The following is a 72,089-nucleotide window of genomic DNA, read 5'->3' on the forward strand; positions in this document are numbered from 1 at the left end:
GGACAACAAAACAGGAAATGCCTGTTCCAAAAAGGACAAAAGTGGGATAAAGGAAATATGCAGGTGGGTTCTAGGTTAAAGCCAATAGCGACTAACAGGGGACTGATACAGAAGCAGGACTGGAAAGCAATAATTGAGTCTAGTGAGCAGCCTCAGTTTCTCCTGATCAGAAGCCCACGTTTATTTGGGAACATTTTCTGTACTCATGTGTATTGCTGCGCATGACTCCAAATCCCAAACCAGATTTTAGCAGTTCACAGAACTTGATAACAAGTACGGTACCACTAACAAAGCAATGAGGCTCAAAGACCCCATGGCTATTTCGGCTATTTCTGTAACTTCTTTTTCATTTGACACTTCTTCAACTCTCATACCAGAAATTTCACTATTGCAAATCACTTGTTTCCAGACAAACACCAATTACTCTCTTAATCTTCCTGTGATGAGGGAGCTTGTCTAATTTAACCATTTCTTCTCTGAGCCTGACCTTTCATTGTCTTCAAGCAAACAAAAGGTTTTTCTGGCTTTGCTCTTCAAATAAATCACTCTGAGAAGTTGATAAAGTAAAGTTCTTTGGGCTTGTTGTTGGATATGCTTTCACTCCTCTTATATGGTAATTTTCAACCATGCTTTTATTATGCTTACCTTTGCTAAAGAAACTGTCAGCAATTTAGCTAAATATTTTAACAGTGGTGAATCTAGAATAGGCTATTTCTTCTGAAGAGTTGCTGCTTTTGGAGGCCTGGGGCTATTCCAGATACTTCTGACTATCCTAAAGCTTCATGGCCCAAGGAATCAGACTGAAATTATAATCAAGTCCTACATGGTACTGAGGGTTTCTTTAATCATTTAAAAACAGGACTTTAGCAAAAACATAAATGGTTTTCTATGACACTAGAGTGAAATTTGCATATAATCAACCTAATAAATTCTTATACATTATAACTTTTTTACTAAGTATTTGACAGTTTGCCTACTAGTTAATAGTTTGACACTCTAGTCAATATTGTAAGAACCAAGGCAGTGACAGATCATGATACATTTTAAAGTGCTGAAGTAAGGAAGAAAAAAAAATGTTTTGTCTCAAAAAAATTACTCTGAAGACAGATTAATTACATAAGAGGAAGTTGGAGTTGGCTCTAATTTCTACCCATGGTTTTTGAATCAGTTTTATAGAACTTTAAATGTTCAAGTTTTCTACCCTATAACTTTTTTATTCTATCTGATTTTGATGAGAATGGGAAGATTAAATGCTAAAATCTTAAAAGGAAATATATTACTTTTTCATATTGTACCTGAATCCAAGAATCTGAAAACTCCTGGATACCTGTGAAATACTTGGATTGACCTTGCAGGTAGATTAAAAAATACCTATCAGTGGGCAAATACGTTTCCATAATATCACCCATTTCAAAACCAAATAGAGAATGATACAGGTAATATTGCTAGCCAAGAAATATTGAAAGTCATTACTGAAGCTTGGTTTCATCCTTCTTGCTTCCTGCTATTTACCAAACATGAGTATTTTCTATATGACTTTTCATCAACCATTCTCATAATTCACCAGACTCACCCTGTTTCTTTCCTATCATTACCCCTGGGGAAAAAAAGCAGCTTTATATTTTTGCATGAAGACTAATATTCTTAAATGCTAATAAACGGAACTTGAGTTATTATAATATAAAATACTACACCAATTGTATCTCAGTATATCAAACAGTCTTATTTGTCTTGACACATGGTATTTTGCTAATGGAGGAGATGGTCAAATGCAGTTATTCTTGGTCATAACATATTACTTATTCCATTGAATAATGTAATGAAATAGCTCCTTTTAATGTGAAAAAAATTGTAAATGGTTCCATAGCAGACATTTTAACAATTTAGCTTTTACGTTTCATTAGCAGTTAAAATAAATGAAAGTAAAATATTTATTTACAAAAAACAAATCAACTTGAAGTCTAAAATATATTAGAATTAATGTGGGAAATATGTTTACCTTTGTAAATTAAGCTCTTTGCATTTTCAATCATCTAACCTATTAACACAGCTGTCCTAGTCACACAGAGAACTCAGAGCAGGACTCAGTCATGAGGAAATCTCAAAAACTTTGCAAATACATAAAATGTAATTCCTACATTAGCATAAACAGCCCATGTATACAGGGATATGGGTTGTGTTCAACTGTTTATATTAGGCTGTTCTTGCATTGCTATAAAGAAATACCCGAGACTGTGTAAGTTATAAAGAAAAGAAATATAATTGGCTCACAGTTCTTCAGCCTTTACAGGAAGTACGGTGCTGGCATCAGCTCAGCTTCTAGGAGGCCTCAGGAAGGCTTATAATTATGGTGGAAGGCAAAGGGGCTGCAGGTATGTCACATGACAAAAGCAAGAAAGAGAGAGGGAGGGAGGTGCCACACATTTTTAAACTACCAGCTCTTGTATGAGCTCATAGCGAGAGCTCACTTATCACCAAGAGAATTCACTTATCACCAGCCATTCATGAAGAAACCACCCCCATGATTCAAACACCTCTTACCAGGCCCCACCTCCATCCCTGGGGATTACATTTCAACATGAAATTCAAGCAAGGACAAATATCCAAACGACATCAACTGTTGACAGTTTTCTTTGCTCAGTAATGTCAAATGGCACTCCTAACTGAGCCTTCACAACTATACATCCCTGGTTGCAGTAGACTTACTCAGAAAATTTTGAAAATGAATCTTTACAATCTTCAAAAAACACAACTGACTTGGCAAAAAAGATATTATAGGACATTAATTTATGAAATATCCTCTTTTTTTCATATTTGTTCTGAGTTTTGCTTTTGGTATTGGCAAGGAAGGTAGGTATTTCGATGGCAAAAATCCAAATCTGTTATTTTCATTAGATAGACGTGTAGCAAAAGAAATGAGTCTGGTAGGATTCCTATTCCTTCTATATGCACTTTCCAAAAATATAGCAATCTACTTGTAGCCCATAAGTAGATTTCTAAGCCATCTTTGTTGATTAAAGCATGTTACTAATGAGTTCATATTACTGATTGTGATGTGTCAGTTTCCTTCACTTTACTTCATAATGTCAAATTGCACATCTAGCTTAACATTCACAGCTATTCATACCTGGTAACTTTCAAAATGTTGGTTTCCTCAGTAAAAATGCATTAATGTGTGTTTGCAGGGCTAAAAAATGAAGAAAAGAAAAGGAAAGCCCTCAAAAGACATCAATGGCATTCTAATATTTGTCTCAAATTACAAAAAATTGAAATAATTCAAGAACTTAAAAATGATGATTTAATTATTACATTTGTAAGCAAAATATATGATGCACATGTAAACAAAGTGAAGAATTGAGATAGATTGCCTGATAATGCAAGAGAAACAGCAGATTTAAAATATGCACAAGTACTACTTACTTTGGTCCATTTGCAGTTAAAAAGAAAATGTTTACATACCCACCTCCCTTACTGCCAACCGTGTATATTCCAATATGTTCTCTCTCTCTTAAACTCAGCACTGAGTTCCTTTTATTATTTATGGTGCACTAAGTGTCCGAACTCAGGTCTTCCCACCCAAAGAAAAGCACCCTATACCAGTGGCTTTCAAATTTGAGCTTACATCTGAATCACTTCATTAAAACACAAATGTCTGCCATTACTTTAGAGTTTTGGATCAACAATTCACATTTTTAACAGGTTTCCAGCAATGCTGATGCTGCCGGTCCAGGGGCCACACTTTGAGAACCACTGCCCTATACTTAACTATCCTGAGTTTGAGGAGGTAGGCCTTATCTCAAATATTCTCATCAAATTACCCTGTAAGATTATTATTTCTTATTAGATGCTGAAGTGTTGGGATGGTGGAGGTTCATAAAATAAGGATAAGACATAAAAATGAACAAAGTTACTTTCTTCTTTCTTTCTCATTCTTTTTTTTTTTTGTCCACCCTCCTCTCCACCTCCAAGACAGCTAATTCTAGCCTATTAAGGATATGTAATCTAAAAGAAAATTCACACTACAATGTAAATGGCTGACTTGGAGCTGTATGAAGTGCATTAAGCACATTCACTTGTTAAAGAGCAGCTTGTTAAATGGATTGATCCTTCAATCATAAGTTTTAGCCAACTAGATTATTAAGAGCAGGAAGCCTTTCTGAAATCCAACTGATCTCTTTATCCTCTCAATTTTGTCTGGAGAAGCTCTTTTTTGGGTGGGAGGGGAAAATACAAACACTTCCCACTTACTATTGATACAGATAACCCAGTAAGAACCAATTTTCAGCAGTGCTTCTAAGTGACAATAGAAGGTAATACATTAGGCCTTACTCCTCAGCTCATCCATTGGTATGAGGCTGAAGTAAAGGTGATAGCCACTTCAACATCCCTTTGGGCCTGTTTTCTCCCTCTACAAAGCTGAATTAGTTTTGCTTCTCTAGTGAGTGAAGAGCTTCTCTGTGCCCCAAAAGAGGAAAGGCAGCTAAAGATTTAAAAGAATAAAAGAATGCATGTAAAAACTGTACTAAAGTAAATAAGAAAATAGATAAAAATAAATGACAGATAGATAGACCGACAAGACATACCTGTTTTTTGTCTATATCTGGTTGGATAGTGCCAAGAATTAAAAGCAAAAGAGAATGAATTGCAAAAATTTCCTACTAAGAACTAAAAACAAAAAGTAACTTTTGTTCGTTTGTTTGTTTTGTTTGTTTGTTTTTTGAGACGGAGTCTGGCTCTGTCGCCAAGGCTGGAGTGCAGTGGCGCGAACTCGGCTCACTGCAAGCTCCGCCTCCCGGGTTCACGCCATTCTCCAAAAACAAAAAGTAACTTTGAATCTTCCAAAAATGTTTAAAGGACCACAAAAGTAATAAGATAAACTTTGTCAACTTTTCTAGAAACTAGCTGATATAAATATATTCGCCTCATTTTTTAACATTAAATAAATTGTAAAATACACATTAAGTTGAATTCTTCTTTACTCTCTTTTCTAGTCCCTTCTCTTTCTCTAGATGTACTCACTATCATGAATTTTCTATGTATCTTACTTATACTTTTACTCCATTTATATGCATCCATGGAAATATACAATATTCATTAGTTAATGCTTCATAAATAGTTTTAAAAATATTATTCTTCATTCTTTTTAAATATTTCTTTTCCTCACACACAAAATGAATTTCATATTAAATAAAAGAATAATATATCTTTCCCAACTTCCCCTTCTTTGACAATTTTTTAATTCAAGCCACTCTTACATACGTGTTTGTCTGATAAGTGAACTCTCTTTAAGCATCTCCAATTTTCACAGAGCATGAGAACTTACATACAAATTAACATTCTTGCTCCTCATTTTTATTCATTATACTTTTCTATTAGCAGGTTTATTTGAAAAAAAAAAAAAAAACTGGAATACATCAAGAGCAACCAGGCTATATTGGAAGGGGCCTTCTCTTCTGTCTTTCTCGTTATTTAGGTAGTGGCAAATACATTAGCAATTGACAACCTATGGAAAATTTCTACCAGTTGACAAAGGGAAAAGTCCCAGTCCCTCCTCACTTAACATTCTAAACTGTTGACTGCACTCAAGATGCACCTAAGATGAAACAATGTCAGTTGCCTAAAGACATGATTATAAAAAAAATGTGGACCTCAGTTGTGTGTGTGATTTATTTTCATCTCCAAACACTCATCCCTGACTTGTAATGCAGAATTAAGAGAACACTGAATTCAAATTAAAGATCATGCAAACAAGATGCTTAGTCTAATCATTTTCACTTTATTATAGCGAAGTCTTGTTAGGGACCCAAAAGTATGAATTTGTGATTTCAAGCCTACCAAATACATTTATAATTCCACAAATGTATGCTATAAAAATTGTAGGCACATATTTTCTTCCCAAATTTGCTAAAATCATAGAGTTAACACTAGTTTTCCTCTTTTTGTAGAACACATTCCTAGGGAAAGATATACTCTTTAGATAGATATGAAATTTAAGCAACTTTAACCACATTTACTTCCCGTGTATTTAAATTCAGAAAAAGCTGTATGAAAAAGAGTAGGTGAATACTACCCCTGTTCATTTTGATTTGATTGATTTGATTTTGGAATGTTACATCATTATTCCCATTTAAGAACTTTTGCTCATATGGAAAGAAATTTGAAATGGAAGATATAAGGGCTAATTTCCATTCCTAGGTCTCCCATTGATCATCACTATGATAATAAAAATACAATTATCACTTTTAAAATGTTAAATATTGTTAACATTATAATAATTATTTCATTTTATTTTACTACAATGTATGTCTTGTATGAAATATCATGTGTAAGTAATATTTTTCTACATAGTATCTAGGATAAGACACAATGAGCTTGAGCTTCAGTTTTTTTATCTGCTTAAAGATCTTAGACTTAATAGACTGGGTGCTTTCAGATCCCTTCTGGCACTACCAATCTTTGATTCTAATCCACAACTCCATCTGTCTCTGATATCCATTTGATAGAATAAAATTCAGTAATCCAAACTGAAATAATAGAAGACTGATGAATTTTGAATAATAATAGTCCCCATGTATTAAAAGCCCATTGTGCTCCTTGCAATTTTATATCTAATCCTAATGACAACTTTGCAAAGCAGTTGAGATTACATTTATTTTATCAATTTTTTTAAAAGGAAGCTCAAGTAGTTTACTAATATCCCCAATATCATTCAGGTAGTAAAGGGAATAATCAGCATTGGTATATTGCCACATCTTCCACCTCTCCTGCCCTTTTGTTCCAGTGTACAGTTAGCCCTTCATATCTGCAGATTCAACCAACCACAGTGAAAATATTAAAAATTCAAATACAAATTTTTAAAATATAGTATAACAACTTTATATAGCATTTACATTATATTAAATATTATAAGTAATATAAAGATGATTTAAAGTATACAGGAGGATGTGCATAAGTTATATGTGAACACTTCAAAATTTTATAGGAGGGTCTTGAGCACTCACAGATTTTGGTATCCGCAGGTTTCTGGAATCAATTCCCTATTGATACAAGGAAGGACTACATTGCTACTCTTCATACCCAGTCCCCAAATTTATACAATATACTTTCTTTGCTCATCATTTTTTTATTCTCTTTTTCACAACATTTACCAAGTCCCCAACACTATTCCTTAGATGTGAAAAGTAGTTGTCTCTAAATTCTCATCAGAAATGCAATTTGTATCTGGATCTAGTCGAGTTAATAGCACTAATCAGGAAAGTGAACATGGTTGGGTAATTTTCATTAGACCTCAGCTACTCTTCAGGTATACAGCAGATAGAAACTCTCAATAATAAAGGTTTACAAATACTGAAGAGATAATTTATTCCATAAGAAAAGGCTTAAATCTTATTGAGATGGAAAAAAGACCTCATTTCATGCTACAAGAAGAGGAAGCTTTAAAAAGTGAGTGATTTTAATATATTATTTAATATAGTAATAACATACTTGTATAGTAATTCACAGTTCATAGAAATATTGAAACTATAGATAACATTTTAATCTCTTAATGGTTGGAAAACAAAACCAGCATTAATGGGAAATAATATCTGAAGTCACATTTAAACTATTATAGGAAGGTGTTTCTACCAGGTTCTTTTTAGTTTTCAATATGTTTTACAGAGAAAATTATTAAGCTTATTTCTTCAAATATCAACAAATTATGCTCTTTTCTTATCTGATTGCCTTACATTTTCTTTATCCCCAGCTTGATGTTACACATTAAAGCAAGATGATATGTAGGAAGAACCTAATTTATAGATCATTGCGTTTGTACTCTTCTGGGCATTTGGACCATTGTAATTATTGTAACTAACAGAAATGCAATATAGATGATCACTACTCCAATTTATTATTGAGAATGTGATGAGTCAGTAGTATTAAACTAGGCAGGATGTAACTGGTTAAGGGAAGACACAGCACACTGATCCTTCCATGTAAAGTGAGTTTGATGCTACTCTTTATTGAAAAGGACATAAATTAAAGACAAAGAGAGTCTAAGTGCACAAAGTAGGCACCCATTTAAGACTCCTTCCTTAAGATTATAATAATACATTAGGATTGGTAGAAAAGTAATTGTGGTTTCACTATTACTTTTAGAAGCAGAAACCACAATTATTTTTGCACCAACCTAATACTAATTTATGTACTAAAAATGCACACAAATGTTTATAATATCTGGGAACCATTAACCACCCTGCTGAGAAACAACATGTATGAAGAAACTTCGCTTTTTATTGAAGGATTTTCTGCTTAGAACTATGATCATGAGCATGCCGGAGGACAAAAGCCAACTCTAAACACAATAGAACAAAAAGAATGAAAACAACAAACAACCCGAAGAAATTATACATCTTCTGAATTAATCAACTCTGAAACCATCTACCTCTGTACTTCTTGATATGGTAGATAGTAAGTTAATCATCATTTCAGTCATTTTTAGTCAGTCTTTCTGAAGCAGAAGAAAAGTGTCACTATGGATGCAGTATATCTCTGGAAAATAATAACAATTTATTTTACAGCAAACTTGAGTTTGTCTAAATTGAGCACTTTGCCTGCTATATTTACTTTGTTCTATTTCAGATACATGTATTGCTAGAAGCTATCATGTTTTACTATCTTTAAAATTGTACAACACAAAATGCCTTGTTGCAATGACATCTAATGCTCAAGAATAACTTTTCTGTCTGTTCTTCTCTCACCCTTTCCTCCAATTCCTGCAATTACAGCAGCAGACATGGCTTTTAGGAGGAAGGGGACAAATTTAGGCTGAGGGCTACCTCAAAATATTTTCCAAAAGTTCCACCACTACTATATTATTATTATTATTATCATTATTATTAGAAGAAGAAGGAGAATAGCAGAAAAGTAGGAAGAAAAGAAAGAGAAAAGGAGGAAGAGGAAGCAGATGCATTCTTGGTTACCTAATGTTTATATTATGTGCCCATTATTAAATATTCTACCAGGACTGCATTGTCTTGAGTTTTCCATTCGAACAACTCCACTGTTCAAGTTACTAAGCTGTATAAGAAGGAGGCAGAAGACTTGGTCCCTGCATTCTGGAAACTTACAAACATTTCTCTTCAATATAGCAAATAATAGTTTGTTTCTAACAGCCCATACAATGTATGTTTGTAAAGTAATTGGGCCATCCATCAGCCTGAACTAAGTGAAATTATGCATTTTTAAAATATTAATTTACAGATATTGTCAGAATGCTAATTAAAGTTTCTTATCTATGGGAAAACATTTCGAAAGATCCAAACAGCAGAAAATCAGTTAAATTAATACTTTATATTTCTTCCTTTAATATTTAGCACTGAAACTTCAATAAGCAAGATTAGTTTCATTATTATGTTTTCTGCTGTAGTGGACTAATTTGCTTGATCATGACAAACACATATCTGAATATCATTTGTAAATCTCAGTTATTAATTAGTCTTTAAAACAGTGTAAATTCATCTGAATATGTAAGAAAGTAGGAGAAATATGATTGTGACAAAATGTTCTCAACATGGGAAAATATGTTGCCTTTTTATAATAATCAATACAATAATAAGAGTAAAATAAAAATTCATAAACTATTATATCTGATTTAAACACTGGTATGACTCTATTAGATTACATATGCTTCCCAACTTATGATGGGGTTACATCTCAATAAATTTTGTTAATCAAAAAGATCATAAGTCAAAAATGCATTTAATACACCTATCATTAGCCTGCAAAAAGATTAAAATTCAGATTTTAAAGTATGTTTTCTACTGAATGCTTATGACTTTTGCACCATTGTAAAGTAAAAAAATCATAAGCTGAACCACTGTAAATTGTGGACAATCTGTATTTGGTTAGAAAATATTTCAAGCTCTTCAAAGTCAGGGAACATAGCCTATTTAAATCTTAATCCCCCACCTTGCTTAACCCAATGGCTTGCAATGTAGAGTAATATGTAAGTTTTTATGAGTTTAATTGAATCTATAATTAGGTATTTATGAAATTACTTAGTCTGATAACAATTTAGATTACTAATTACTCCATAAGAATCTGAGGCAAGACTGTAGTAGCAAATGACATATCAATTAAATTGCAAGTGCAACTCAGACATATTTAAAATCAAATCTATATAATTTATTACAGTTTTTGAATCTTTGCTTTTTCAGAACACTTGCTTTGCTGAAAATATTTGGATCATAAAGACTATATTATGCTGTTTCCTTGATCCAGAATCTTCTTTCAAACCTCTGGTTAAATGTCATTTCCTTAGGAAATCTTCTCTGATCTCTCTAACTAGATTAAATCTTATCAGTATCATATACTTACTTTGAATAAACACAAATGTCAATTGTACTTGAGTATTTATTTATGTAATATGCTTTCTTCATTAGAATGTACGCATTCCAGAGCAAAGACCACATTTTTCTTGTTTATTGATCTATCCTCAGTGCTTGTATTAGTCTGTTCTCATGCTGCTAATAAAGACATACCCAAGACCGGGTCATTTATAAAGGAAAAAGGTTTGCTTGACTCACAGTCCCACATGGCTGGGGAGGCCTCACAATCATGGCAAAAGGCAAAGGAGGAGCAAAGTCACATCTTACATGGTGGCAGGCAAGAGACAGCAGCATGTTCAGGGGAACGCACCTTTATAAAACCATCAGATCTCATGAGACTTAGTCACTATTATAAGAACAACATGGGACCTGCCCTATGACTGAATTACCTCCTACCAGTTCTCTCCCATGACACATGGGAATTATGGGAGCTATAATTCAAAATGTGATTTGAGTGGGGACACAGCCAAACCATATCATTTCTCACCTGGCCCCTCTCAAATCTCATATCCTCACATTTTAGAACCAATCATACCTTCGCACCAGTCCCCCAAAGTCTTAACTCATTTCAGCATTAACTAAAAAGTCCACAGTCCAAAGTTTCATTTGAGACAAGGCAATTCCCTTCCATTTATGAGCCTGCAAAATCAAAAGCAATGATTGAGTTACTTCCTAGATACAATGGGGTACAAGCATTAGGTAAATACACCCATTCCAAATGGGAGAAATTGGCCAAAAAGAAGCGTCTGCAGGCCCCAGGCAAGTCCAAAATCCAGGAAGGCAGTCAAATCTTATATCTCCAACAAGATATCCTTTGACTCCATGTCTCACATCCAAGTTAAGCTCATGCAAGAGGTGGGTTCCCATGGTCTTGGACAGCTCTGCCCCTGTGGCTTTGCAGAGTACAGCCCACCTCCTGGCTGCTTTCACAGGATGGTGTTGAGTGTCTGTGGCTTTTCCAGGTGTACAGTGCAAGCTGTCAGTGGATCTACCATTCTGGGGTCTGGAGGATGGTGGCCCTTATCTCAAAGCTCCACTAGGCAATGCCCCATTTGGGACTCTATGTGGAAACTTCCACCCCGCGATTTTTTTCTGCACTGCCCTAGCAGAGGTTCTCCATGAGGGCTCCATCCCTGAAGCAGACTTCTGCCTGGACATCTAGACATTTCCATACATCCTCTGAAATCTAGATGGAGGTTCGCAAACCTCAATTTTTGACTTCTGTGTACCTGCAAGCCCAATACCACATGTAAGCCTCCAAGGCTTAGGGCTTGTACCCTCTGAAGCAATGACCTGAGCTCTAAGTTGTCCCCTTTTAGCCACAGCTGGGATGCAGGGCATCCAAAGCACTGCACAAACCAGCAAGGCCCTGGGCCTAGCTCACGAAACCAATTTTTCCTCCTAGGCTTCTGGGCCTGTGATGGGAGGGGCAGCCATGAAGACCTCCAATATGCCCTGAATACATTTTCCCCATTGTCTTGGTGATTAACATTTGGCTCCTCATTACTTATGCAAATTCCTGCAGCAGGCTTGAATTTCTCCTCAGAAAATAGGCTTTTCCTTTCTATCGCATCATCAGGCTGCAAATTTTCCAAACTTTAACCTCTGCTTCCCTTTTAAACATAAGTTTTGATTCCAAGCTCTATCTTTGTAAATACATAAAACAATGCTTTTAACAGTACCCAAGTCACCTCTTGAATGCTTTGTTGCTTAGAAATTTTTTTGCCAGATGCCTTATATCATCTCTCTCAAGTTTAAAGTTTCAGAGATCTCCAGGGCTGGGCAAAATGCCAGCAGTCTCTTTGCTAAAATATAGCAAGAGTCACCTGGGCTCCAGTTCCCAACAAGTTCCTCATCTCTATCTGAGACCATCTCAGCCTGGACTTTATTGTCCATATTATTATCAGCATTTTGGTCAAAGCCATTCAACAAATCTCTAGGAAGTTCCAAACTTTCCCACATCTTTCTGTCTTCTTCTGACCCTCCAAACTGTTCCAACTTCTGCCTATTACCCAGTTCCAAAGCAGTTCCACATTTTTGGGTATCTTTACAGTAGCACCCCACTCTACTGGTACCAATTTACTGTATTAGTCTGTTCTCATACTGCTAATAAAGACATACCCAAGACAGGGTAATTTATAAAGGAAAAAGGTTTAATTGACTCACAGTTCCTCATGGCTGGGGAGGCCTCACAATCATGGCAGAAGGCAAAGGAGGAGCAAAACCACATCTTACATGATGGCAGGCAAGAGAAAATGTGTGCAGGGAAACTCTCCTTAATAAAATCATAATATCTCATGAGACTTATTCACTATCATGAGAATAACATGAGGAAGACCGGCCCCCTGATTCAGTTACCTCCCACTGGGTCCCTCTCATGAAACATGGGAATTATGGGAGCTACAATTCAAGATGAGATTTGGGTGGGGACACAACCAAACCATATCAGTGCTCAAAAAATATTTGTTGAATGAATATATGGAGAAGCAAGCTATGCTTTTACAAGTTGCAAGGAGCTAATTTCTGTGCATTTTCACATGTTTTATCAATAATGTCAAGGAAAATATTCAAAATATAACAATCTAAAAACCAAAATTAACTATGTATTATGCTCTCATTTTTGTAAAAAAATATACAAATACAAAATGGTAAAATACATAAAGATACTATCTCTGTATTCTAGGATTATATTATTTTATGTATGTATTTATCTGCATATTTCCAAATAACATGCTAATACCTTGTTTCATTATTTTTAATTTTAGACATTGTTATATAATGAATACTATGTATTGAACAATATATGACATTCTTACAAAAAGATATGTACAAAATCAGAGATGTGATTTTTTTTTTTAAAAAAAGCATATCAGCTTTAGTAGTAAGCTATATATATTCTATTTAGCATTAACAAGAAAACTAAATTTATGGCTTGTGAGCTAAGAAAACACCCATTTAAAGTCATAGAAAAGGCATTAAATAAGTTACAATTATCAAAGTTAAATTTGACTCTTCTCTTTTCTCTGGAATAAGTGACAGTTTTCTCACTTTAGATATATATATATATATATAATATATATGTGTAATTTTGAAAAACGATTGTTGTCAAATTGTTTTACTTTACAGCCTACTATTACCTTCCTGAAACATAAACATCTAAGTTCATACGGAGGCCAAGTTACTAAAATATGCTTTAGAAAATTGAGCAAAGTCATAAAGTGTAAGTAGAGTAGGAGAGATTGACAGCTAACTGCACTTACAGTTAATCGGCTAAAGGTAAAATAAACCTAAAATGAAATCATTGGGTTTTTCCCTTTTATATTTTATTATTTCTTCCATATTCCTTACAGAAGTATCATACAGATTTTTAAACACACTACCCTTTAAAAATTTTTGTTGTGTTTTTTTTACTTTACTTGGTACCTATCATTACTTCTTTCCCTAAGCTCTCCAACAGAACATTAAAATAAGTCTAAAAATTAGTATAATCAAATAAATCAGGTGTCTTACAGAATACATTTTTTACATGAGATAACTCTATTGAATCTCTGTATCATACCGTTCCAATCTGATCTGTTTTCTTTAGCCTAATACATGTCTGCAATTCTGGATATTATTTCACAATCATTGTGGAATGATTTTTGGAACACTGTTCCAAACCCTACCTTTTGGAACCCCTGCTTTCTGGAGCCTATCTCTTCTCTATTGATTTATTACCTCACTTTAATGAAGAAAATCCACCAAAAACTTTTGGGTAAAGTATCTATTAGAGGTACCATTATTTAAGCTAGCTACAGTTAAGCTGGCTATTTTATTATAGCTGGCTGAATCTTCATTTTATCCATCATAATTGCTGGATAATTTGCTTATGGAATGTATAGGTTAAATATTATCTTCCACTAGATTTTTTTTTTTTTTTGAGATGGAGTCTCGCTCTGTCATCCAGGCTGGAGTGCAGTGTCTCACTGTATCTTCGACCTCATGGGTTCAAGTGATTCTCGTGCCTTAGCCTCCAGAGTAGCTGGGACTACAGGCATACTCCACCACTCCCAACTAATTTTTCTATTTTTGGTAGAGATGGGGTTTCACCATGTTGGCCAGGCTAGTCTCAAACTCCTGGCCTCAAGTGATCTGCCTGGCTCAGCATCTCAAAGTGCTGGGATTACAGGCATGAGTCACCATGCCTGGCCCCATTAGATTTTTAAATGCAATGTTTCATTCTAACTTCCAATACTACGTAATTGAAAAAGCTGATATTCATTTGTCTTGAGATCCTTTACATATTATTTGTTCTTATTGTGGTGGTAGTGATGGTGATGATCTCTTAGGACACTTTTAGGATATGCTCTTTATCCCTGATGTTTTGCATTTATTTTGATGTAAATTTGTGTGGAGCAGTTTGCACTCAATATGCTAGGCATTTGGTAGAAACGTTCAATCATTCAATCTGGTAACTGTTGGTTTTCAGGCCAGTGAAATTTTCCTGTATTATATTTTGAACATTCTTCTCCCCTCATTCTTCAATTTTGGACATTCTTCTATTTTGGGAAATTTTACTTATTTTGATATTGGACCTTTTGGAGGAGGCTTTGTTTTCCCCGTTTCTTGTCCAGTTAGCATTTATTTTTCAACTTTCTGTTATATGTTCTCAACATTCTCTTTAATCTTTCCACTATTACATTTTTAGTTGCATTATTATATTACAATGACTGTTTCTTCTGAGTTCATTATTTTTCTGTTTCATTGTGTGTTTGCTTTGATCTCTTTCATGTAAAAATCTATCTTTAAATATGTGATGATCATTGGTTCCAGATCATAACTAAGAATGAACTTTAAAGAGTACGAAACAAAAACTCTGCTTTGCAGTTTTGTATGTTTTGGAGTGAACTTGGTCAACAGGTCCACTGCACCATAGAGTGGGCACCGAACTCATATTGTCAGCGTCTCTGGTTATTATCTCTTATGCTGGCCTGTCTCCCCAAAGACCAATCTGCCATCTCCTGCCTGAGGTGAGGTGTTTGTGGAAGGAAATAACATGGAAAGTAACATTTTGGTGGCAGACAAGATAAGGAGAACTGGGGATATCATTGTTCATTATTTCGATTTTCAATTGACCTGAATGTTTCCAGTAATATATTGTTTTACTTCTTAATCTTTGCCCAGAGCCTTTATGGTTAACCAGAGTTAACTCATCCATTCCTTTATCAGGTTGAGGGAGGAAGAATTATTTGGCTTCAATGGGAAATGATTTAGGCACCTAATTATTTTTTATATTAACCTGCATCTAATTTCTCACTGTTTGGACCCATTTCTCCCCACTTACTTCAGCACTGCATGGTATTTCTAATTTTTGATTTTCACGCTCCTGTACTGTAAATCCACTTTTATCTTTGTGGTTTTACATAGCTAACCAGTAGGCATTGTACTTTCAATGCTTCCTGCACTTTTTTTAAAATCCGCTTTTCATTGTACCAAATGCTGTGGACATTACTAATCAACTAAATGCTTCTCTTTTTTACGTGTCTGTTTATACATGTTTGTTTTCTTGGGAGATTTAGAAGGGAACAAAGAAAATATATAATTTAATCTACTGTATATTGCTAGAATCCATGCCCTCTCAGTCCTCTCTGTTTCGTTTTCTATCCCTATTATCTGAATCAATGGTTTTCAGCAAAGGATTCTCATTAAAAACACTTTTTTTTCCTTTCATGTGAGATCGGGACACTTTAGTTCTATGTAACTTAGTTATTTGTATACACATTCCTAGTAAACACTGATTCTGACTATCTGTTAGTTGGTTCAAGTACTGATAATATGACTATAAATTTGTAAGTGGATTTACATTTTAACATATATCTCCACATGTATCATTACACTTGATACTCCCAACACCTGTTTTGCTTGCCTAACAGATTTTATACATCATTCCTCTTTCTTTGTAATAAAATCTCAATTTAGTTCTATATGATTAAGGAAGGTAGTCCTTCCACAGTCCCAACAGGTGAATGATGATGGCTAATCTAAGCCAATCATGGTCCTTCTCCTTCTCTACAGCAAATGTGTTATCCATGGGTATGTGCCACAAACCTGATAAACGAAAGGAGAGGAAACATCCTGGAGACTACTATAGAATAAGCATGTTATTGTCCCTAGTAAATAAAATTGGAAAAGATGACACAAATATTCTTGCCTTTGGCCCTTGCACAGAGCCAGTGATGGTGGATGCTGTAACTGCTATCTTGAGATCATGGATAGAAAAACCAGTGAAATTGGAAGGAAGCTGACTAGTAGCCTCAACATTGACACTACTAAATCCGTGAATTCTGGAAATATTTGCTACCAGACTGATTGTTATAGGAGATAATAAGTATCCATAGTCCTAACGCTAAAGTCAGTTGGGTATTTACTCCAAAATATTCTATTGTATACTGAGAACCCTCATAATACTTAAGGAGATACAATACTAATTGAAGATATATTACTTTCAGTCATCTCAATTTGAATCTGGGGGTATTCAACCTGATTTAACCTGATTATCCTGATTATCCTGGATTGAACATACAGTACATAGGAGCCACCCTTATGTTTCTTAGCTATGGTTACCTGCTATTTCTTGATAAAGAGCAATACTGGGTTAATTTAATGTTGAAATAAAGAGAAGAAGATATTAAGTGAATTTGTGAAAAATATTTTTTCAGAACTAATAAGAGATACCTTTACTATAGCTATTTTTAAAACTGGAATACAAAACTCTTTTACCTTAGCTGACACCTGACAACTATTAAAATACTAGATGTCAGTTGCTGTGTGGTGGGTTTTGTCATAGTTTTTACTTAATTAGCTGTGTTTATTTTATTAAAATTTCTATTATGTCTACATCCTGAGAAAGTTCTGTGGCTATGAAGAGGTGTTGATATGTTCCGCTGACTCTATGAACTGTTGAGTGTTGTGGGTGGGGAACGGAAGGAGAATGAAAAAAGTGAAGTACTCCCAGCTGTGAACTGCTTGAACCAAGGCACCACTCCAGTGCCAGGCTCACAGGAAAAATATCTGAAGAAGTTCTTAAATGCCATACAGATTCAGTGGAACGTTTTAAAAATCAGACTTTTAAATGAGACCCAATCTTATTACTCTATACACCCTTTCAACAACAGTGAACCACTTTGAACATTCTGTAAGGTAAATCAATATTTGTTGTTGTGGTTAAGAATCCTGAATTTTTATATGGCTTTGTCTATCACTAATAATCATGTCACTGCATTAACCTGTATCAAATAAGACACACAACAGAGATATCTTGATTTCTACTCTTTAAGAGTTTGGCTCTTCAGAAGTTTTATGTATAGAATGATCTCAGCAGGGCACAGTGGCTCACACCTGTAATCCCAGCACTTTGGGAGGCCAAGGCGGGTGGATTACCTGAGGTCAGGAGTTTGAGACCAGCCTGGCCAACATGGCAAAACCCTGTCACTATTAAAAATACAAAAATAAGCCGGGAGTGGTGGGGCGTGCTTGTAATCCCTGCTACTCAGGAGGCTGAGGCAAGGAGAATTGCTTGAACCTGGGAGGCAGGGGTTGCAGTGAGCAGAGGTTGGGCCACTGCACCTCCAGCCTGGGTGACAGAGCGAGACTCGGTCTCAAATAAATAAATAAATAAATAAAATAGAATGATCTCAACACAAACATCCTAATGTTTATTACATTCTCACTGAAAACAATTTTCATAAAGAACTAAGTTTTCCAAAATGGGTGCATGGGCAACCTTACACATTATGCCAATAGCTATATCATTCACTCATCATTCTTAAAAAAAATCCATTCAGGGGTATTAGTTAATAAGCCTTTTCCATATTTACAGGCTACCTATCCAGAGTCTGATAAAGGGACAAAAGGCCCCTTTCCTTCACAAACCTATAATCTAATAGAAAAGGAGTTGTTCCTACCTCTGTGGAACTCTCAATCAGCTAGTGACAATAGGGCACAGAGCAAGAGCACGGGTTTATGGAAAGAATTAAGTTTGGGCCAAAATAAATCCTTAATGGATTTAAAAGACAACTTGATCCTTAAGAATTTCCTTCCTAGTTCTTCTCATATTTATCCCTCTCTGACTCCATTGCTCCTCTGTTCACTAAAACATTTATTGGCTCAGTTAATAGGTGCCAAGCATTGTTCTAAGTAATAGGGATAGAGCAGTGTGCAAGATCTTGCCAGGTGCATACTTTGAGAGCTGGTAACCTAACAAGATGATAGTCATTAAACAACTAATTGCAAATGTGATAAGCATTTTGAAAGTAGTGAGCCCATTCCTAGAGGATTTTACAATGTGAAACTAGGAAGGCTGCCTGGAGGGAATGAATTAAGCAGGGCCTAGAAAGAAAAGGAAGAGACCCCAAGACCACTTACGTTTGTGATGTTTCATAAGCTCCCTATTGTTATTATTTAACATCACTAAATGTGAATATTCTTAATTATAGTGTAGATCATAATGAGTAAGAGGTCCATATTATTCCCCCACTGCTTCACTAAACTTTAAACAGTTTCTTCTTGAACATAGGCTCCTGACCTCCTGTGTTTTGTTTTGTTTTGTTTTGTTGTTTTGAGCATTTCTGTCACTTTGAGATGTAGATATTCTCCCAGTCACTTGTTAGTTTTACGACCGAGGAATGGTCTTTCCTAAGGACCTGGAAGCCATCTCTTTGAAATGTAATCATTGAGAAAGCTAGTGCCCCTATCTCCCAGTATCTGTGGGAAGGTAGAAGCTTAACTTCTATAAGGGCCAATTAACACACCCAAGTGGCCCAATAACATTGACCAATGTCTTTTTTTTTTTTTTTTTTTTTTTTGAGACGAAGTCTCGCTCTGTCTCCTGGGCTGGAGTGCAGTGGCGCGATCTCAGCTCACTGCAAGCTCCGCCTCCCGGGTTCACGCCATTCTCCTGCCTCAGCCTCCCGAGTAGCCAGGACTACCGGTGCACACCACCACGCCCGGCTAATTTTTTGTTATTTTAGTAGCGACAGGGTTTCACCATGTTAACCAGGATGGTCTCGTATCCTGACCTCGTGATCCGCCTGCCTTAGCCTCCCAGAGTGCTGGGATTACAGGCATGAGCCACCGCGCCCGGCCTACTATCTCTTTTTATTGGTCCTCTGCTGTACTGATTATCAAATATTTTCAACAATAGCCACATACGTATAATGTAACAGTAGCTGAAATTTCACAATTTCTCTGGATCCTGCTTCTGCCATTATAGCACAAAATTCAAATGTAACTGGGATAGATAAATCACTAAAATTATGTTCACTATGATATGAGCAATTCATTAAATCTTGTTTTCTTTTTGACGAGAAAGATATACCAACAATAAATTATTGGGATGGGAATAGACTGAAGGGAAAATAATTAGAGAGGGAAAAAAGGTCAGAAAACCAATCATTATCTTTGTATTCCTCATGTCTTGTGATATGTCTGGCAAATCGTAAGAACTCAAATATTCATATGAATATAAGTGATTAAATGAACACATGTATATGTAATTTATACTTGCCTAAGATAACCATTGTCTCATTCATACTTGTGTCTAGAAATCTCCTGGGAATAATATCTAATTGTTCTATTGCTCTAGAGAGTGCTTATTTATAGAATTCTTTTTAGTTCTAATTTTCATTTATATATTAACTGGGATTGCCTCTACTTTGATGGCTAAATACTATGTTTTTTATTTCCACTTACCTCATATCTTGAGAGGAATTACCAAAAAGCTTCTGTTTAACTGATCTTCTCTCATGATGATTTACTATTCCAGTTAACTTTCCACCTCATTATTTAGAATTTTTTTCTCTCTTCCACTTTCTCTTCCTTCTCTTCCTTATCTCCTCCCCCTCTTTTTTTTTCAATTAAGTCTTAAAGCTATTAGGTAAGACCACAGCAAAGGAGGAAGATGGAGCCACAGTAGCTTAGAATAAGGTATTAGAGCTAGAGTGGGTGAGAGGGGGTCCATACTGGGGGTGCTTACAGAGACATGGGATAGAAAGAATAAGAGATTGATTGTATTCGGGTAAATTGAACAAATAAGTAAATAAATTAGGGATAATGGGAGCTAACTGTCTCACTGTTGAAGGAAGTTGTGAACATCAAAAGCTAAAAAACTAGAATACACCACTAGAAATGTGGTGTTGTGTTTAAATCAAATATAAGAGTGTGAATTCATGGTTTTAATAGATAGATAATAGATGGATAAATAGATACATAGATGAAAGAAAGATTAAATAGTAGGTAGATAAGTAGATGAAGGAAGGTAGATAGATGATAGATAAATGGGTAAATATATGTATCTGTACACTGACAGGGCCTAGGTACAGTGATATCCCCAGGTAGATAAGCACATCCAGCACCAGATATTGTTTTCTAAATATCATTACCTACCTAAAAGGAACCAGGGCTCCTTGCAGATAATGGCTGATCTCAGGTCGGGGATGAAGACAATATTAAATGATCTTGAAACATCTTAGTTTGCCAAACCACAAGGTTCTAAAATATTGTTTTTTACATGTCCAAGAAACGAGGTGCCAGAAGGAAAAGTCTCCTATTGAGCAAATGTAAGGCGTATTTACATCAAAATAAATAATTGGTATAATGGCTGTGGCATTATCAAAAATAAAATATAAATAAACAACATAAATAAGATTGTAATCCAGTGATTAAAATAGGAATCCTATGACTTCATGCTGATATAAATAAATATATTAATATATCACAATTTTGGTAAAAAACAGCATGTTTATACAGCCTCAAAGTACCTCCTGGAAAGTAATTAATTTTAAGGAAAAAATGAGTGTCTTTATAGTATAAAAGCTTGGCAGACTCTAGGGAAGATTGTCAAATAATCAAAGTTAATATCACCAGTAATGGAACAGGACAAAATTAAATTCTGTAACACACGATAGGATCTAAAACAAAACAAAATGAATAAACAGCATCACTTCAGTGATATTTCTGCCATGGTAGAATATGAATATAACTATTTTAAAAAAGCAGACAGACAAACCAAAGTGAGGGACAAGCTACAAAATAACAGCTTCTACCCTTCAAGAATTTTAATGATATAAAAGTCAAGGAAAGATTGAAGAACTGTTCCCATTGAAGTTGAAGAAGACAAAAGGGACCTTGTGACTAAGTGCAAAATGTGTTGCCAAAGCCGATCTTTTTTGCTATAAAGGGCTCTTATTAGGAAATCTGTCAAAACTTAGATGAGGTCTGAGAACTACATGGTGACAGTACATCTGAGTTAGTCTCTTTATTTTGATATTAATACAAATGTGTATTAATTAAGAAATGTGAGAGAATTTGTGTTTACAGGAAATAAGCACTAAATATTCCAGAGTGTTGAGAGAACATGGTAACTTATCTTTAAATCATTCCAAAAAATAAAGTTCCTGGTATTATATTTACATTTCTAAAAGGTTAGGATTTTTTTCTAACGATTTTTAAAAAGAATCACTTGTAGCTGGTCTTTCTTCCTGTCTCCTCTAACATAACTAAACAGTGTGACCCAGACTGTCTTCCTTTATTCCTCTCCCCCTGCTTTTAATGACATGTACAAGCCATTTAGGCATATATAACTTTTAAATACAATTTGAGGACAACAGCACTGGAGTAGAGAAGGGGATATTTCATTGCAGCACAATATGAGAGATTCTTGTAAAAATCTCCCTAGTCAAATGTCTTTGGCAGATTTTCTTCTAAATTCTGCTGGCCTCCTGCTGAAACCCTGTCCCACCAGGTCCTCCTTACTCCTTCTTCTCTGGCTGTTCTCATTCTCCCAGTGCAGGTATTTTTTATATAGATCACCATATGAGCATGTCAAGTCCCAAGCTCATTATGGATACCCCAGGGTGCATACAACCAAACAACCATGCTAAGATGTGCTTCTAAAGAACCCTATTCCACAAAAGAATTCTACAGTTTGCTCCCCAAATAACAAGAGCTCTCTCTTTAGTGTTCACTATAAAATATAGTACCATGCAATAACACAGTAAAAAATCGATAACATGTTGTCAAATTAAATTAATGAGATTTAAATGCTGAAGTTGGAATCTTTACCAGTGCAACTTTTAGAAACATTTTCAATTCAGACACACACAGACTTGTTGGAATGGATGCTCTTTTGTCTGAACACACAATGGAACAATCAATACATTTATTCAGTGAATTTGTGATTTTGTTTATAAACTGAGTAGGCCAGGTGAGATAATTAAAAGTAGTCAATCGGATTTTTCTAAGCTTTACTCACAGATCATTTAGTATGTGAATTAATTCATCTCTGGATATGCTAGTTGCTTAACTTTCACCCTTTTAGTTAATGAAATGCATGTCATATAATTAATAAAGCCATTTCTCTCCTGAATATTGATATACTTCTAAATCATAGATCAAAGTTTTTGTAGAAAGCATTCAGAATATTTAAAGTTTTAGGTAGCACTTTTTATTCCTAGTGTTAGTACATGAAATATTGTAGACAATGAGGCCTTTGCATTCAATTTGTTAGAATAAGAGTTCTTTAACTTTTGTTTAAATTAATTCATAAGAACGTTATTCAGTGCAGTCTGAGTACCTTGGCAGCATTAAGACACAACATCTTCTATATACAGTTTGGAATAATTGTGAACTAAAAATTTTAATACTGTTCTGATTTTGTCTATGATGTATCACTATGGTTCCTTAACAGTTGCAATTGCACAGAGCATTTGAGAAGCAAAACAATCTAAGCGCCTCAACTTACAACAATAATGAGTACAACAGTTTGTTGAAGTAGCTGTAAATCAAATGTTCTGTAGCTATTTTTTTTAAAAAAAGCCCATAAGTTATTTGGATAGGATCCTTTACTTCTGCCACCTAACAGAAGCTCTGCATACAAATAAAAAGGAAGCATCCATGTTGTCTTCAGGTTAAGGTTTGCCCCTGAAAAGAAAGATGTTGTAGATTTTTTCCTGAAACATTGCTGAAGTTCAGCTTCATCTAGTAGAAGCCAAAGCAGGACAATTACATCGTGGATACACTCAAAATCAGTTCATTGTTATGAGAAACTGGAGATCACAGAGAACAAATGAAATTACATGCCACAAAAATGAGAAAATGTATTTTCCACTTCCATGTTTCTTACCTTTAACTCGCTAAAGATTCTTCTTTCACAAACAAAAAAATAACAACAACAACAAAAAAAACAGGTATAACCTAGATTCCAGTCACATAATATGCAAGTCCTTCTTTAGAAATAGGTTGGGAAGTGGGTTGATGTGAGATAAGGAAATGACTCCAATGTCTTCACGCCCTGGTCTATAGTTTTAATATACAGTTTATGCATGTCTTCAAGTAGGAACATGGTCTTAAGTTTAATTACAGATATTTTCTTAGGAAGGATACATAATCGAGAGCCAGAAATTAATCTACCATGGAAAAAAGCAAAGTGGTAGACATTAATTTTCAGTCAAATTAAATCTGATAGATTTATTTTTGGTGTTATGTTGTTATTGAGTGAGATGAGATACTTTCCTGTTTGTTTTGAAAAGGTATTAATTATAATTGACGAGAAAATTAAGCCCAACATATTGCCATTCACATGATTTGTCGAAAATAATAGAAACTCTCCTATTTGATTATGGAGCGAAGGCATAAATTTAGGAAATACTTAAATAAAAATAGTGATATTCATGTTAATGTGATTAAATGGCATAAAAAGTAATATTCAGTTTTCATCTATGAGGTCATGGCACACTAGTAGTGTCAGGGTGGGTCAAACCTGAAGCAAAGTTACCTGGGAACGCCTGAGATAATTTAACCAGGATAGAGCACTGGATTCATCTTGGTTGAGGAGTCAAAATTATATGTAGCTGGAAAGACAATAACAAGCATCAAATAAATTATTATATGGCAGGATGCCAGTCCTACTCAATGGCCCTGGAAAAGTCTTCTATATAGATAAGATTCTGGGCTAACTTTGAGGAATTCATGTATGTCTTGAGAAACATACATGTATGTTTTTTGCTATCATGTATGGTGGCTTATCTTAGTAGCCATTTTATCCGACAAACATTTATTGAAAGCATACTATATACTAGGCACTACAAAAAATAATAGGGATACAACAGCAATCAAAGTATACATGATCTCTGACCCTCAGAGTTAATGGCTAAGTGGGTGACATTATCCAAAGGAAACAGCATTATAGTAAGATTTGTGCAATGAATGTATAGAGGACTGAGACTTTATTTAGTCTTAGGAATGAAGAAGCTTTGGTTAATAATTCTGCTGGTGCTTGTTTAAACTTGACTTTGCCAGAGTATACATGAAGTTTTCATATGTTTGCCATTTCTATAGTTTTTTTATGTCAGTTAACTTTTGCCATGTAACATACTACACTAAGATACAGGGACTTAAAACAACTATTTATTTGCTCACAATTCTATGGGTCAATAGGTGGTTCTATTGGTCTTGAGCAACTTGGCTCATCTCTGCTGTCAACTGTCATTTTGTCTGGGTCTAAAAATTCTCAGATGGCCTTATTCACATGTCTGGACAATCTGTTAGGATTGTTGGAATGTCCAGAATGACTAGTCTCTTTCTTCCAATAGGCAAGCTTGGGCTTGTTCTTATGCTGGCCTAAGGCTTTTCAACAGCAAGAGAGAGCAGGACCAAATTTGCAAGAACTATTTAAGCCTCTGCTTATATCAAATTTTCCAATGCCCCAAAGCAAGCAATATGGCCACGCTCAGATTCAAAGGGTAGAGAAATAGACTCCTTCTATTGCTAGGTGGAGGTACAAAAATATTCGCCACTGCACTTTATTGAAGATGGTGTGGGCAACCTTGCTGTCACAGAACTGCTTTCGTGATGAAAGTTTTCAACTTCTTCCTGACTTAGAACCAATTTTTAATTATTAATATTGACTATTAAAGTTCTTCCCCTGTTCTTTTCCATTTTTATCTTGTTCTCCACCACTGCCTACTATTAAAACTTCAGCCAGAAAGTTCTACAAATTGACCTTTAAATCCACTTCTGCCAATGAGATTTGCTCATCCTTTAAGATTTAGCATAACTCTATATTAATGTTCTGATTTTTCTCATTACTCTGAATAAGAATGACTTTATGGCTCCAGACGAAACTGCTTATATTCAAATTGCCTTTAAGGGAGTTGCTTACTATAGTTTCCTAAACTCAGAACAGTGCCTATTCCCTGCAGCACATATTTTTGCTCTTACTGTTAAACTTATTTGGATTTTATAACCACTTCTTAAATGTCTATTTTGTCTCCCTCACCAGAAAGCAAGCCTCTTAAGGACCAAAGCTATTTCTTTTATGTTTTACCCCTCAGTAGACTGTCTTTAAGTCCTTAAATACATGTAAAATTAAGGTATTATTTCATTTTATAAACTATATGTTTATGGTTTTAGTTATGAGAAATATGTAAAATGAGATACATATTAACTTTTTGTTTATCCCAAAATAATTGACCATTTTCCCTGTTTCAATTTACAACTAAGGAGCCCAAGAGAATAAAGATAATAGATTAGGTAGCTTGAAAGAGTAGAGAATGAAAAATTTGCAAGATGTGGAAGTTGGCCAGATGTTGACAGATATGGAATTAGTAACCAAAATATACTTTCAATAAACATTTGTATCGGATGTGTCATTTTTTTTCTCAGCAAAATTTTTGCTTCACTCGCTTCTGACATCTACTGAGTATCTAGAATGGAGCAGCTGCTGTATCTCCACCAAAACAAATACAGAATGTCCGAAGCAAAACAGAAGGTCAAGCAGTAACCCTCTGCAAAGAAGTGTAAACTTTCTCCATGTGGATATCAGTGTTTTCTAATTTTTTATTGCATCCTGGCATAAAGATCTTAAAAAATACCAGAAAGCCTGTTTGAAAAGGGAACATTAGCTAATTTTCTCCATACTTTATATATAAATATCCATCTTATGGATGTTTGGAAACATTTGAAGTCTTGGAAAATTGCTTTCCTTTACATGGTGGTGTGTTTAGTATTGAATAGTTATAGCTTTGATATATACTTTTCTTTATTTTGATAAATATATCCTATTTTTCTTCATTTGACTAAGAATCCCGAAATGGAAAGCAGGTGATATGCATTTCTAATTCAGGCTTTTACACATAATTAGCTATGTGACTCATCTAAGCCTTTGTTGCCCAGTCTATAAAACAGGGACATTAATGCCCACCCTTGCTACTTTATAGAGTAATGATGACCAAATCAAATAATGCACATGAAAATGTTTTATAACTTGGAAAATGGAAGGGGTAATTGCACTAGTGTATGATCATAGCATAATATCTAAGTATGTTTTTTTTCTCTCTACTCAAATTTCTCATTTATTACCTAGACCACGCAATATTCCACTAATTAGCTCTGAAATCTTTGTCAAGTCATTCACCTCTCTGGATCACATTTTTCTCATCATGAAAATGGGGGAGATTTACTAGATAATATCAAGGAGGGCTTTTCCATATTTTAAAATTCTAAGATCATCTATTTTATTTATTTATTTTAATTTGTTGACATACGGTCTCACTCTGTCACCCAGGCTGGAGTGAAGTATCATAATCATAGCTCATTGCAGCCTTGATCCTGCAGGCTCTAGTGATCCTCTTGCCTCAACCTCCTGAGTAGCTGAGACTACAAGCATGTGCCACCACATCTGGGTAATTTTTTTTCCATTTTAATTAAAGATGAGTTCTCACTATGTTGCCCAGGTGGTCTTGAACTCCTAAACTGAAAATATTCTCCCACGTTGGCTTCTCAAAGTGCTGGAATTACAGCCATGAGCTACCATGCCTGGCCTAACACAATATATTTTTTCAAAATATTGGTTATGGCATGTTGTTTGAAAAAAAATAGGAAGTAACATGAGCCTCCTCTCCTTTAATTGATGGTCATTAGCAAGATTTTATGAAATTCCTTCTTGGTATTTTTTTAAGTGTTTATTATGCAATGGAATAAAGTTAAAGTCCCTTAAGTCAGTTGTTCGTACATCATAATGTCCTACTTGAAAGTTTGCAATGGCTTCTTATTGCAATTAGATTAAAATTAAACTCTGTATGATGGTTTAAAAGACCCTTTATTACTTTGCTTCTGTCTATGTGTAGGTTTTTAAAAAGTGATCCCAAATTTCTTGGTATTTGTCCCACTGAGAGACAGTGTTCTATATCTCTACCCTATGAATCTGAATGACTTCTTTAACCAATAAAATATGGGTGAAGTGATCCTATGGGACCTCATAGACTAGGTTATCAAAGATCATGTTGCTTATGCTTAGATCTTGTGAAATACTTACTTTGTGTATATTATTTTTGGGCCTCTCCTCAGAAATCAGCCTCCATGCTGTGGAAAGCCCAAGCCACATGAAGAGGCCACATGTTTGTGCTTTGGTCAACAGTCCCAGTGGGTTCCAAGTTTTCCCAGTCCAGGTGCCAGGCAAGAGAGTGAAGAAGACTCCAAATGATTCCAAGAGGTTCCAGACATAGTGGAGCAGAGATAAGTCATCCTTGCTATTCTCTGGCCAAAACCTTGACCCAATGACCTGTGAGCATAACAAAATACTTGTTTTACACCAGTGACTTTGGGTGGGGCTTGGTTATATATCTACAAGTTACCAGATCAACACACCTCTCTCACCCTCTCCCTCATTCATCTCTTCTAGATATGCTGGATTCTCTTAGTCTCTTGTCTATGAAAGGATTCTCCTATCTGGCACGTTTGTGCTTACTGTGCCCTTTACCAAGCACTTTTTCCTTCCATTAATGTGTGGTTGTCTACTTGTAATCTTTGATGGTTTAGCTAAATAGCTCCTTGTAAGAGAAATTCATTTTCTAACCACCCTGCCCAAAATAACCTCCCTACACACCATCCAAAATGTTTTTAGCAGTCTAAAATTATCTTTATTATCTGTCTGTGTGTTTATTACGTCTTGCTCCTATAGTATCTGCCATGTGAGCAGACACTTTCTTCTATCTTATTCACAGTCACATACACAGCACCTGAAAGACACTTAGAGAATAATAAAACATAATGAACATAAGCATATGTTTGATAGAGGCTTAAAACGTATATTCTTAGGCCCAAAACTGAAATTCAATTTTAAAAGTCTTTAATGAGATCTGTACTTTGATTTTCTTTGTTGTTGTTGCTGTTGCAAAAAAGGCAAGCTTTTATTTTATTTTATTTTATTTTATTTTATTTTTATTATACTTTAAGTTCTAGAGTACATGTGCACAATGTACAGGTTTGTTACATAGGTATACATGTCCCATGTTGGTTTGCTGCACCCATCAACTCATCATTTACATTAGGTATTTCTCCTAAAGCTATCCTTCCCCTAGCCCCTCACCCATCAACAGGCTCCAGAGTGTGATGTTCCCCTCCCTGTGTCCATGTGTTGTAATTGTTCAGCTCCCACTTATGAGTGAGAACATGTGGTGTTTGGTTTTCTGTCCTTGTGATATTTTGCTGAGAATGATGATTTCCAGTTTCATCCATGTCCCTGCAAAGAACATCAACTCATCCTTTTTTATGGCTGCATAGTGTTCCATAATGTATATGTGCCACATTTTCTTTATCCAGTCTAGTATTGATAGACATTTGTATTGGTTCCAAGTCTTTGCTATTGTGAATAGTGCCACGATAAACGTATGTGCAAGTGTCTTTATAGTAGCATGATTTATAATCCTTTGGGTATATTAGTAATGGGATTGCTAGGTCAAATGGTATTTCTAGTTCTAGATCCTTTAGGAATTGCCACACTGTCTTCCACAATGGTTGACCTAATTTACACTCCCACCAACAGTGTAAAAGCATTCCTATTTCTCCACATCCTCTCCAGCATCTGTTGTGTCCTGACTTTTTAATCATTGCCATTCTAACTGCTGTGAGATGGTATCTCATTGTAGTTTTGATTTGCATTTCTCTAATGAGCAGTGATGATGAGCATTTTTTCATCTGTCTGTTGGCTGCATAAATGAACTTCTTTTGAAAAGCATCTGTCCATATCCTTTGCCCACTTTTTGATGGGGTTGTTTGTTTTTTCCTTGTAAATTTGTTTAAGTGCTTTGTAGATTCTGGGTATTAGCCCTTTGTCAGATGGATAGATTGCAAAAATTTTCTGCGATTCTGTAGGTTGCCTGTTCACTCTGATGATAGTTTCTTTTGCTGTGTAGAAGCTCTTTAGTTTAATTAGATCCCATTTGTCTATTTTGGCTTTTGTTGCCATTGCTTTTGGTGTTTTAGTCATGAAGGCTTTGCCCATGCCTGTGTCCTGAATGGTATTGCCTAGGTTTTCTTCTAGTGTTTTTATGGTCTTAGGTCTTACATTTAAGTCTTTAATCCATCTTGAGTTAATTTTTGTATATGGTGTAAGGAAGGGATCCAGTTTCAGCTTTCTACGTATGGCTAGCCAGTTTTCCCAACACCATTTATTAAATAGGGAATCATTTCCCCATTGCTTGTTTTTGCCAGGTTTGTCAAAGATCAGATGGTTGTAGCTGTGTGGTGTTATTTCTGAGGGCTCTGTACTGTTCCACTGGTCTATATGTCTATTTTGGTACCAGTACCATGCTGTTTTGGTTACTGTAGCCTTGTAGTGTAGTTTGAAGTCAGGTAGCATGATGCCTCTAGCTTTGCTCTTTTTGCTTAGGATTATCTTGGCTATGTAGGCTCTTTTTGGTTCCATATGAACCTTAAAGTAGTATTTTCCAATTCTATGAAGAAAGTCAGTGGCAGCTTGATGGGGATAGCATTGAATCTATAAATTACCTTGGGCAGGTAGGCCATTTTCAAGATATTGGTTCTTCCTATCCATGAGCATAGAATGTTCTTTCATTTGTTTGTGTCCTCTTTTATTTCGTTGAGCAGTGGTTTGTAGTTCTCCTTGAAGAGGTCCTTCACATCCCTTGTAAGTTGGATTCCTAGGTATTTTATTCTCTTTCTAGCAATTGTGAATGACAGTTCACTCATAATTTGGCTGTGTCTGTTCTTGGTGTATAGGAATGCTTGTGATTTTTGCACATTAACTTTATATTTGAGACTTTGCTGAAGTTGCTTATCAGCTTAAGGAGATTTGGGGCTGAGACAATGGGGTTTTCTAAATATACAATCATGTCCTCTGCAAACAAAGACAATTTCACTTCCTGTTTTCCTAATCAAATACCCTTTATTTCTTTCTCTTGTCTGATTGCCCTGGCCAGTTGTCTTTTGCCGGTTTTCAAAGGGAATGCTTCCAGTTTTTGCCCATTCAGTATGATATTAGCTGTGGGTTTATCATAAATAGCTCTTATTATTTTGAGTTATGTTCCATCAATACCTAGTTTATTGAGAGTTTTTAGCATGAAAGTCTGTTGAATTTTGTCTAAGGCCTTTTCTGCATCTATTGAGATAATCATGTGGTTTCTGTCATTGGTTCTGTTTATGTGATGGATTACGCTTATTGATTTGTGTATGTTGACCCAGCCTTGCATCCCAGGGATGAAGCCGATGTGATCATGGTGGATAAGTTTTTTGATGTGCTGCTGGATTCAGGTTGCCAGCATTTTATTGAGGATTTTCTTATCGATGGTCATCAGGGATATTGGCCTAAAATTCTCTTTTTTTGTTGTGTCTCTGCCAGGCTTTGGTATTAGGGTGATGCTGGCCTCATAAAATCAGTTAGGGAGGATTCCCTCTATTTCTATTGACTGGAATAGTTTCAGAAGGAATGGTACCAGCTCCTCTTTGTACCTCTGGAAAAATTCGGCCGTGAATCCATCTGGTCCTGAACTTTTTTTGGTTGGTAGGCTACTAATTATTGCCTCAATTTCAGAATCTGTTATTGGTCTATTCAGAGATTCAACTTCTTCCTAGTTTAGTCTTGGGAGGGTGTATATGTCTAGGAATTATCCATATCTTCCAGATTTTCTAGTTTCTTTGTATAGAGGTGTTTATAGTATCCTCTGATGGTAGTTTGTATTTCTGTGGGATCAGTGATGATATCCCCTTTATCATTTTTTATTGCATCTATTGGATTCTTCCCTCTTTTCTTCTTTATTAGTCTTGCCAGCAATCTATTTTGTTGATCTTTTCAGAAAACCAGCTCCTGGATTCATTGATTTTTTGAAGGGTTTTTTGTGTCTCTATCTCCTTCAGTTTTGCTCTGATGTTAGTTATTTTTTGCCTGCTGCTAGCTTTTGAATTTGTTTGCTCTTGCTTCTCTAGTTCTTTTAATTGTGGTGTTAGGGTGTCAACTTTAGATCTTTCCTGCTTTCTCTTGTGGGAATTTGGTGCTGTAAATTTCCCTCTACATACTGCTTTAAATGTGTCCCAGAAATTCTGGTACATTGTGTCTTCATTCTCAGTGGCTTCAAAGACATCTTTATTTCTGCCTTCATTTCTTTAATTACCCAGTAGCCATTCAAGAGCAGATTACACAGATTCCCTGTAGTTGTGTGGTTTTGAATGAGTTTCTTAATCCTGAGTTCTAATTGATTGCACTGTGATCTGAGAGACAGTTTGTTATAATTTCTGTTCTTTTACTTTTTCTGAGGAGTGTTTTACTTCTAATCATACGGTCAATTATAGAATAAGTGTGATGTGGTGCTGAGAAGAATGTATATTCTGTTGATTTGGGGTGTAGAGTTCTGTAGATGTCTATTAGGTCTGCTTGGTCCAGAGCTGAATTCAAATCTTGGATATCCTTGTTAATTTTCTGTCTCATTAATCTGTCTAATATTGACAGTGGGGTGTTAAAGTTTCTAATTATTATTGTGTGGGAGTCTAAGTCTCTTTGTAGGTCTCTAAGAACTAGCTTTATGAATCTGGGTGCTCCAGTATTGGGTGCATATATATTTAGGACAGTTAGCTCTTCTTGTTGAATTGATCCCTTTACCATTATGTAATGGCCTTCTTTGTCTCTTTTGATCTTTGTTGGTTTAATGTCTGCTTTATTAGAGACAAGGATTGCAACCCCTGCTTTTTTTAGCTTTCCATTTGCTTGGTAGATATTCCTCCATCCCTTTATTTTGAGCCTATATGTGTCTTTGCACATGACATGGATCCCTTGAATACAGCACACTGATGGGTCTTAATTCTATCCAATTTGCTGGTCTGTGTCATTTAATTAGGGTATTTAACCCATTTACATTTAAGGTTAATATTGTTATGTGTGAATTTAAACCTGTCATTACGGTACTAGCTGGTTATTTCACCCGTTAATTGATTCAGTTTCTTCATAGCATTGATGGTCTTTACCATTTAGCATGCTTTTGCAGGGGCTGGTACCAGTTGTTCCTTTCCATGTTTAGTGCTTCCTTCAAGAGCTCTTGTAAGGGGGGCCTGGTGGTAACAAAATCTCTCAGCATTTGCATATTATTTCTTCTTCATTTATGAAGCTTAGTTTGGCTGGATATGAAATTCTGGGTTGAAAATTCTTTTCTTTAAGAATGTCGAATATTGACCACCACTCTCTTCCGGCTTGTAGGGTTTCTGCTGAGAGATCTGCTGTTAGTCTGATGGGCTTCCCTTTGTGGGTAACCTGACTTTCCTTTCTGGCTGCCCTTAACATTTTTTCCTTCATTTCGGCCTGGGTGAATCTGTCAGTTATATGTCTTGAGGTTGTTCTTCTTGAGGAGTATCTCTGTGGTGTCCTCTGTATTTTCTGAATTTGAATGTTGGCCTGCCTTGCTAGGTTAGGGAAGTTCTCCTGGATAATATCCTGAAGAGTATTTTTTTATCTTGGTTCCATTCTCCCCATCACTTTCCGGTACACCAATCAAACGTATATTTGGTCTTTTCACATAGTCCCATATTTCTTGGAGGCTTTGTTCATTTCTTTTCACTCTTTTTTCTCTAATCTTGTCTTCTCACTTTATTTCATTAATTTGATCTTCAATCACTGACGTCCTTTCTTCTGCTTGATCAAGTCAGCTGTTGAAGCTTGTGTATGCTTCCCAATGTTCTTGTACTAAGGTTATCAGATCCATCGGGTCATTTAAGCTCTTTTCTACACTAATTATTCTAGTTAGCCATTTGTCTAACCTTTTTTCAAGGTTTTTAGCTTCCTTGTGATGAGTTAGAACATGCTCCTTTAGCTTGGAGAAGTTGGTTATTACCGACCTTCTGAAGCCTACTTCTGTCAACTCATCAAACTCATTATCCGTCCAGTTTTATTCCCTGCTGGCGAGGAGTTGAGTTCCTTTGGAGGAGAAAAGGTGCTCTGGTTTTTGGAATTTTCAGCCTTTCTGCTCTGGTTTCTCCCCATCTTTGTGGTTTTATCTACCTTTGGTCTTTGATGTTGGTGACCTATGGATGGGGTTTTGGTGTGGATATCCTTTTTGTTGATGTTGATGCTATTCTTTTCTCTTTGTTAGTTTTTGTTCTAACAGACAAGCACCTCATCTGCAGGTCTGTTGGAGTTTGCTGGAGGTCCACTTCAGTCCTTGTTTGCCTGGGTATCAGCAATGGAGGCTGTAGAACAGAAAACATTGCTGCCTGATCCTTCCTCTGGAAGCTTCATCCTGGAGGGGCACCTGCCTGTGTGATGTGTCTGTCGGCCCCTACTGGGAGGTGTCTCCCAGTCAGGCTACATGGGGGTCAGGGACCCACTTGAGGAGGCAGTCTGTCCATTACTGGAGCTTGAATGCCATGCTGAGAGAACCACAGCTTTCTCCAGAGCTGTCAGACAGGGAAGTTTAAGTCTGCAGAAGCTGTCTGCTGCCTTTTGTACAGATATGCTCTGCCCCCAGAGGTGGAATCTAGAGAGGAAATAGGCCTTGCTGAGCTGCAGTGGGGTCCACCAAATTCGAGCTTTCCTGCTGCTTTGTTTACACTGTGAGCATAGAACCACCTACTCAAGCCTCAGCAATGGTGGACGCCCCTCCCCCCACCAAGCTCCAGCATCCCAGGTTGATCTCCGACTGCTGTGCTAGCAGTGAGCAAGGCTCCTTGGGCGTGGGACCTGCTGAGCCAGGCATGGGAGGGAATCTCCTGGTCTGCTGGTTGCGAAGACCGTGGGAAAAGTGCAGTATTTGGGCAGAGGTGTACTGTTCCTCCAGGTACATTCACTCATGGCTTCCTTAGGCTACGAAAGAGAAATCCCCTGAATCTTTGTGCTTCCTGCATGAGGCGATGTCCCACCATGCTTTGGCTCACCCTCCGTGGGCTGCACCCACTCTCCAACCCATCCCAATGAGATGAACCGGGTGCCTCAGTTGGAAATGCAGAAATCACCCGTCTTCTGCATTGATCTTGCTGGGAGCTGTAGACTAGAGCTCTTCTTATTCAGCCATCTTGGAAGTGACCTGTACTTTGAATTTCTAACATTTAACCCAGGTTATTCCAAAGCAAGTGTACTGTGGACATTGTGACAGTACTTTCTTTATACATATGACCATTTTCTTATAAAACAATAGTATGAGACAATATATTGCAATCTAGAAAATGCTATATAATGAATTCCTGATAGAATTAGTAATACCTATTTTTATTGAATTAGGATAAATTATCACAGGAAAATATAACTAATAAAGAAAATTTCACTATGTCTCTTCTAGTGTCACTACTGATTCATCTATGCTTTTATATTAATTTTCCTGCAGTTATAATTGATACTATGAATTAAAAAATGATTCCTATCTTTAGTTCAACAATTCTCTTTCTCTTTTTACTTAAATCTAGTTCTTACTTTTATATTCCTCTCAAATTGAGTATAATATTCTAGGCTTTATTGCTACTCCCCTGTATTTGGCATATATATGTGTGTGTGTATATGTGTATATATAATTGATCAGACAGTACAGAGAGTTTCCGTATAAACTCACCCCCAAATATAGTTTATCCTATTATTAATATTCTGTATTTGTGTTGTACATTTGTTAAAATTAATGAACTAATATTGATCCATTATTATTAACTAAAGTTCACAGTTTACATTAAGATTCATACTGTGTGTGTTTTAAATTCTATGGATTTTTGACCAATACATAATGTCATGTATCCACCTTTATAGTGGCATACAGATTAGTTTAGTCACCCTAAAAACTCCCTGTGCTTCACTTGTTCATTCCTCCCCAGATCCTTTCCAAACACCTGGCAACCACCAATCTTTTTATTGTCTTGATAGCTATGCCTTTTTCATAATTTTATTTAGTTGAAATCATATAGTATGTAGCCTTTTCAAACTAGTTTATTTCATTTAACAATTAAGTTTCCTCTATGTCTTTTGGTGGCTTGATAGCTCACTTCTTTTTACTTCTGAATAATGTTCCATTGGATAGATGTACCCTGAGTTTATTAATTCCTTGAGTTTATTGATTCCTTAAAGGACACCTTGTTTGTTTCCAGCTTTTAGAATTTATGAATAAAGCTCCTCTAAACATTTGTGTGCAGGTTTGTATTTTGTATATATTTATTGTAAGTTACTATTGTTTTCTAATTAGGCTTCCTGTGTCCATTGTTTGAACAATTACAATTATTCATTTGTTCCAAGGTGATGTCTCAGAGATATAAACCTGTTGCTGTCACCATTCTGCTGAAAGCCTTAAGGATGTACTCAGTTAAGTTCAAATATTAACGTGACATACAGGAATTCGTCATTTTATTGTGGTTCACTCTATGTTTTTGTAAATTGAAGGTTTGTGGCAATCCTGTGTCCAGGAAGTTTGTGGTGCCATTTTTTGTAACAGCATGTGCTTACTTTGTTTCTGTGTCACAATTTGGTAATTGTCACAATATTTCAAATTTTTCATTATTATTATATCTATTACAGTGATCTGTGACCAGTGGTCTTTGATGTTACTACTGTAATTGTTTTGGGGCACCATGACCCTTGCCCATATAAAAAGCAAAATTAATCGATGAGCGTTGTGTGTATCCTAACTGTTCCACCAACAGGCTGTTCCCCATCTCTCTCCTTATTCTTGGGCCTCTCTATTCCTTGAGATACAATAATATTGAAATTATGCCAATTAATAACCCTACTATGGCTTCTAAGTGTGTTCCAGTGAATACACAAATGATAAAAAAGTAAAAACAGTCTTATTGCTGATGTGGAGAAAGTTTTAGTACTCTGGATAAAAGAAAAACCAGCCACATTTCCTTAAGAGAAAGTCTAATCCACAGCAAGACCCTAACTCTCTTTAATTCTACAAAGGCTGAGAGAGATGAGGAAGCGGCCAAAGAAAAGTTTGAAGCTAGCAGAAGTTGTTTCCTAAGGTTTAAGGAAACAAGCTATCTCCATAACATAAAAGTGCAAGGTGAAGCAGCAAGTACTAATATAGAAGTTGTAGGAAGTTATACAGAAGGTCTACTAAGATCTTCTGTAGGTGATGAAGGTGGCTACACTAAACAATAGATTTTCAATGTAGACAAAACATCTAGGACTTTTGTAGCTAGATAGAAGAAGTCGATGCCTGGCTTCCCCCAAAGGATAGGCTAACTTTCTTGTTTGGGGCTAATGCAGCTGGTCACTCTAAGTTGAAGCCCATGCTCACCTACTATTCTAAAAATCCTATGTCCTTAAGAATTATGCAGAAGCCTACTCTTCTTGTGCTCTATAAACGGAACAACAAAGCCCAGATGATAGCACATGTTTACAGCACGATTTACTGAACATTTTAAGCCCACTGGCTTAAAAGTAGTTGATACCTGCTACTATGAAAAGAAGATTCCTTTCAAAATATTACAGCTCATTGTCAATACACCTAGTCACCCAAAGGTGCTCTGATGAAGATGTACAAGGAGATTAATGTTGTTTTCATGCCTAGTAACACAGCATTCATTCTGAAGTCCATGAATCAAGCAGTAATTTTAACTTTCAAGTTTTTTAATTTAAGAAATATATTTTGTAAGGCTATAGGTGTCATAGATAATGATTCTGCAGATGAATCTGGGCAAAGTAAACTGAAAATCTTCTAGAAATGATTCATCCTTCTAAATGACATTAAGAACATTCATGATTCATGAGAGGAGGTCAAAATATCAACATTAAATAGAGTTTAGAAGTTGATTTCAACCATTATGGTGAATGATTTTGTGAGGCGTTCAAGACTTTACTGGAGGAAGTAACTGCAGATATGGTAGAAATATTAAGATTACTAGAATAACAAATGGAGCCTGAAGATATGACTGAATCACTGCAATTTTATAATAAACCTTGAAAAGATGAGAACTTACGTCTTATGAATGAACAAAGAATGTGATTTCTTGAGATGAAATCTGCTGGTGAAGATGCTGTGAACATTGTTTAAATGACAACCACAAAAATTGAAATATTATATAATTTAGTTGACGAAGCAGCAGTAGGGTTTGAGGAGACTGGCTCCAATTTTGAAAGAAGTTTGCATCCTACGAAGAAACTTTTAGTAAAAGGGAGAGTTACTATCGATGAAGCAAACTTCATTGTTGTCTTATTTTAAGAAAATGCCAGGCCAGACATGGTGGCTTATGCCTGTAATACCAGCACTTTGGGAGGCCAAGGCAGGTGGATCACCTGAGGTCAGGAGTATGAGACCAGCCTGGTCAACATGGTGAAACCCCGTCTCTACTAAAAATACAAAAATTAGCTGGGTGTGGTGGTGCATGCCTATAATCCCAGCTACTCAGGAGGCTGAGGCAGGAGAATTGTTTGAACTTGGGAGGCAGAGATTGCAGTGAGTCAAGATCGCACCACTGCACTCCAGCCTGGGGGACAAAGCGAGAATCCAAAAAAAAAAAAAAAAAGAAAGGAAAGGAGAGGAAAGGAGAAGGGAGGGGAGGGGAGGGGAGGGGAGGGGAGGGGAGTGAGAGAGAGAGAGAGAGAGTGAAAGGAAGGAAGGAAGGAAGGAAGGAAGAAAGGAAGAAGAAATTGCTACTCATAGTTGCCTAGACATTCAGCAATCACCCCTCTGATCAATCAGTAGCCATCAACCTTAAGACAAGACCTTTCACCAGCAAAAGGATTTCACCTCACTAAAGGCTCAGAGGATCATTAACTTTTTTTTTAGCAATAAAGTATTTTTAACTAAAGTAAGGTATGTACATGTTTTACATAATCCCATTACACATTTAGTAGACTACAATAAACTTAAACATAACTTCTGTATGCACTGTGAAACAAAATAATACATGTAACTTGCTTTATTGCAATATTTACTTTATTGCAGTGGCATGGAACTGAACTAACAATATCTCTTAGGTATGCCTGTAAACAGCTTTTTAATCATCACATTCCAGAGGATCTCTCTGAAGTTACACTATGCCATCATGCTGTACATACCCTCTGCCCTTCAGACTTAGTAAAACACCTATCTTCCCAGTTATAGATCTTATGCCTATGGAATTTGCTGATCTCTGGGCCAAGAAAGCCCTTCTTCATCTTGTCAGCCTCTTGAATTCCTATTCAAACACCCTTCTCCCATTGATATCTCGGTCAACTCCCAAAATAACCCGTCTCCTCTACATCCTTAGAGCTCTAGTAGCATAAGTCCATGATAGTATCCACTGCAGTACACAGTAGAAATTTCTTCTTCTGTCTCTGTCCCTCCCTGGATTTTGGAGGCAGCTTTTATGTTCATGATAGTCTGCTTAGATTGGAAAGCAAATCACGAGATTTTGTAAGTTACACTGGATGCATCAGCAGACAAGCCTTTGAGTTCCAGCTTTGCCACTTACTAGCTTGTCCCACAAGCTCTTGCAAGTCAACCAATGCTTCAGAACTCTATTTTTTGTTTTAAAAATTTAAAGTATTCTCTGTTTCACATAATTACTGCAAATATTAGTGTCTGCAGATTTTTAACTATAAAATGCTGAACATATAAAAAGTTTTCAATAGATTTGCAAGTACAAAACCTTAAAGTTATCATTATTAACAGTGTAACTCCCTCAAAAATCACAAATCATTTACAGTCATGAAATGTAAATAGCTATAACTGTTGTAAGAAGGAATTTCATGCAATCTTTAATTTGACAAATGAGGAAATCTTTGTCTTAATAGGTTAAATGGGTTGCCTAAGATCACGCAGCAATGACACAGTCGAATTGTAGGCAGAATTTATCATAGCCACAGGGTTATAGATGAGGACTTGTTACATTACAATGGGATAAATCTTGAAAATCACTGAAGCTGAAGAATATTTTTAAATTATCTACCATATTTATAACTTAAGATGCAAATTTACTCTTACAAGAAGATTTAATCCCAATAAGAAATTCAACTTTATATTTTTTATTAATCTGACCATAGACAACACTTGATCTTCTATCAGAGTCATTTCTGATAAAGTGGATAGATTACTAAGATTGAGAAATTGTCGTTTAGGAATAATATATTATAACAAATATACATATTACATACATATTACAAACTTTGAACCATAGAGTATTCCAGACCTTTAAACAGCTCTACCACCACCCCCATCTATGTCCATTCATCTGTTTTATCTTTTAAATTAAGACCCTGATTCGTATTGCAAATTAAATATTCCACAGGTGGTAAGCACTTTCAAAGGCAGAGGGATCAAAATGGAAAATGAGGGGCAAAAAACAGAGGAAATATAGTCTTACAAAATTATTTTATTAATATAGGGGAAAACAAAATCAATTCCTATTTAAAACTCATGCCAGCCACTTCTGTCCATAAGAAAAATCATATAAATTTTCTCCTGAGTTGATAGAGCAATGTTTAAAGACATATATTGATGGTTTACGGTGGTTGAGATTTCAGATATGATGTGAGAGGATTGAGGACAACTGATAGGAAGAGAAGAGAGGAGTGCACTGGGAGAGAGAAGCTCAGAAACATGCGGGAGGGATGACATTTTATTTCTAGAGCAGGTTGGGATGAGGTTAAAGCTGGGACAGAGAACAGAAGATCCATAAGACAAGAGACTTGAGAGAGAGCAAAGAATTTAACAGAACAAAAATCAATCAATCAATCAATCAATTTCCGAACATGAGTTAGTGAGGTGACAAGTCCTCTATTTGTCCCTGGACTTCCTTGGAGTGAGGCTCATGCTCTGCCATAGATGATATTCTGGTTCAAAACACTCCTGCTTAAATCTTGAAAGACAAGTTGATGTAATACTTAAAAGTCATCATTAGTTTTTTCATGACAATATTTTTCTGTATTTTTAACCTATCTGTCGTGTTATACATAATGATCATTTTTTTGTAAAGAGCATATAGTTGGGTCTTGCCTTGTTCACAGGCTGATAATCTCTTCCTTTTAATTAAAGTGTTTTATCTATTTATACTTGATATAAATAGTGTTCTGGTTGGATATAAGACTACCTTATTGCTAATTATTTTCTATTTGAAACACCTATCCTTGTTTCAAGTTTTCTTCCTTTCTTGCCATCTTTTGGATTAAATGTGTATTTGATTAGGATTCCATTTTAGCTCTCCAATTGACTTTTTTGTTAGTATTTGCTCTGAAGATGGCAATATGTTCTTGTAACTTATCATCATATGCAATAAATTAGAGAGTTTCGGTATGAGTGACAAACTTGTCACCTTATAGAAGAAGGCAACGTGAATGAGCTAACATTCTAGGAATAGGTTATTTTAATTATGCTTTGCTTTCTGTAATATACAAATTCCAGATTTCACTGGATATATTAATCTGTAGCATATCAATGTATACTATCAATAATTTGTGAATATTATAATGGTATAATTTAATTAAATATGAATTCAATTCCATTTTTTTGCCATTTTGGAATACACTTACCTTGTACACATGTTTTAAACCCAAAAGTATATTTTTTTAGTTTAAATAATTATCTAAAATAAATGAAGAAGAGAAAAATATACATCCTTTCTATTTAGCTACAAATTCTCCAGTTCTGGATCTCTTCATTTCTATGTGTAAATCATTTTTCTCAAAGATTTTCTTAAACATTCCGTATGGTCCAGATATGTTGGTAATAAAGGCTCATAGCATTCACCTGCAAATGTCTTCATTTCACTTTTATTTTTGGAGGATGTCAATAATGTATATAGAATTCTAGATTAAAAATTGTAATTTTTTTCTTTCAACATATTAAAAAATATTGATGTGTTGAATAATAGCTTGCATTCTGATGAGAAACCATTGGACATTCTTATCACTTTCCCCAGAGTATAATGTGAATGTTTATATTGATTTTTATTCTGGTTTTTAGTTATAATTTATTAGCTTCATTTCTTAATCTTATTGTTTAGATGTATTAGTTGGAACTCCAATGTCTTAGTTGGAATCTTAGTGTTCTTTTTCCTCTTAGGCTTTAAAATGTATTGCTTTATTTTTAGTTCTCAAAAAAAACTATGATGTGTCTAAGTATTGTGTGTGTTTGCTTATTCTGCTTGATTTTGCTTGACTTCTTAGTTTCGTGAGCTAATACTTTTCATCACAATTTGAAAATTTGTTTTCAATTATTTTTTAAATATTTTGTGTCCCAATTTCTTTTACTTTTCTTCTAACTCCAATTATACATATAATATTTGATATGTTCCTGAAGACTATTCAGGTTTTTTTCAGTCTTTTGTATTTCTAAAACATTGGTTTGGATAGTCTATATTACTTATTTTCAAGTTCAAATTCTTTAAGTTTAATAATCTTTTATTCTCTGGTCTCCCATCTATTGTTAAGGCCAGCTGGTAAACTGTTCATTTTAGATTTTACATTTTTCAGGTCTAGAGATTTTATTTCTCTGCTGATATTTCCTATCCAATTATTTATTATATTCATGCTTTCTGTAAAATTTGTAAATATATTTTTGATGTGTTTTATTTTATTTTATTTTATTTTCAACTTTTGTGTTAAATTCAGTGGGTACATGTGCAGGTTTGTTACCTGGATAAATTGCATCATGCTGAGGTTTGGAGTACAAAGGATCCCATCACCCAGGTACTGACTGAGCCTAGTACCCAATAGTTAGCTGTTTGACCCTTTTCCTACTCCATCCCTCCCTTTTTAGTAGTCGCCAGTGTCTATTGTTGCCATCTTTATGTCCATGAGCATTCAATATTTAGACCCTATTTACAAGTGAGAACATGAATTATTTGATTTTCTGTTTCTGCATTAATTTGCTTAGGAAAATGGCCTCCAGTTTCATTCATGTGGCTGCAAAGAACATAACTTTATTTTTTTAATGGCTGTGTAGTATTTCATTGTGCGTATGTACTATATTTTCTTCATCCACTTCACCATTCATAGGCACTTAGGTTGATTCTATGTTTTTGCTCTTGTAAATAGTGCTCTGATGACCATGAGAGCACATGTCTTTTTGGTAGAACAGTTTGTTTCCATTTGCATATTAAATTAGTCTGTTTTCACATTGCTATAAAGAAATACCTGAGACTGGGTAATGTATAAGAAAGGAAGATTAATTGGCTCACAGTTCTGCAGGCTGTATAGAAAGTGTAGTGGTTTCTGCTTCTGGGAGGCCTGAGGAAGCGTCCAAACATGGAGTAAGGAGAAGGGAGAGCAGACATTTTATATGGCAGAAGCAGGAGCAAGACAGAGAGAAGTGGGGGAGGTGCTATGCACTTTTATAAAACTAGATCTCATGAGAAGTCACTCACTATCATGAGAACAGCACCAAAGGATTGGTGCAAAATCATTCATGGGAAATTCCCCCCCATTAACAAATCACCTCCCACAAGGCACCACTTCCAATAATTGGAATTACAATTCAACATGAGATTTGGGCAGGAACACAGATCCAAACCATATCAGATATATACCCAGTAATGGTATATAATGCTGGATCGAATGGTAGCTCTGTTTTAAGTTCTTTGAGAAATTTCCAAATTTATTTCCACCGTGGTTTGCCACTTAGAAATTTCTTCTGCTGGATACCCTAAATCATCTCTCTCAAGTTCAAATTTCCACAGATCTCTAGGGCAGAGGCAAAATGCTGCCAGTCTCTTTGCTAAAGCATAAGAAGAGTCACCTTTCCTCCAGTTCCCAACAAGTTCCTCATCTCCATCTGAGACCACTTCAGCCTGGACTTCATTGTCCATATCACTATAAGGATTTGGGTCAAAACCATTCAACAAATCTCTAAGAAGTCCCAGACTTTCCCACATCTTCATGTCTTCTTCTGAGCCCTCCAAACTGTTCCAACCTCTGCCTGTTATGTGGTTCCAAAGTCACTTCCACATTTTCAGGTATCTTTATGGCAGCACCCCATGCTCTGTTGTATTAATTTACTGTATTAGTCTGTTCTCACACTGCTAACAATCACATACCCAAGACTGGGCAATTTTTAAAATAAAGAGGCTTAATTGACTCACAGTTCATCATGTCTGGGGAGGTCTCAGGAAATTTACAATCATGTCAGAAGGGGAAGAAAACACATCCTTCTTCACGTAGCAGCAGGAAGGAGAAGCACCGAGCAAAAGAAGGAAAAACCCCTTATAAAACCATCAGGTCTCATGAGAACTCACTCACTATCACAAGAACAGCATGAGGGTAACCACCCCCATGGTTAAATTACTTCCCACCAGGACCCTCCCATGACATGTGAGGATTATGGGAATTACAATTCGAGATGAGATTTGGGTAGGGACACAGCCAAACTATATCAATCACCCTGAGCATTAAATGCTCAATATTTTATAGAAGCATCAAGACCATTCCTATGCAGATTTCTGAGGCCCCTTCTCTGTGTAGCTTATTTTTTCTGGTAGCCTGAATATAGGTTTCCTCAGTAACTCCAAATTCTGATATCTGTCTTCTTAGCTTAGCCATATCCTCTACTCAACATATATTCTACTTCGCTGAGCTTCCAAGAGCCTCCAGGAAGAAAACTAGTGCAACTGTAGAGCTCACTTCATGTGTTTCCCTTGTCTCTGGAATCACATTCCTATGCTAACTGTCCGATGTCTGAAACCAGTGGCCTTTATACATTTTGTCATGATTTGGAGTTGTTTATTGTGGGAGAATCAATGTGGAGCCAGGAACTTCATCATGCCTGTAAAATAATGTCCTAAAGCTGCTCTTTCTTATCACTTTACTTATCTCAGGACCTTTGTAAAGTTTAAACAACGACAACAACAAATACTTGTTTCCTTTATGTCAAGGCCGTTTTGTTGATAAACATACAAACCTCTTCGTTTACTGATCTTTCACTCTCATTTATTTTTAAAAAAATAAAAGAAAATCCCCTGGTTTGCAGGCTCTTCTTTGCCCTCTGTGTTATCAAAATCTTAAGAAACTTCAAGGTCCATATGGTGACATATACAACATTCTGATCTTCAGTTCTCTGATTTGTTTTTGTACAGTTGCTTTCTATTTGTTTTCAGGTCTATGACTCACTTTTATAACTTCTCTCCAGGTTTGCCATCACTTGAAATATATTTTATCTCTTATGTCATAAATTCAGGCACCTACTACTTCAACCACAACCTCCTATTTATTTGCTAACCTATCCCCAGGTCTTCAATCATTTAACTTCCTTAGGACCTCCAGCACACACATACATATCCATGTCCTTTCTACCCTCTCCTTTTGACTAAATCTCCTATGCTGTGTATCCACTTCAATAACGTTCTTGCTAATATTCTCAGAAACCTCATTTATTTGACTTGTCATACTCTACCTTACCCTCCCCTCCCCTAACCCCCCTAAACAAAACATGACACTCAGTTTTCATCTATCTGCCTTCTCTGCACCAAGATGCTAAACATAGTACAGAAATAGCACCCTACTCAGATTGGTGCCACTAAAATTTGTGATTCTCAACATCCCATGAGACTTAAACTTTCATAAAACTTCCGTGTTTCTTTAGCCATGTTTCTCTTTTGTTTACCACAGAAACTATTACGTTGGTGCGAATGTAGTTGCGGTTTTTGCCATTAACTAGATCTCACGAGAAGTCAAAAGTAATGGCAAAAACCACAATTATGTTTGCACCAACCTAAATATATCAAATACACCTAATTATTTCTAATGCCTGACACCTTCACTCACTGTCGAATACTCAGCCAATGTCCTTTCTTTGAATAGAAGTCATTACTTGAAAAATATTTCTATTTCCTTGAATCAAACAGATCAACATCAGTACCCATCTTATCCATCTCTTCTGCAACAACGGAATGGGTAATGTGTCCCTTCTCCTGCCAAAGTTTCATCACCCCACCCATGATCTGGACTGTGAACACTTTTCTTTTTTCTTTGAGATGGAGCTTCACTTTGTTATCCAGGCCGGAGTGCAGTGGCACAATCTTGGCTCACTGTAACCTCGCCTCCCGAGTTTAAGCAATTCTCCTGCCTCAGCCTCCTGAGTAGCTGGGATTACAGATGTGCACCACCACGGCCAGCTCTTTTTTGTATTTTTAGTAGAGTTGGGGTTTCACCATGTTGGCCAGGCTGGTTTCAAACTCCTGACCTCGTGATCTGCCCGCCTTAGCCTCCCAAAGTGCTGGGATTACAGGTGTGAGCGACCGCGTCTGGCCTGTGAACCGTTTTCTTGATCTCTCTGTCTCTTCAAAGATTCCCCTTCTACTGGCTTCTTTCCATTAGCATGTATAACACATATATTCAAATCTATTTTTCCATAAGTCTCTCTTGACATCAGGTCCCCCTAACACTATTTCTCTTTTCTGTCTCATAGAGAATCTCTACAGCCAGACTGTCCAAGTTCATATTCCAGATTTGCCACTTACTAGCTGATTACTATTAATGTAACCTTTAACAACTCATCCAGCCTAAATGTGATTTCCTCCTCTGTAATATTAATACCTATCTCATAACTTAGACTAAATTGTAATATATGTGAAGCATTTGAAAATGCCTAGAAAATCAAATGCTAAATAAGTATTGGATATAGTGATACATATTATTATTGTTTAAGTGAAATTTTCTGGAACAAGTATTCATACAAGTTATATAGTCGTTCTTATTTTCTGATTATTACTCAGCACTCAGATATCTGGCAGCTGTGTCAAATGTTCAGTGAAATGTTCTTGCCAAGACATTGCCAAATCCAAGAGATATTTCTCAGTTTTTCTTATCTGACTTTTGCCAGCATTTCACATTGCTGATCATTTCCTAGTTGCTGTAACATCCCATTTTCCTGATCTCTGTGGAATTATTCTCTCTGGGATGTCTTCTACCCTTTGGGTGTTCCTTCTTACTATATTTTGCAATTTTTTTCTTCTTTTTCTTTTTTTGCTTTCATTTTAAGTGTTAACTGTCTTAAATGCCAGGATTTTCCGGAGTTCTCTTTTAGATTCTCTTCTCACTCTACACATTGTTCCTGATCTCATTTCTCCTGGTGTTTTCAATATACTTGCTGATTATTTTTTTAAAAATCTCTGTCTTCAGCAAAAATCTATCTCCTGAGCACCCAATCAATTTAGCTACTAAAATCTCCATGGGGATCTTAGATTCAACACATATAAAATGTAACCCATCTAAGTTGCTTCCAAGATGGCCAAATAGGAACAGCTCCAGTCTGCAGCTCACAGCGAGATTGACGCAGAACATGGGTGATTTCTACATTTCCAACTGAGGTACCTGGTTCATCTCATTGAGACTGGTTGGACGGTGGGTGCAGCCCATGGAAGATGAGCTGAAGCAGGATGGGGTGTCGCCTCACCCAGAAGGCACAAGGGGTTGGGGGATTTCCCTTTTCTAGCCAAGGGAAGTTGTGACAGACTGTATCTGGAGAAATGGTACACTCCTGACCAAATACTGCACTATTCCCACAGTCTTAGCAACTGGCAGACCAAGGGATACCTTCCCATGCCTGGCTCAGTGGGTCCCACGCCCACAGAGCCTTGCTCACTGCCAGCGTGGCAGTCTGACATCAACCTGAAATGCTGCAGCTGGATGGGGGAGGGGTGTCCACCATTGCTGAGGCTTGAGTAGCTCACAGTGTAAACAAAGAGGCCTGGAAGCATGAAGCGGGTGGAGGCCCCTGCAGCTCAGCAAGGCCTAGTGCCTTTATAGATTCCACCTCTGGGGGCAGGGCATAGGAGAAGAAGAGGCAGCAGACACCTTCTGCAGACTTAAACGTCCCTGTCTGACAGCTCTGAAGAGAGCAGTGGTTCTCTCAGCATGGTGCTCGACCTCCAATAATGGACAGACTACCTCCTCAAGCAAGACCCTGATCCCCATGTAGGGTGACTGGGAAAAACCTCCCAGCCGGAGCCAACAGACACCTCAAACAGGTGGGTGCTCTTCTGGGATGAAGCTTCCAGAGGAAGGATAAGGCAGCAATATTTGCTCTTCTGCAGCCTCTGCTGATGATATCCTGGCAAACAGGGTCTGGAGTGCAACTCCAGCAAACTCCAACATACCTGCAGCTGAGGGGTCTGATTGTTAGAAGGAAAACTAACAAACAGAAAGGAATAGTATCAACATCAACAAAAAGGACATCCACACCAAAACCCCATCTGTAGGTCACCAGCATGAAAGACCAAAAGTAGATAAATCCACAAAGGTGGGGAGAAAACAGAGCAGAAGAGCTGAAAATTCCAAAAAATAGAGCACCTCTTCTCCTCCAAAGGATTTCAGCGCCTCGCCAGCAAGGGAACAAAACTAGATGGAGAATGAGTTTGATGAGTTGACAGAAGTAGGCTTCAGAAGGTCGGTAATAACAAACACCTCTGAGCTCTAACCCATCACAAGGAAGCTAAAAACCTGGAAAAAAGGTTAGACAAATGGCTAACTAGAATAAATAGTGTAGAGAAGACCTTAAATGACCTCATGGAGCTGAAAACCATGGCATGAGAACTTCATGAAACATGCACAAGCTTCAACAGCCGATTTGATCAAGTGGAAAAAAGGATATCAGTGATTGAAGATCATATTAATGAAATAAAGTGAGAAGACAAGATTAGGGAAAAAAGAGTGAACAGAAATAAACAAAGCCTCCAAGAAATATTGGACTACGTGAAAAGACCAAATCTACATTTCATTGGTGTGCCAGAAAGTGATGGGGAGAATGGAACCAAGTTGGAAAACACTCTTCAGGATATTATCCAGGAGAACTTCCCCAACCTAGCAAGGCTGGCCAATATTCAAATTCAGGAAATACAGAGAACACCACAGAGATACTTCTCAAGAAGAGCAACCCCAAGACACATAATTGTCAGATTCACCAAGGTTGAAATGAGGAAAACATGTTAAGGGCAGCCAGAGAGAAAGGTCGAGTTACCCACAAAGGGAAGCCCATCAGACTAACAGTAGATCTCTTGGCAGGAACCCTACAAGCCAGAAGAGAAAGGGGACCAATATTCAACATTCTTAAAGAAAGAATTTTCAACCCAGAATCTCATATCCAGCTAAACTAAGCTTCATAAGTGAAGGAGAAATAAAATCCTTTACAGACAAGCAAATGTTGACTGATTTTGTCACCACCACACCTTATTAGAACTCCTGAAGGAAGCACTAAACATGGAAAGGAACAATTGGTACCAGCCACTGCAAAAACATGCCAAATGGTAAAGACCACAGATGCTCTGAAGAACCTGCATCAATTAACAGGCAAAATAACCAGCTAACATCATAATGACAGGATCAAATTCACACATAACAGTATTAACCTTAAATGTTAATGGGCTAAATGCCCCAATTAAAAGACACAGACTGTCAAATTGGATAGAGTCAAGATTCATTGGTGTGCTGTATTCAGGAGACCCATCTCACTTGCAGAGACACACATAGGCTCAAAATAAAGGGATGGAGGAATATCTACCAAGCAAATGGAAAGCAAAAAAAGCAGGGGTTCCAATTCTAGTCTCTGATAAAACACACTTTAAACTGACAAAGATCAGAAGAGATAAAGAAGGCCACTACATAATGGTAAAGGGATCAATTCAACAAGAAGAGCTAACTACCCTAAATATATATGCACCCAATACCAGAGCACCCAGATTCATAAAGCAAGTCCTTAAAGACCTACAAAGAGATTTAGACTCCCATACAATAATAATGGGAGACTTTAACACCCCTCTGTCAATATTAGACAGATCAACAAGACAGGAGGTTAACAAGAATATCCAGGACTTGAACTCAGCTGTGGACCAAGCAGACCTAATAGACATCTACAGAACTCTACACCCCAAAGCAACAGAATATACATTCTTCTTGGCACCACATTGCACTTATTCTAAAATTGACCACATAATCAGTAGTAAAATGCTCCTCAGCAAATGTGAAAGAGCAGAAATCACAACAAACTGTTTCTCAGACTACAGTGCAATCAAATTATAACTCAGGATCAAGAAACTCACTCAAAACTGCACAACTACATGGAAACTGAACAACCTGCTCTGAATGACTGCTGGATGGATAACAAAATGAAGGCAGAAATAAAGATGTTATTTGAAACCAATGAGAACAAAGACACAATGTAACAGAATCTCTGGGACACATTTAACGCAGTGTGTAGAGGGAAATTTATAGCACTAAATGCCCACAAGAGAAAGCAGGAAAGATCTAAAATTGACACCCTAACATCACAATTAAAAGAATTAGAGAAGCAAGAGCAAACACATTCAAAAGCTAGCAGAAGGCAAGTAATAACTAAGATCAGAGCAGAACTGAAGGAAATAGAGACACACACAAAAAAACCCTTCAAAAAATCAGTGAATCCAGGAGTTGGTTTTTAGAAAAGATCAACAAAATAGATAGACTGCTGACAAGACTAATAAAGAAGAAAAGAGAGAAGAATCAAATAGATGCAATAAAAAATGATAAAGGGGATATCACCACAGAAACACAAACTACCATCAGAGAATACTATAAACACTTCTACACAAATAAACTAGAAAATCTAGAAGAAATGGATAAATTAATGGATACATACACCCTTCCAAGACTAAACCAGGAAGAAGTTGAATCCCTGAATGGACCAATAGCAGGTTCTGAAATTGAGGCAATAATTAATAGCCTACCAACCAAAAAAGTCCAGGACCAGACAGATTCACAGCTGAATTCTACCAGAGGAACAACAAGAAGCTGGTACCATTCCTTCTGAAATGATTTCAATCAATAGAAAAAGAGGGAATTATCCATAACTCATTTTATGAGACTAGCATCATCCTGATACCAAAGCCTGGTAGAGATAAAACAAAAAAAAAGATCATTTTAGGCCTATATCCCTGATGACCATTGATGCGAAAATCCTCAATAAAATACTGGCAAACCGAATCCAGCAGCACATCAACAAGCTTATCCAACACGATCAATTCGGCTTCATCCATTGGATGCAAGGCTTGTTCAACATACACAAATCAATAAATGTAATCCATCATATAAACAGAACCAATGACAAAAACTGCATGATTATCTCAATAGATGCAGAAAAAGCCTTTGACAAAATTCAACAGCCCTTCATGCTAAAAACACTCAATAAACTAGGTATTGATGGAACGTATCTCAAAATAGTAAGAGCTATTTATGACAAACCCACAGCCAATATCAGACTGAATGGACAAAAACAGGAAGCATTCCCTTTGAAAACCAGCACAAGACAAGGATGCCCTCTCTCACCACTCCTGTTCAACATAGCGTTGGAATTTCTGGCTAGGGCAATCAAGTAAGAGAAAGAAATAAAGAGTATTCAATTAGGAAGAGAGGAAGTCAAATTTTCTCTGTTTGCAGATGACATGATTGTACATCTACAAAACCCCATCATCTCAGCCCAAAATCTCCTTAAGCTGATAAGCAACTTCAGCAGAGTCTCAGGATACAAAATCAATGTGCAAAAATCACAAGCATTCCTATACACCAATAATAGACAAACAGAGAGCCAAATCACAGGTGAACTCCCATTCATAATTGCTACAAAGAGAATAAAATACCTAGGAATCCATCTTACAAGGGATGTAAAGGACCTCTTCAAGGAGAAGTACAAACCACTGCTCAACAAAATAAAAGAGGACACAAACAAATGAAAGAACATTCCATGCTCATGGATAGGAAGAATCAATATTGTGAAAATGGCCATACTGCCCAAAGTAATTTATAGATTCAATGCTATCCCTATCAAGCTACCACTGACTTTCTTCATAGAATTGGAAAAAACTAAAATTCATATGGAACCATAAAAGAGCCTGTATAGCCAAAATAATTCTAAGCAAAAAGAACAAAGCTGGAGGCATCACACTATCTGACTTCAAACTATACTACAAGGCTACAGTAACCAAAATAGCATGGTACTGTTAGCAAAACAGATATATAGACTAATGGAACAGAAAATAGGCCTCAGAAATAACACCAAACATCTACAACCATCTGATCTTTGACAAACCTGACAAAAACAAGAAATGGGGAAAGGATTCCCTATTTAATTAATGGTGTTGGGAAAACTGGCTAGCCATAGGTAGAAAGCTGAAACTGGATCCCTTCTTTACACTTTATACAAAAATTAACTTGAGATGGATTAAAGACTTAAATGTAAGACCTAAAACCATAAAAATCCTAGAAGAAAACCTAGGCAATACCATTCAGGACACAGGCGTGGGCAAAGGCTTCATGACTCAAACACCAAAAGCAATGGCAACAAAAGCCAAAATAGGCAAATGGGATCTACTTAAACTAAAGAGCTTCTGCACAGCAAAAGAAACTATCATCAGAGTGAACAGGCAACCTACAGAATGGGAGAAAATTTTTGCAATCTACCGCTCTGCCAAAGGGCTAATATCCAGAATCTACAAAGAACTTAAACAAATTTACAAGAATAAAATGAACGACCCCATCAAAAAGTGAGCAAAGTATATGAACAGACACTTCTCAAAAGAAGACATTTATGCAGCCAACAGACATATGAAAAATGCTTATCATCACTGGTCATTAGAGAAATGCAAATCAAAACCACAATGAGATATCATCTCATGCCAGTTAGAATGTGATCATTAAAAAGTCAGGAAACAACAGATGCTGGAGAGGATGTGGAAAAGTAGGAACGCTTTTACACAGTTGGTGGGAGTGTAAATTAGGTCAACCATTGTGGAAGACAGTGTGGCTAGAACCAGAAATAGCATTTGACCCAGCAATCCCATTACTGGTCATATACCCAAAGGATTATAAATCATTCTACGATAAAGACACATGCACACGTATGTTTATTGAGGCACTATTCACAAGAGCAAAGTCTTGGAACCAACCCAAATGTCCATCAATGATAGACTGGATTAAGAAAATGAGGCACATGTACACCATGGAATACTATGCAAGCATAAAAAAGGATGAGTTCATGTCCTTTGCAGGGACATGGATGAAGCTGGAAACCATCATTCTAAGCAAACTATCACAAGGACAGAAAACCAAACACCTCATGTTTTCACTCATAGGTGGGAGTTGAACAATGAGAACACATGAACCCAGGGTGGGGAACATCATACACTGGGGTCTGTCAGGGGGTGGAGGGTTGGGGGAGGGATAGCATTAGGAGAAATACCTAATGTAAATGATGAGTTGACGGGTGCAGCAAACCAACATGGCACACGTTTACCTATGTAACAAACCTGCACATTGTGCACATGTACCTTAGAACTTAAAGTATAATTAAAAAAATAATAATAAGCCATGTCCTTTTGCATCCTAAAGTGCTCATCCTCCTATGTCCCTTATCTCAACATTAAATAGAACTGCCAATGGAGCCCTGCAGTGAAGAACTCCAGGGGCCACCATTCATCTTGCAATAGGCAAATGAGGACAATTTACATGAAATACAATTTTAAAAGTGCCTCCCTTGACTTAGACAGCATGACAATCTACCTAATTACCTGAGTCAAAACCTCATGCGTTATCCTTGATATCTTTCCTTCATATCTAATTGCTGTCAACTCCAGTTCCCGAATCCCTCACAAATCCATTCTCCTCTCAATGTCTAATGCAACTCCCCTGATTTAGATGTCATCATCGTCCTGGTTCTTTTAATTTAAAATCCAAACCTCTTCATACTATTTTCAGAATCTTCAGATACTGTTCCCACTTGCCACTCTGGCTTCCACTCTAGCTACTTTCCCTTAATCTTCTACAATCCAGTCATACTGAAAGTTTCTCAGTTGCTCTAAGCTTTCTCTTACCTTTGTGATTTTAGTCATGCTTTTTCCTCAACTCAAATATTTGTGTGTGTGTGTGTGTGTGTGTGTGTGTGTGTGTGTGTTTCTTCTCTTTACCAAGAAGCCTTAACTTGGGCATCCATAGTATTCTAGGCAACTATTTGAGTATAACCGGTTTACTTACGAGGTGATCCCAGGAGAAATGTTAGGAAAATGAGTGAGATAGAAGGAAAGGGAGACAATACAGAGTATATTAATGAGCATGTTACCACTATGGGCAATGGATACTCGATTCTCCTAGGAACATTTGGGATATAATACAGAACACACCCCAGAATAACCGCATACAAGAAGCAAGGAAGCTGGGCTACCCATCTTCTTTCCCCTGTTGTCCTTGATTGACAGCATTTCCTACAGAGTCAGTTATTCAGCCCGATCATTGGACAGGTTTCACAGCTAGAGAAATCCCTCAGTCAGAGTATGGCAGGGCTGAAAGTGGGACATCAACATATGCTAAGAACATATATGGGAAGCCAAACCTGATAGCTGAAAACTCTTTTAATATTCCTCTTCTGGGACCCTTTTGAATTATTATGTCATTTATCAAGTTTTAGTGGGAGAAATTACAATTAAACAACAAATTGCAATAAACCATATGTCCAGTTCAACATTGTTTCCCTAAAACTTGGCCCATAGTTGGTACTCCCTATACCTTTTGACTAAACTCTTTTTTTTTGTTTTACAGTATATTTTACATTTGGTAGCAATAATTACATCCCTTTCAAAGTTTTTCCAGGTGTTTCAGACTTTTATTCACTGCTCTCTGCCTCATTTAGGCAGAAAAATTGGTATTTGGAAAAGATTTTAAAGGAAAGTATAAGTCACTGTTTGAGATATCAAATAGTAATTGTTAAAATATGGTTTTCTTACATGAAGTACCCTGTGCTCTTAATCATTAACCCTCTATCCTGAAATACTGTTTCAAATACTTTCTTTGAATGTTCACATTTGAGAAATTCCAAAAGACAAACATTTATCCTATAAAATAAATGAAAATGTCATTTATAATATGTTCCAAGTGCTTGGCACCTATGCTGATTGGATCTAATCATATTGTCTGATGAGATTTCCTCTCCAGAGATAACTAATTGGAATGACATAGTGTAACAGTGAGCTCTGGGTGAAATAATCAGACATTTCGAGCTGAATGAATGGCTTTTGTGTCAGATGTTGCAGAGCTAAAACATTATGTGTTGCTTCCTGACTTATGAACCCCAGAGTTTAATTCTTCTCTTTTTCTTCACAGATTCCATTTTTTGGCAAGAAAAGTCATCACTTACTTCTGCTGCCCCAAACGTTTCATTGTTCCTCATTGCCTCAAGGAAAAAGTCAATCATCGCTATCCTGAAGAGCACTGGTGCCCTAGTTTTTGTTGTTGCCATTTCTCATCTTCAATATTCTGCTGGTGATATGTAAATAGTATTTGTCAGGGTCCAGTTTATTTTAGAATGCCAATCGCTGTACTTGGTATTTCACATAAAATATTGTATTTAACCCTGAGGGCAAGGGAGATAATTATTTACGTTGACAACAGAGTTAGATTGAATAAGGTATGGAAATCCTGTAGAGATACACCTATGATGTGATTCCAAGTCGAACTCAAATCCAGACGCTTTACCCTTTACGCCCTCCTACTCCTCCAAGATTCCTCTGAAGGACAACTTCATTTCAGGCATTAACAAAAAGCATCTCACTGTAATATTGCAGAGTCCCTACAATAAGCATTTTACAGATGAGAAAACTAAGGCACTACAACATTAAGAACTTCGCATAAAGGGACACAGACACTAAGTGGCGGAGTCCTGATTCAAACCATATGTATCTGAATTCACGTTCTATTCTTTTTCCACTCTACTATATAGCCTCTTTATCTGGAAAACTACCCCCTTCATTCTTCCCCAGTCAAAACTCTACCTATTCTCCAAGTTACAGCTCCAATACAACTTCTCTGATCTTCCTCTGCACTTCAATAGAACTTACCACACTTGGCTAATGAGTATTGCCTTGTACTGTGATGACATAAAATAAAAATAAAAATGTGATGCTGGGTGTAGTGGCTCACACCTGTAATCCTAGCACTTTGGGAGGCCAAGGCAGGCGGATGACCTGAGCTCAGGAGCTTGAGAAGCCTGGGCAACATGGCAAAATCCCATCTCTACTAAAAGTCCAAAAAATTAGCTGGGTATGGTGGTGCACACCTGTAATCACAGATACTTGGGAGGCTGAGTCACGAGAATTGCTTGAACCCAGGAGGTGGAGGTTACAGTGAGCTGAGATCACACCACCACAGCACTCTAGCTTGGGCAACAGAGTGAGACTCTGTCTCAAAAAACAAGTAAACAAACAAACAAACAAAAGATATGAACAATAAACTATTAGAGAATATTGAATATTTGTACATACACTACCTCATTTGATCCTAAAATTTATCCTTATTATTCCAGTTTTACAGAAGGGATTGAAATGACTTTCTCAGAAATTACTCATGCCGTCTGCTATGTTGTCAAGTTTTGACTTGAACCTGTCTAAAAACATATATATTTTGCTTTGGCAAAAATCTAGACTTAGATAATAAAATACTAAGCTTAACTTGAAATCTTCCAATGGCAAGCTTCGATATATCAGGCTTTAACATACATTTTCTTGTTGAATCCTTCATATAGTTGTAGGAAGTAGTTCATTTGCTTATAACCTCACAGCTTTTTCTATACTGTTGTTGATTCCTTCAACAAAAATGTATTAAATACCTGTTATATACTCAATATGGTACCAAAAAGGGTAAATCTGCTTTAGAATGTTTTAATAATTTCCCATTTTTCTTATGTTTAGAACCAAAATTTCTAATATGATGGGTTCCTTCCTACCTCTCCAGCCTAAACTTATGCAGCATTAGAAATTGTCCCAAGCATCCTAGCCACGATGACCTTCTTGCAATTCTCAGAATTATTAAATTCTATATTGCAGATGTAGGGGAAGAATAACTTCCCATCTGCCCTCTGAGGGATCAATAATTAAGTCGATGAAATAAACTGACAACAGGCAGAGTAACATGAGAAAAGGTATACAAATTTATTATATGCAAGGAAACATCACATGAAAAAAATCAAATACTCAAAAACCCAGTGAGATCTAGAAGCTTAGGTGCAAATCTTCCTAGCGGAGTGTGAGGGGGAGAAGTAGGCAACTTAGAACAGAGTAAATTATTTTGTCAAGATGAATAGGCCCTCAGAAAAACACGTGAAAGCCTGTGACAAAGTCTGTCTGGGCATAGTGTGGACCTCTAGCTTCCTCTCCTGTGATACAAGCTGATCTTCCCTGGTTGATGAGATTCCTGGGAAGAGAATTTACACAGTTGAGTTCCTTTTGAAGGACCTATCTTTAGGCAGACAGAAGAAGTTCAGAGAAAGCCTCTTCCTGCATTTACCATTCCCCAAGTATGCTTAGTTTGAAGTAATTTGCATACCAAAACAATATATCTTGGGTAGCATTCCTGAACTCTTTCATAGCATACACTCCATAGTGCTTTTTAAGTGCTGGGTGCTATTCATAATAGTTTACAAATATTTACTATTTTAATTATAACAACCACCTTTAGGGTGGGTACCATTAAAGCCAATTTATAGAGGAGGAAACTGTGGCACAGAAATTAAATAGTTTGTATAACGTCACACAGCTTAAATATTATGCATCAAGCTCTCTGGTCAAGCATGCCCTGACCTCCTTTGAACTTGATCTATTCCCTGCCAGTAACATACCTTTTTCTTCAGACTGCAGATGAAGTTACTCTTCTCTGAAAAGGTTCTTCCAGTTTATTATTTTTTTTTTGTACATACTCATATAATTACATTTGTTTTCACCTTTGCCCGGGAAATGTGCAATTCGTGGAGGGTATGTGTTCACCTCCATATCCCTAGCATGGTATTTGCCACATAGTAGGCACCCAACTATGTGCTGAATTAATAAATTTGGATTGATTAAATAAGTGTATCAGGTACCACAGTGCATACTATCAGGTATAATCCTTGTCCTCCAGGAGCTCTAAGCCTAATGTCAAATACAGACAAGGGAACACATGATTATAACCTGACATAATAGCTGTAATGATTAAACACAAGTGACTGCAGAGCACAGAGGAAGGCAATTCATTCTGTCTGATGATCTGAAAGGCTTTCCAGATTCTATGACATATAGGGAATGAGCAGAATTTCTAAGGGAGAAAAGAGTTGGATGGGGTGGTTTCCTGGGTAGAAGGAACCCCTTGTAAGGTACAGACATAAAAGCAGAGGGTGAGATATGACATAGAGATAAATTGTTTATGGGTGAATTGGAGATGGCATTGAGAGAAGTGGTGAAGAATGAAGCTTATTTTGAAGTTTAAGGTCAGTATTATGAAAGATGACATAGCCTGTGCTAAGAGTTAGAATCTGGTTGTATAGAGAGAAGGAAACGATAAGTAGTATAATAATTTTAAAAGTATTTTCAATGTGCTTTAGAAAGATCAATCAAACCACTAAATGGACAATTATTCCTCTATCTTTGAATTTGGTTTTTGTAGTATTAATGCAAATTTCAAAGGGTACTCCAAATAGCCCAATTTAATATGAGTCTTAGGACATCAGGGCTAAAGAAGATTGAGAAATGATTGAAATGTTTCCTGGTATCACAGTAATTTGCAACAAATCTCTGTAATTTGCATTACGATACATGCCAAGCTGCAGTATGAGACAGCCACAGGTCATCCCCAAGCCCTGAGTATGCTGTATCTGTTGCATTTATATCTTCATTTCATGAAGTCTTTCAAATGATATACCTAAGACCAATTGAATTCCTAATCATAAGAATTCCTGTCTTTACTGAGTTGATCACCTCAATATGTTTGTGAAGTCAGCTTTTTTTGTTGTTTTCAATAAAACAAGATTAGGCACAAACCATTTTAAAAATAATAGAGGATGCAAATAGTTCATGGACAATGTTAATGTTCATTAACAATAGAATATAAACCAAACTAAGTAGATGTTGTGCAACAGTCTCCAGCTTTGTCCTACTACTGGCCAAGACAGCTTTAACATTTCCCTCAGCTTGACTAAATTTAAGTAAGCTTCTTTCTGACTTCAGTCCCTGCCCTCTCTTTGCTTAAAACATTAACTTTAGAAACTTGCGATTGTAAATTCCTCCTCTGCCCATTAGAGATATAAATTTTCTACAACCTAGAAATATCTTTCTCATCAAATCATCAAGAAAGAGTGGGCTCCTTTCTCCCAGTTTCTGAGGGACCGTAATAGCCTAATTTAGATAAGTGACAATCGGCTAACGCAAATAGCCTAATCATTTTAACCAACCTCCCCCATCCCAATGTCCTCTTGTAGTTTTCCGTTAGCTCACGACAGCATTTAAATATCTTCAGCAGAACTGTTCAATCTCTCTCTTCTATTGCAATGGCTATGATATAAATACTATGTCTTTAAAAGTAATATAACTTAGTTTTTCCCTACAGTTAATTATCAACAAAATCACACATCAGAAAAGCTTGCTTTAAAAACTTGCAGGTAGATGCAACGTCTAATACTAAATAATGAAAAAAGCAAGATTCTTAAAACTCTGCAACCTACCTGGGTCAGTCGGTAGCAGCAGCAGCCTTTATACTTATTCATTTTCAAACATTTGTTGAATCCCTTACTGTGTGTTAGTATTGTTTTTAACATTTGGGATATATCAGTTAATTAAACAGATAAAGATCCTTGCCCTCAAGGATCTTACATTTTAGAAGAGAAGAGCAGACGGAACAGAAATGTGACATAAAAATAAATTATAGATTATGTTTTACAGTGAAAAGTTCTATGAAAGAAAAAGGAAATTAAAGCCAGGTTAAGGGATGTTTTAATGAATTTTACTTGGAGTAAAATAGGAAAGCTTTACAGGATTTTTAATATGGATGTGACATGATTTTACCCAAAGTTTTAAACAAAATAGATAATTCTGGATGCTGGGTAGAAAATAAGCCATAGGTGGAAAAGGTTAAAAGTAGGAGATCAGATGAAAGTTACTGCAGTTTATCCAGGAAAGACTTTAGCACAAATGTTAATAATAGGTCAGGCGGTATGTAGTAATATGTTCTAGATATATTAACAATCAAGACAACAAAGTTTCCTAAAAGAGAGGATGTGAGCTGTGGGAGAAAGGGAGAAAGAATAATTAAAAGCTTTTTCGCTTGAAGCAAGTAATATGCAGTTGCTATCAATTGAGATGGAGAGGGTTGCATTTGGAATAGCATTTGAGAAAAAGACTAAGAGTTAAGTTTGGGACGTGCAGATTTTTACGATTTGAATGTATTTCAAGAGTAGCTATTGATTTGGAAGTTGAATATATGATCTTGGAGTTAGGAAGAACTGGGTAGGAGAGATAAATTTGAGAGTCACTGACATATAAATGCTATTTTAAAACCACGAGGTAACACCAAGGGAGTGAGAGAAGAAAAGATGAAGAATGACTGAGGAATGGTCCTTGGTCATTCCAAGTTTCAGGAATGAGGAGGAAGAGGGGAGAGGAAAGAGGAAAGTTAGGAGAAACACTAGGAAAGTGTGACAATCTGCAAGTCAAATGAAGAAAATATATCAAAAAAGGTACAGTGAGCCTTTGGCTCAGATATTGCTGATAGGTGAGTGGAATGATAATTAATAATTGATCATTGGATTTGGCAGTGCAGAGATCATTGATGGCTGTTACCACATTCGTCTTGGTGGAGTTGGATAAATACCTGGTTGGAGTAGATTTAGGAGAGAATGGGAAAAAGGATTTAAAGGTAAGCAGTATTGCTTAAAGCTGTCAAAAGAAGCAAATAATTGGAATAAGTGTGCTGGCACTTGAGGAGGCAAGTTAATTTTGTTTTGTTTTTATAATATGGTAGAAAAAGTGATATGCTTGTATGTTTTGGGGAATGGTCCACTAAAGAGTGAAAATTTGAGGAAATAGAAGAGAAGGGAACATTGTTACTGCAATGTCCTGGAGGATGCAAAAAGAAATAGCATCAAATATAAAAGGAGTGGGCAGTTAACTTTACATAGGAGCATGAATAGTTCATTTATGTGAACAGGCAGGATGACAGAGTAGGTGGCAACAGATGCTGGAAGGTGGGTAGCTGTGCTGATGAGAGTCTAAAAAAGTTCTCTTCAGATTAATTCAGCATTTCAGTGAAGTAGGAAGCAAGGTCTTCAGCTAAAAGTGAGGTAGAGGGTTTGTGGAAGTATAAGCAGAGAGGAAGAGCTATGAATTACTGTCTAAGAGATGGGAAAGGGAAGAGATTATCACCTTCATGACTAACCCTCAATAAAATTTTACTGTACTAAATGTCAAGCTGTCATATCTTGGTTAACCTCTATAGCAGTAGTGTGAGATAATTACTATTATTCCCATTTCACAGGTGAGAATACTGAGTCTCAGAGAAAATAGACAACTGTCCCAAGTTACATAGTTAAAAAACGATGACATTAATATTCAATTTCACCCTATATGACTTCAAACATGATGCTTTTAATTACTTTGCACTGCTTCTACATGTTCCCTTGGGCATACAAGTGTCTCAGAAGAATTAAAAAATATATAAATTATCTCTCTTTCTTGCACATGATAGAATATACTCACATCACATTTGGTTATTAAAGTCATTTAATGAACATTTCATTCTAAAAAAATATGCTACAGAAAGAAATACTGTAAGTTCAAACAGAAGTAACTGACTTCCTACCATTACCTCTCTTGATATGTAAACCCACATTCTAATATTTTAACATTGCATATGTTAAGAGGTGGAGAATATTATAGCATTAATTTCAAGGATCCATATATTATACTTCCAGCAATACAATCTAAGGTTATATTTGATGTTTAACAGCTGATTACTATAAGCTTTTCTTGCGTTTAATAGTTGTATTGATTATGGCTATTTCCAGCAGCAAGTAACAGAAAAATCCAAATAAATGTGGCAATAAAAAGAAAGATTTCACCTCCTTATATTATGAGAAGGCTAGAAATAGATGCAGCTAGCTTTGATTCAGCATCTCCAAAATATTAGCTCCATCTCTCTAATTCTCTTAACTTTTTTTCCCTCATGCTCACAGGATTACTGCTGCAATTCCAGGCATTATAACCATTGAGACATAAACAAAAAGGAAGAGAGAAATGGTTGCCACCATCAATAGCTGTCTTATTAATTAAGAAAACAAAAGCTTTACCAAGAACCTCCTTCCTCATAAACATCTATTCACATTTCATGAACCAGAAATGGGTTGTGTATCTACTATAGCAGGGAGGGTGGCTGACAAAACATGGCCAAGGAAGGATTGGGAATGGGTGTCGAGCTTATCAACCAGAATACCTGCTTCAGCAGTCATTTTAATATTCTAGATATGAAATTTTTACATGATCTTCTGCTGAGCCAAGGCCTCCCATCTTCTCTATATATAGCTTGATGATGAAATTTAAATTGTAAGGCTTTGAATTCTTTCATTAAAAAAAAAGTATTGGATTCTGGCCAGAATTCTCATTTAATGATAAGTTTGAGCCTTGATTGATTTTTCTCCTATAGTGAGATCCTTTCTATCTTTCTATTAATATCACATGCAAAAATAATAAGTGCTTTTGTATGTCTATCAACATCTTAAAACTCTGGTAGGATCATAGTCATGTGCTAGTAAAAAGGAAACTGGAATAGCAGACAAGGATTGAGTAAGGAATATTGGAGTACAATAGTAGCACAGTTGCAGAGAAATCAAAATAAAGAAAATAATGTAATATATACAATGTTATCTCTTTTTTTATTATTTTTCCTCCATCTACTTCAAATTAGATTGAAAAAAAATTACAAAAAAACACATTCATACTTCATATGAAAGGTGAACATAAATGTGTTTTCACCTTTTGGTCGCTATATAGATGTTGTTCTATGTGTTAGGACTGTGGTGCAAAAACTAAGATGGTAATAATTGTAACTATAAGCTGAAACTTTTTTTTTTTTTTTTGAGATGAAATCTCACTCTTTCCCCCAGGCTGGGGTGCAGTGGTGCGATCTCAGCTCACTACAACCTCGGCCTCCAAGGTTCAAGCAATTCTCCTGCCTCAGCCTCCCAAGTAGCTGGGATTACAGGCACCTACCACCAGGCCTGGCTAATTTTTGTATTTTTAGTAGAGATGGGGTTTCACCATATTGGCCAGGCTGGTCTTGAATTTCCGACCTCAGGTGATCAGCCTGCCTCAGACTCCCAAAATGCTTGGATTACAGACATGAGCCACTGCGCCCAGCCAAGTTGAAACTTTTTAATGCTTATTTTCAACCAGGTTCATAGTTCTAAGTGCCTTAAAAATATTGGCCATGCGCAATGGCTCATGCCTGTAATCCTAGCACTTTGGGAGGCTGAGTGGGGTGGATCACTTGAGGTCAGGATGTCAAGGCCAGCCTGGCCAACACGGTGAAACCTTGTCTCTACAAAAAATACAAAAATTAGCCAGGTGGCATGGTGCATGTCTGTAATCCCAGCTACTTGGGAGACTGAGGCAGGAGAATCACTTGAACCTGAGAGGTGGAGATTGAGTGAGCTGAGATCGCACCACTGCACTCCAGCCTGGGTGACAGAGCGTGACTGTCTCAAAAAAAAAAAAAGTATAAAGTATTAACTAAGAGGTTTCAGACAAGTTGGTCAACTAGACACAGTCAGGAAATGCCACTACCACTGAGAGAGACTACATTATCCAGTAAACCACCAAAACTCAGGCAGATCTTCAAGAGAAAATGCTGAGCGGATGGACAGATGACACTGAACCTGAGGCTGAAGAGGGAGGAATCTGGGGATCCTGCACGTGGTACCTGAAATCCGGGTCTAGTTCCTGGCCACCAGTGGCTCCTGGGTAAGGGTTGAATAAGGGAACTGAGGGCCAGCTTACTCTCACCATGGACCTCTGGGATCCTAGCTATAGGGGACCATGCTCATGGACCTGTGAGCTGGCAGGGGTATCTCCTTGGGGAGCAGGAAGAGACAGGCCTTCAGCCAGCAGAGAGCCCAGGAGATTTTGTGTCCTATGCAGCTCCAGCAGAGAGCTGCCATCCCCAAGTGGCCCCTATGCCCTTCTGGGAGGCACAGGCCACATCTGACCTAGAAGCCAGGAGAGAGTCGGGACTGCATCCCCACAAGACTGGGGCATGTCTGCTCTGCAGGCCATCCTGCCAGCTGGCCTCTCCTAGGGTCTATGCTTAGCAGTCTGCAGGAGCAGGTGCACAGTGCAGCCCCTGAAGCTCATCCTGAGGGCTGCATCTGAGTACCTTATCAGTGACCCAGGAACACATTGGATTCTTCAGCATAACCAGAATCACAACAGGAGCCTCAGGATGTGTCCATGCCCCAAGGCTGGAGTGTGCAGCTCTGGAGTACTGAGATGAGATCCGTGGCTGACACTGAAGCCAGGGAGGAGCCTCCATCCCCATAGTACTGAGAGAGGCAAGATGCATGAGTTACTGGCTTGGGGTGGGAGCTGGGTGTACCTCCCTCCGTAGGGCCAATTTAGAGTGTGGTATTCTTTCCAACCACAGCTTCTGCCCAAGGGAGCCCCATGGCTGGGAACACCTAACAAAAGAAACACAGGTACAGAGCCAGCAATTGGAGGGATTTACCCTAAGGCCCAGTAGTGAACCTGGCAAGTGGACCATCTCTCTGCCTCACCAACCACAGAGCATACCTGTGAACCCAAGGAAGTGCAAAAGAGTAATGGGCTGGATATTAACCTAGTTACAGGCCATTATTCTTATGTACCATCTACTGGATCACAACCCTAACTATAACATCAAAACTTTGTCCCGCTAATGTATACACCTGTGAGATAAAGTGCAAGATTTCACTGAAACATAAAGATCCTGTACAGAGCCCTGGTCCTCTGAAAGCAATCGGAAATGAAGCCAATGGACTATGCTCAACTTAAACCACAGTTAAAGGAACACCAACTATCCCAGATGAGAAATAATCAGTGCAAGTATTCTGGCAATCCAAAAAGCCAGTTGTCCTCTTACCTCCAAATGAGTACATTAGCTCCCCAGCAATGGTTCTTAAACAGTTGGAAATAATTAAAATAATAGGCATAGAATTCAGAATCTGGGTGGCAAAGGAACTCATCAAGATTCAGGAGAAAGCTGAAACTCAATCCAAGAAATTTAGTAAAACAGTTCAAGAGCTGAAAGGCAAAATAGCCATCCTAAGAAAGAACCAAACTGAATTTCTAGAGCTGAAAAACTCACTAAAAGAATTTTATATACAATGGAAAGTATTAACAGCAGAATAGACCAAGCTGAGGAAAGAATCTCAGCACTCAAAGACTGGTTCTTTGAATCAACTCAGTCAGACAAAAATTAAAAGAAAAAAAAGAATTTTAATAAATGAAAAAAAATTCAAGAAATACAGGACTATAAAAAGAGAGGACATATACATCCCATTGGTATCCATGAAAGAGAAGGAGAGAGAATAAGCAACTTGAAAAATGTTTTTGAGGATACTATTCATAAAAATTTATCTAATCTCACTAAAGAGCTTGACATGCAAATCCAAGAAATAAAGAAAACCCTCACTTCATGCTGTACAAGATGACCATCCCCAGGGCACATAGTCATCAGATTCTCCAAGGTCAGTGCAAAAGGAAAAATCTTACAGTTAGCTAGACAGAGGGGTCATGTGACATACAGAGGGAACTTCATCAGGCTAGCAACAGACCTCTCAGCAGAAACATTACAAGCCAGAGAGACCAGGGTTCCATTTCCAACATCCTCAAATAAAATAAATTCCAACCAAGAATTCATATTCCTCCAAACTAAGCTTCATAAGTGAGGGAGAAATGAGGTCTTTCTCAGACAAGCAAATGCTGAGGGAATATATATCAATTAGACCAGCCTTATAGGAAGTCCTTGGAGAATGCTAAAGATGGGATCAAAAGAATGATATCTGCTATCACAAAAACATACTTAAGCCCACAGCCCAGAGGCACTATAAAGAAACTACACAGTCAAGTCTACATAAAACTAGCTAACAACACAATGACAGGATTAAAATCACACATATTAATGCTAACATTGAATATAAATGGGCTAAATGCCCTCACTTAAAAGACAAAGAGTGGCAGTCTGTATAAAAAGACAAAATTCAACCATCTTTTGTCTTCAACACACCCATCTCACATGTAATGACACACATGGGCCCAAATTTAAATGATGTAGAAAGATCTACCGTACAAACAGAAAACAAAAAAGAGCAGTAGCCATTATTCTTATATCAGATAAAATCGACTTTAAACCAATAAGAATTAAGGAAGACAATGAAAGATATTACATATTGATAAGGGTACAATCCAACAAGAAGCCTTAACTATGCTAAATATATATGCACCCAACATAGGAGCACCCAGATTTACAAAACGAGTTCCTCTTGGCCCATGAAAAGATTTAGGCAACCACACAATAATAGTGGGAGACTTTAACATCCCATTCACAGCTTTAGACAGGTCATCAAGACAGAAAACTGACAAAGAAACTCTGGACTAAGTCCAACAATTGACAAGCTGGAACTAATAGACATCTACAGAACACTCCATTCAACAACCATAGAATATCCATTCTTCTAAGTGCACATGGAACATATTCTAAGATTGACTACATGTACAGTTTTAAAGCAAGCCTCAATAAATTCAAAAAAGTTGAAATCATACCAAGCACACTATCAGACTATGGTTGAATAAAAAGATTAATGAAACCCAGAGTTGCTTTTCTGAAAAAAATAAAAATAAACAAGATTTAGACCACTAGCCAGCTTAACAAAGAAAAAAAAGAGAAGATCTAAATAAGCACAATCAGAAATGACAAAGATGACATTACAGTTGATCCCACAGAAATGCAAAAGATCTTCAGAGAATACTGTGAACAACGCTGTGCACACATATTAGAAAATCTAGAAGAAATAAATCGCTGGAAGCACACAATCTCCCAAGATTGAATCAGAAAGGATTAAAACCTTGAATAGACCAATATCAAGCTCTGAAATTGAATAAGTAATAGAAAACATGCCAACCAGAAAAAGCCCTGGACCAAATGAATCCATAGCCAAATTCTACCAGATGTACAAAGAACCGGTACCAATTCTACAGAAACTAGTTCAAAAAATCAAGGAGGAGGGACTCCTTCCTAAATCATTCCATGAAGCCAGCATCAGCTAGTACCAAAACCTGGCAGATACACGACAAAGAAAGAAAACTTCAGATCAATATCCCTAATGAACATAGACACAGAGTCCTCAACAAAATACTAGCAAACTGAATCTAGCAGCACATCAAAAAGTTAATTCGCCATAATCAAGTAAGCCTTATTCCTCGGATGCAATGTTGGTTCAACATATGCATATCAATAAGTGTGACTCACCACATAAACAGAATTAAAAGCAAAAACCATATGATCATCTCAATAGACACAGAAAAGGCTTTTGAAAAAATTCCACATCCCTTCAGGATTAAAACCCTCAATAGACTAGCTGTCAAAAGAACATACCTCAATATAATAAGACCATCTATGACCAACCCACAGCAAACATCATATTGAACAGGGAAAAGCTGGAACCATTCCCTTGGGGAACTAGAACAAGGCAAGGACACCCACTCTCACCACTCTTATTCAACATAGTACTGGTATTCCTAGCCAGAGCAATCAGGCAAGAGAAAGAAATAACAGGCATCTAAATGGGTAAGGAAGTCAAACTATCTCTTTACTGACTATATAATTTTATACTTAAAAAACCCTAAAGACTCCATCAAAATGCTACTGGAACTGATAAACGATTATAGCAAGGTTTCAGATTACACATCAATGTACAAAAATTAGTAGTATTTTTATACACCAATAACATCCAGTCTGAGAGTCAAATAAAGAACACAGTCTCATTTACAACACCCATACATAAAAATTAAATACCTAGGAATACATCTAACCAAGGAGATGAAAGATCTGTACAAGGAGAACTACAAAACACTGCTCAAAGGAATCAGAGATGACACAAATAAATTTCTTTAAAAAAATCCCATGCTTATGGATTGGAAGACTCCACATCATTAAAATGGTCATAATACGCAAAGCAATTTACAGGTTCATGCCATTTCTATCAAAATACCAATGTCATTCTTCACAGAATTAGAAAATCTATGCTAAAATGTATATTAAACCAAAGAAGAGCCCAAATAGCCAAAGCAATCCTTAAGCAAAAAGAAGAAAGTCAGAGGCATCACATTACCTGACTTCAAACTATATTATATGGCTAAAGTAACCAAAACAGCATGGTACTGGTGCAAAAACAGACACACAGACCAATAGAATGCAGTAGAAAATTTAGAAATAAAGCCACACACCTACGACCATCAAGTCTTCAACAAAGCTCACAAAAACAAGCTATGGGGGAAGTCCTCTCTATTTAATAAATGGTGCTGGGATAACTGGCTAGTCATATGTAGAAGAATGAAACTGGACCCTTTTTTGTTATATACAAAAATTAATTCAGGGTGGATTAAAGATTTAGATGCAAGGCCTCAAACTATAAAAATCCTAGAAGAAAATTTAGGAAATATACTTCTCAACATCAGACTTAGCAGATAAATTTTGGCTAAGTCCCCAAAAGCAATTTTAACAAAAACAAAAATTGATAGCTATGACCTAATTAAACTAAAGAAAGTATTGTACAAAAGAAACCATCAACAGAGTAAACAGACCTACAAAATGGGAGGAAATATTCACAAACTATGCATCTGACAAAGGTCTAATATCGAGAATCCATAAGGAACTTAAAGAACAAATAACCCCATTAAAAATGGGGAGAGGACATAAACAGACATTTCTCAAAAGAAGACATACAAGTAGCCAAACAAACATTTTTAAAAAATGCTCGTCATGACTAATCATCAGAGAAATGCAAGTCAAAACTACAGTGAGGTAGCACCTCATACCAGTCAGAATGGCTATTATTAAAAAGCCAAAAAACAACAGATGCTGGCAAGCTGAAGAGAAAAAGGAACACTCATATACTGTTGGTGGAAATGTAAATTAGTTCAGCCACCATGGAAAGCGGTTTGAAGATTTCTCAAGGAACTTAAAACAGAGCAACCATTTGACCTAGCAACCGCCTTGTTGGGTATATACCCAAAGTAATACAGATCATTATATCAAAAATACACATGCACTTCTATGTTTATCACCATGCTATTCACAATAGCAAAGACATGGAATTAATCTAGGTGCCCATCATAGGAGGATTGGATAAAGAAAACATGGTATACATCCACCATGGAATACTATGCAACCATAAAAAAAAATGAAATCATGTCACTTGCAGCAACATGGATGGAGCTGGAGGCCATAATCCTAAGTGAATTAATGTGGAAAGAGAAAATCAAATATTGTGTGGGAGGTAAACATTGAGCACACATGGGCATAAATATGGGAACAAAAGATACTATGGTCTACTAGAGGGGTGAAGGAGGAAGGGGGAAATGGGTTGAAATACTACCTATTGGATACTATGCTTACTACTTGGGTCCAACACACCTGTGTAACAACCCTACACATGTACTTGGTATATCTAAAATAAAAACTAAAAATTTAAAAAGTATATTAACTAACTCGATCCTCATAATAATCCACAAAATGGATGGGTGGCTATCGCTCACCCATCTCATTTCACAGATGGGGCACAGAAATACTGATTAATTTTCTGAAGGTCACACAACCCATAAGAGGCAAAATTATAATTTAACCCCAGGAAGTCTAGCTTGAGTCCATGTGCTAACCTCTACACTAAATGCCAACACGGAGGTGGTGGTTTTGTTATTCTGTTTTGGATTGCTATAATAGAACACCACAAACTGGGTAATTTATATTTTTAAAAGAAATTTATTTCTTACATTTCTGGATGCTGGAAAGTCTGTGATCGAGGAGCCCACATTGGGCAAGGGTCTTCACGCTGCATCATCCCACAGCCAAATGCGTGAGGGCAAAAGAGTGAGAGAGAGCAAGAGAGGGTCTAACTCACTTTTATAAGAAGCCCACTCTTGCAATAACTTACTCCACCAATAATGACACTAATCTATTCATAAGGGCAAACATGACCTAATCACTTTTTATTAGGCCCTACCTCCCAAAACACTGTTGCATTAGGGATTTCATTTCCAACCCATGAATTTTGGGGTACACATTAAAACCATGGCAGTGGTTTAAGCCAAGCACCAGATAACCTTCAAACAAGTCTCAACACATTTTGGCAAAATAATACAACAAATATCAATGAAAACTTTAACTAAGGAGCAATAACAAAAGACTACATGGACATTACAATTTATGAAATGAGACTTAAAGATGAATTTAATTTTACTAGGCAAGAATCGTTTAAAGATACAGGGACCTAGGAAGAATAAACCTCATGATCAATGGCATAACATTGAGAACTTCGGAATGTCAGGTAAAATTCAGCGTCCACCTTGTTCTGCATGTTAAGGGAATAGTAGGAGATACACCTATCCTGGCAATCACACACACAGCAATGACTGTGGGATCAAAAAATCCAAGTCTCAATGCTGCTACTTATGCACCAGATGAACTTTGTCAAGGTCTTTAATCTCTCTGGGTCTCAGATGGGAATGAAAAGTCCACCTAATATTTTATTTGAAAGATTAAGTGAGAGTGTAAGTGTTCAAATTACTATTAACTAAAGCTAGGCCTGAGTGAAAAATAGGCTAGGACATTATTATGGAGAGATGTGAATTTCAGGCTGAGGAGATGCCATTGAAGACCTCTGAGAAGGTAAATAAAAGAGTAGCATGGTTAGAATTGTCTAAAGTTCAATCCAGTGCTCAGTATAGAAGGAGGTATAGGATATACAGGAGTGTGATAGGGCAGGGATCAGGAGAAGACTGGGAAATATTAAAACTGGTTGAAATATAGTGAAGACCCATATTCTAGTTCTGGCATTTGGACCTGAAATAAAGACAGACATTTCAGAAACACTACAGAAGCAGATAAAAATAATTTCACAATTATTTTGGATTTAAAATGGAGGGAAAAAAAAACCATCAGTGATTCTGAGACCTCAAGCCTGAGTGACTTGGAGAATAATCATGCCACCATCAACAAAACAAAATTTTGAGGAAGAAAAGCCCTTTTTGGGGAAAGGATAAATTGTATTATGATTTTGATCTGTATATATTGATTTTAAGGAATCGATAAGACACCCTGGTTGAATTGTCCTGCAATCAGTTAGTTATATGCATTGGGAGCACAGGAAAGAGGAAGTGGCAAGATAGAGGGTGTGGTAAAGAGAATAATGAACTTTTAGTGATATCACATCCTAATATCAGACCAACAAATAGATTACAGAGCAAAACGGAATTAAAGTTGGAGATATAATTAAGGTGAATAATCAGTTGACCTTAAAATAGGGATATTATCCTGGATAATCTAGCTGGGCTCAGTATCATAAAAAAAATTCTTAATAAAAAAGGAGAAAGATGAAGAGGAATTTGCAGTGAAGTGATGTGAAAAGGATTTAACAAGCCCATTCAGGCTTTGAGGATGAGAAAAGGGGTCAAAAGACAAGGAACGTGGCTTTTCTAGAACTCAGAAATGGTAAAGAAAGAGATTACTTATTAGACCCTCTCAGAAGGAAATGCAAATGCCAACAGCTTGATTTTTAGCCCAGTGAAACTCAGGCAGACCTCTAAACTACAAAACTTTAAGATAATAAATGTGTGTTGTTTAAGCCCCTAAATCTGTGCTAATGTGTTACAGCAGCAAACATGAACTAATATATAGTGATTTTTGGAATATTCAGGATGAAGATAATAATCAGGAACATTGTGATTCCAAACACTTCCTGAAAGTGGCCTGTGAAACAAAACTGCAGCTTTTTGAGAAAGCAGGAGTTGTAAGTTGTAAGTCCTTAGAATAAGTGTAGAGATATCTTGTTCCTGTACCAAGTTATTCAGAACCTTGGGAGTATACCAATCAGTTCATTTGCTGTGTAGAATCTTAATCTTGCAAAAAGGAAGTCAGCACGAATTATCTGAATTTATTCCAGGGTTCATTTTTATCTCCACTATCATCATGCATGATTCATTTCAGCACTGCAAGATAAAGAATTTCTGGTCAGGGATATTGACTCATGCCTGTAATCCCAGCACTTTGGGAGTCCAAGGTGGGCAGATTGCTTGTGTCGAAGGATTTAACACCAGCCTGGGTAATATGGTGAAACTTTGTCTCTACAAAAAATATAAAAAATTAGCTAGGTGTGGTGGTGTGCACCTGTAGTCCCAGCTATTCAGAAGGCTGAGGTGAGGGGAGACAGTAAGCAGAGATCCAGCCTGGGTGACAGAGCAAGATCCTGTCTCAAAAAAAGAAGAAGAAGAAGGAGAAGGGGAAGAGGAAGGGGAAGAAGAGAGAGGGGGAGGTGGAGGGGGAGGGGGATTGTTGTTGTTAAAGTTTCTTGTCTTGAGGAGAGGAATAAATTGATCAAACTTAGACAACTTAAGCCACCACTGAAAGAATGGAAATAGAAAATTTAGAAAATTTCAAGCTTCTCCTTTCCAGAAACTTGC

At 36.7% G+C, this 72,089-nt stretch overlaps 1 long non-coding RNA gene across 1 annotated transcript; it reads right to left on the reverse strand.

Moving 5' to 3' along the window:
• Positions 1 to 22,825: 22,825 nt before the first annotated feature.
• LOC124904031 (uncharacterized) lies at positions 22,826 to 27,965 on the reverse strand. The gene is made up of 2 exons (XR_007065852.1): positions 27,718 to 27,965; positions 22,826 to 24,253 (listed from the first exon to the last, which is right to left on the reverse strand). It is a non-coding gene; the product is annotated as an uncharacterized LOC124904031 (long non-coding RNA).
• Positions 27,966 to 72,089: the final 44,124 nt, after the last annotated feature.

The sequence above is a fragment of the Homo sapiens genome, chromosome 17 (assembly GCF_000001405.40).
Source record: "Homo sapiens chromosome 17, GRCh38.p14 Primary Assembly".
NCBI classification, from domain to species: domain Eukaryota; kingdom Metazoa; phylum Chordata; class Mammalia; order Primates; family Hominidae; genus Homo; species Homo sapiens.